The following is a 63,006-nucleotide window of genomic DNA, read 5'->3' as shown; positions in this document are numbered from 1 at the left end:
GCCGCAATGATATGTAGTTGTGCGCCTGAATGCAAACCTCCTTCCACCTGATGGCTGAGTCCTTCCACGTGCCAAGAGCCATGTACCCAGTAGATTCATAAATTAGAAGCTCATGGTCTCATTTGCAAGCATGGCGGCTAACAGTTACAATACATGCGCGGGGTAGAGTTCCACAAAATTCAGTTGAGATGACATCTTATTGATGACTTGATGCCATCTTCTAGAGAACAGAGCATCCCACCCTAAATTTAGTTGAGATTACAAGCCAACTTAGCAGGTGGAAGATATATACTAGTAGTAGTTTGTAAGCTCAAGCCCGTCAGGCTGGCTTTATGCAATAAGCAGAGCAGGGCCTAATACGTACATGGCCAAAGTCATAGACTCCACAATGACAGAGAGCTAGAAAGCCTAGATGCCTGCTCGAATTAAACACAACCCCATCGAATGCACATTGTATATGCATCATGTTCTTGTTATTTTGGAAACTTGCGGTAAATAGCAGGAGGATTGGGCGACCGTCTAGCTCTTCACATGCTGTACAAGATGAATATAGAGTTCAGCACACTGTATATGTAACATGTTTTGTTGTTCTAGAACGATCACTATAGGACATAATTTAGATAATTGTTTCTTGTGGGAGTGAGTAAAACCACCATCATTTGAATTACCATTGCAAATTGAAATTGAATTAATCAACGGCGGAAACAATACATGGCTGCCCAATCATCGTAGACAACTCTCCCTCCGTTTCTAAATACAAGTCTTTTTAGAGATTTCAATATGGACTACATATATGTTTAGAAACGGAGGGAGTACAGGTTGAGGAATAGAGCTTGTCGAGATGCACAAATTGAACTAAAAAGTGCTATACAACAGGATTTCAAAGGCGAGTGGCATATCCATGTTTTTTCAACGTCTGATCCCTTTGTCATGTTCTAGTGTGGACACTTGCTATAGATGTTCTAGGTACCCTTTCTGGAGATTGTGTCACCAGCTGCCCTTGTTTTTGTGTCTAATGTTATCTCACCCTTGTAATGCTTTGCAAAATGATCTACTTCATTCTGCAATGGAATGCTTTGTTACCCACTATGAAGCAAACCAGGATTGAGGAGCGCGACCTCGCCGTTGTCGACGTTCGTCTTCGTCCTCATTCAGGAGTGCGCCGTTACTAGTACAACCTAGGGTTATTACTAATTAGCCATGCGTCTCAATTATTTATGCAGGTAACATGGATAATGTGAAATATAAACAATATACCAACCAAGATATCATGGTGGGGGTTGGGGGCAAATGCCCCCCTCCCCCTCACACACAACTTAGCCTAGTTCATAAGGGGCTCATATTTGAGGATAATATCTTCAAATATATCCATTATAGGATGTCAACAAATTGATCTATTAGTTCACCAATATGTGAAAAAAAAAGACATGCGACTGATTCTTTTTCCAAACATTTACTGTTGATAGAAAAAGCGGTATACGGGGGTGTGTGGGATACGGTTCATAGAAAACGTAAACTTGGAAGAAAAATTTCATAGATTTGCAATAAAAAAGTTCACTAGCATGGAATTTTTTTTCAAAATTTTGAAAAAGTTAACGTGATTTGAAAGGTCCATGGAATTCAAGAAATGTCATTGATTTTGAAAAAATCGTCAATTTTTAAAAAATGTTCATGAATCTGGAAAAAGTTCTTCAAATTTGGAAAATAATCAATGATTTTGAGAAAAAAGTTCGTCGATTATAAAAAAATTTCACAAATTTGAAGAAAAGTTCATTGATATTGAAAAAAAACATCAATTTTGAAAAAAGTTCAATGATTTTGAATTTTTTAATCAATTTAAAAAAACTCAAATTTGAAAAATGTCCAGCGATTTTGAAAAAAGTTCATCGATATTGAAAAAGATCATGCATTGTGAAAAAAGATTTTAGTTACCCACAGGGAAAGAAATTAAGTCTAAAACTAGTCAGCATTACATTCAAATATATTTTGGTCATGAAAAATATACCATATTCAGTCCCAGCGTAGCGCTGCAATGATTTGCGGTTGTGCGCCTGAATGGAACCTCCTTCCACCTGATGGCTGAACCCTTCCACGTACCAAGAGCCATCTTCCCAGCAGATTTAGAAATTAAAAGCTCATGTGTCTCATTTGGATGCGCGGCGGCTACCAGTTACAGACTTACAGGCGCAGAGTGGAGGTCCACAAAATTCAGTTCAGATCACATCTTCTTGATGACTTGATGTCATCTTCCGGAGAACAGAGCTCCTCCCTGCATTTGGTTGAGAATCACAGATCAGCATTTGACAGGCCAACTTACCAAGCAGAAGATATATACCATGAGTAGTTTGTAAGCTCAAGCACGTCAGGCTGGCTTAGAGCATCCTGAATGACCAACCTTTATGCAACAAGCAGATCAGACCGTGCATCTAGGTTTTCTACGTGCACGCTCAAATCAAACACAACCCCATCAAATGCACAATCTTGATTGTCTAAATCATACACGCAAATAATATCAGAGTTTCGCTACAACTAGAGTTATAAAATGCAGGGACGGTGATACACAGCCAAAGCAGCAAACTGAACACTTATACTCAAGCAACCCAATGGGAAGGGAGGCCTGCAAATGCTCACACTAGAGGCAAACGCTGCACCTTGAGTATATCTAGTCAGGAAACTCAACTGAGAAATCAAATACGTATATGTCTCTCGGAGTGCAAGTCCCATGCTGGTGGCCAGTTGCAGACTTGCGGTAAATACTACTCCCTCTGTCCCATAATATAAGAGCCTTTTTGACACTACACTAGTATAATAAACGATCTTATATTATGAGATGGAGGGAGTAATAGTAGGAGGATCGGACGAGCGTCTAGCTCTTTACATGCTGTACAAGATGAATACAGGGCCAGCACAGTGTAGATGCAACATGTTCTTCTTGTTTTAGAACGATGACTATAGGACATAATTTAGATAATTGTTTCTTGTGGGAGTTAGTAAAACCACTATCGTTTGAATTACCAGGATAAGGCAGCTCTAGTTTCCGGTGACCAGACGGTCATTCTGCCCGTGTCCTTTCTTCCTCCTGTATTTTAGCTATATATATTTTTAGTTCTTCCCTCTCCTTTCTGTCTTTTGCGATGGCCTCTTCCCACTGCATATCATCCTTAAACATGTAACGTTCCGAGATTCTGCTGACATGGATTTCATGGCCAGGGTGCAACTCGATTGCCCTTTCAATGTAAGACTCCATAGTCTCCACCTGGCCTGGAGCTGCTCTGCAGCAATCAATTTCGACCTGGAGGTGTGTAAGGCCTGAAAAATGCTCGATGCCCAAGTTAGCAAAAAATTCATACATCACCACCATTGGTTTCAGTTGAAGATGGAGCTGTCGGAGTGCTGGCACAGCACCTAGTGAGAATGTTAGCTGCAATCCGTCTGTTGGTTCAATACTGTGCAGTAATAGGTACGCGAAGAAGAACTCCGTTAGGAGGTTGAATCCGTCAGCACCGATCATCAACTTTCCTTTGACTACGCTTGTAACCTCTAGCTGAAGATAGGCCAGAGAAGGCATGCTCATGAGGATATGGAGACCTCCTTATCAAATTCAGCTACTTTCAAGTATAGATTCGTCAGATTTTTTAGGGAGCCCACTCCCTTCGGAACTTCTTCAACTATTGTCTCAATTCTAAGAACTTGGAGGTATGGATAGGTGCAATATGGGTCTCGAAATAGATGCCAGCAGATCTCTCTATTAGTATTAAGATCTCGAAGGTTGCATTTGCCCAACTCACGTACAGATAACACCAAAAGTTCTATTATTCTTCCTCTTATTGCATATTCCTTGCACACCATCGTGGGAACTATAGACAGTCTTCTCAATTTTGTTAGATGCCCAAGCTCTTCTGCAAATCTCATTGGGTTGCCAGTTCCCCAGATGTTTTCCCCCTGCAAGACCTCCAAGGCTTGCATACCCCTGAACGCATCTGCAGGCAACCAGTCACTGGGGTTGACAAATAGGCGCACCAATTTATGCAAATGCACCATAGTAGATGGCAGTCTTAAACCTGACATACAGCCATTCAAATCGAGAGTCTCTAGGTGTTGTAGCTTTCCAATTTCCCTAGGAATCTCAGTAATTTTATTACTATGAATTCGCAAAAACCTCAGCTGAGGTGAACTTCCTATATTTTTTAAATGCTTGTTTTCCAACCATTCATATCCCTCGAGACCCAACACCCGCAAAGCATGGAAGCCCACAATATTTATTTTCTGCTCGCCTCTTTGAAACATAGTCAGTGAGTGAACATGCGACTTGGTTTCTGTAATTGCACAAACTGTCCCATTGCACTTCCCGCCACAAGATTGCATGGACAGACGACGAATCTTGTTTGGAGCAGATTTGCAATAAATCCATTCAAAACAGTGGCAAAATTCTCTTCATTTGATAAAGATATTATAAGGTCAAGCACCATATCATGGACCCGACAATATTGCACACTGCCATCACATTCAATTGGTTGGATCAAATTTGAATTTACAAGTTCGTTAAAACAGTTCTATGCTGCTTGATCCAAATGTCCACATTGTCTTTTAAGGAATCCTTCAGCCATCCATTTCCACTTCAATTCTTCACAGCTGATATTATAGTCCTCTGGATATATACACAAGTACAATAAGCAAGTCTTCAGCTGGTGTGGGAGATTCCAGTAACTAAGTAATAATATATCTTTCATCACCTTTAAGTTCCCATCTTTTTCAAGCAAAGAACCAATACCAATGGAATCTTGGAGTCTCTCCCATTCATCCTTGTCATGTGCCTTACCGGCAAGCAAACTTGCAAATGTAATTATAGCCAATGGCAGACCACCACATTTTTTTAAGATCCTGGTAGCAACTTCTTCCAGATCAGCAGGACAAGGATCATCCGAATAGAAAATCCTCTTACAAAACAATCTTCGAGAATCAACATCATTTAGAGGTGCCATTTGATAAGGTTGACCACCAGAGTTGGAACAACACAGATTAGCTACACCAGTAATGCGTGTTGTAGCAATTATTCTGCTACCATTATTATTCTTAGGAAATGCTGCCTTGACCATTTTTCAATCTTGTTCTTTCCATACGTCATCAATAACAATGAAGTATCTGTATTCAATGATGTGCATTGTCATAACTGTATAACTGTGATCCCCTCAAAAAAAAAAAAACTGTATAACTGTGATAACTTGCACTAGCAATCAATTTGATATTTGCAAGCTGGTACAAAAATTGTCCATACTTAATTTTCTTGTAGTAAATTATTTTGTTTGCAGCAATAAAAATACTAGAAGTAACTCATTCATCCCATTGGCAAGTGGATTTTATTTTTATTTTTGAAGCATATCTAGGTACAAGGTGACTTTCATTGATAGAAGAAAGAAACAAGACTACTTTGCCCCGACTAAACTAAACTATTGCCCAAGTTTAAGTTTCAACCATGAACTCTAATACTACCCTCTAAAACACAACGCTCAACTATATTGACGCATATTTTACCTTCTACTCCCTCCATTTCTAAATATAAGTCTTTTTTAGAGATTTACATGGACTATGTATGGATGTATATATACAAATTTTAGAGTGTAGATTCACTCATTTTCCTCCGTATGTAGTCATAGTGAAAACTCTAAAAAAACATATATTTAGGAACGGAGGGAGAGTAGACCCTTAACATGGTGGTTAGGATGGTGTGGCTTTAGTGTGCTTTAGCAAAACTGTTTATAGATATATTACAACAAATATGGTATTCTGTGAAAAAAGGTTGTCACTGATTAACACAGTACCTGATGGTTGGGGCCTTGCGCCATGAATTATAGGAATTAATTAATATTACTTGTTCATGGAAAAAATAAATAAATAAACAACACGATAGGAGTACCTTTTTCCAGTCAAGATCTGTTTGATTTTACGGATTAGTTGTTGAAATCTCCAACCCTCTGATTGACACTCTCCATACGCATCTTTGTCAATTTGAGACAAGATATCCTTCAAAAGATTCTCTAGATCAAGTGTACGTGACACAGACACAGAAGCTCGGTACTGGAAGTCTCCTCCGATCTTGCGATAGACCTCCATGGCTAGGGTCGTCTTCCCCAGTCCTCCGGATCGATCCCACAATGGCCACCACTTTCAGCTGCATTTCTTTCTCATCCATCAACAAGGAAGCGATGTCCTTCACTGGGCCATCTATTGCCACCAAGCCGCTGACATCGTCGTAGAGTGCAGTTATCCGTGGATCAACCTCCACAATTTGTGGTGGAGTGTAGCAACTCTCATCAAGCTTGTACCTGTCACGCCGCTGGCTCTCCTCGATGACGCGAGCTTTGAGGTCCTTGATCTGGGTCGCGATATCATGGCGCGCCCACAGCGTTCTAAGCCGGTGCGCGGTTCTCTTCATAAATCCCCGCTTGGCTTCTCCGCTTCCAAGCCGGTCCATGAAGCGGTCGATGCAGTCTTCTATGTCGTACCTGAGGTCGCGCACTTTGCCTCTCCAGTCCTTGGCCGTGGTGTCGAGTTTCTCCTCCATGTCCGCCAGTCTCTCCAGCAAGACTTGCATGCTGCTGAGCTCGCGCTGGAGGAACTCGATCTGCTTGCGAACCCCCGCAAGCAGCTTATACTCATTGGTGAGCAAGGTGGCGAGCTTGCCGAGGAGGGAGCTCATCGCCCCAGTCGCAGTGCTCACCCCCGCCATCTCTCTGGATCCTCCGATCAGTTGTTTAGGAAGAGAAGCTGATGACTATGATTAGTGTTTGGTGGAAAAGGAGCAATGGCGTTGGGCATGCATCACTGATATATATGGACTATGGAGGGACTTATTCTACCGTGTAGGCTCCGCCCCACTCTTGTAATGCTGTTGTGGCTTGGGAGGCAACGAAGCTGGCTGATTGGAAGCCCGGTCGTTGTCACAACATCGTCCCTAAAAAAGAAGATAAATACTACGTTCATCGTCGTAGCGATACTACCGATGACTAGTTGGTCCACAAAAATAATACTGGCGACTGAGATGGCATTAGCTAGTCTCCACGCAGACGCGTGAGTGGATCGTTGATTCATAAGGTCGAGGTTTAAAGAAGCACATGAGATCTTAACGATGTCCATCCATGTTTAATTTGTTGTATTTTTCTTTTCTTTTTTCGCGGATGGATTTGTTGTATCGTTCTTTCTCTCTTAGTTTATTTTTCGTATTTTGTTTTTGTTTAATAAATCTTTTGTGGTTTCAATAAATAATACATTGAAGTTATTTTCCAAATAAGTTGTTCCACTTCTCTATATATTTGGTTCGTGTATTGACTTCTTTTCTTTTTCCCGTAAAAGAAGATTTCTTTTCTTTGAAAATTCATTTTTTTTTTTGAGAAAACGCAGAGATTTTGTCATCATTTTCATGGATGATGGAACATTGTAGACAGAGAGAGGAATTCGGCAATGCACCTTAGGAGGTGTTTGTTTCGTCCAGTGGTAACGTAAACGTAAATGGGAACTATTTACAGACTGTAACAGCACCGGACTGGACAAACCCCATTTTGTTTGGTTCTACAGTGTAAAGGAAACAGGTACCTAAACAGTGTTTGGTTTGACACAGTAACAGGCACCTTTCACAGTACAGAACACAACATGGGCTTTCACATGCATCAAACAAGCACACAATTTAGAAATATTTTTGCATTCATCCAATGCAAAGACATCTTTTAACCAGAATTTGGCTCCACTGTAACGACATTACACATTTTTAAAATGAAAATGATACGAACTCGGAATTCAACGACACTTCGAAATAAACTACATAATTAGTCCCTAAAATTGTTTTTATATTATAGGATAAATAGGAAGGCCCAGTTCACAATCTTGCAAAGAAGCTTTTCCATTCATCTTCATCTTCCACGCCACACCACTGATCCCATTTTCTAATGAACCTTGCTTATTTTCTCATCTGCCAATAAGCACGAGTTAAAATGAGGATAAAGAAACACACAAGCAACAACCAATAATAAAAATAATAATAGCAACTATAACATGATTGTTCTTTCTCATCAACACTTTGACGAAGGAAAAGGTGGGAATCTGCTCCATGCATTTCAACACTTTGACAAAGATAACAATAGGAAAATGATGTATACTGCAAGACCAATGAAATGAAAAGCACTCTCTTAGCTAACACAGACTACAATGATGTATAGTACAAGAACATATACTAAAATATGGTGGAAAGGATGAGATCTACTCCATGCTTTTCAACACTTTTGACAAATATATAACAATAGTAAAATGAGGTGGGTTTTGTACACACCATTACTGGAGAAGGACCTTCTTTCCCATCAACCTTGCTTCTTTCTTTCATCTGCCAATGAGGAGCCAATAAGCAGGAGTTAGATACAAGGAAAAAAACTTCAGCACAAGTTTGGCTTATATATGACCAACCAAAAACACATATCAAGAGCTCTTTGTTTTTGCAAAGAGTTAACTACAGTAATACATGTTGTGTTACTGCAAACCGTGCAAAGTTGACGGTGGAGAAATGTTAATTAGCCTGTTGCAGTTGCACATGTACCAGGAGCTAGCTATGGTAGCAGTAGTAATATTCTGTGGGTAGTAGTATTAATCAAGATCTAGCTTGCGGGTCGCTGGTAGTAATCAAGACTAGTTAAGGTTTATAACAGCGGCAAACAAGTTTGGGAGAGGACCAATTGACCAAAGTTTGGAGGACAGTGTTAGTGAAAGCGAACGCCGTGGAAACAGATTTATATGGCAGTCTAGATATCACATATTAGAAAAATGTGGTCACACATGAGTTGCTGAACATTTTCGCTAAAACAAAAACTGCATCACAAGATAGTGCATATTATTAAAGAGAGTTTAGAAAAAGGGATACCGGACAGCATTTTCAGGACGAAGTCCCTCCTCAGAATGCCTGGAAGCACAAGCATCATGTTCATGTGCTCTGGAGCTTTAGCGAATATAGTTGCAGCTTCAACGATCTCGCTCCCAGTAAATGCAAGCCTAGACAATTCACTAATTGCATTTTCTCTTGATTTCTGTTGAGGGTCTTCTTGTGCTGCTTCTCGCGCCATTGCTGCTGTAAATGATGTTGTCCTTGCACCCACATGTTGTGTCACGCTGTTCAGCTGGCTATTAACATCTTGAAGCATGGCTGCAAATGGATCGCCTGGTCCCGTCGCCCTCTTTGGCCTTGGCTCCTTTTTCTGCCTCTTCGAACTAGTTGTATCAATAGAGCAAGTGTCAATGGACCGTGGAGCTGTTCCTGTTGAGATCATGTCCTCTTCCTCATTTTCTTCTTCCTCCATAGCAATTTCCTTCTCCAAGTTTCCCACTGCCTCTCCAAAGCCTTCCGCACTTTCTCCTGTTGCAATGTCTTTGCCATAGATAGCAGCCAATTGTTCAAAGTATGGAAATGATACACCATACAATCCCTTAGCCTCCTTGTGAATCTACATGTTTTTTTACAAAAGAAGAAAGTTGGTTTTCGATAGCAAGGACAATAACAAGGGATAGAAACGGTACTACTTTCGATAGCAAGGAAATTCAGCACAAAGCATTACTAAGGTATTCAGTTTTAGTGGTTCAAGTGATCTACCTGACAATGAGCTTCATATTGTGCCTTCTCGCACTGAATCATCTTTCGACTTCCATCCCATGTGAAACCACTTTTGGATAGCATTACTTCAACGGCACCAAATTTCTTCCTGAAGTGCCTCACTCTTGATTCAATGTGCGGAGATGCAGTGATACCACGGCCTGGACACTTTTCAGCAAGATGCTTTTCCAATATCCCCAGGTATCCACCCTTGAAGGCACCATCAGCTTTCCACCTCGGGTCCAAAGATAACTCATACAAAGCTTTAATAAGCTCATCGTCCTCATCGGAAGACCAATTCCTTTTATTCTTGCCTCTTCCACGAGACGTGCTCGAGCTATCCACACGGTCCATATCTGCACAAGCAAGAATGGGTACAAATGAGATGGCAAATATATATGAAAGAAAACAAATGCAAACGAGATGCAATTGTAGCTTGCAAATATAATTGAAAGGAAACAAATGTAAATGAGATGGAAATATATATAGAAGGGAACAAATAGAAATAACTTATACCTCAATGCGCCCTAGCAGCCCTATGTCTATTATACATGCCCTGAGCAAGTTCATTCCGAAAATTTGTCCACTCATTCGAAGTTGAGATAGAAGTGATGAATTCTGGTTGTTCCAATTCTTCCTCCATGTCTTCTAATGTATCTTGTATTATTGGCTCGTTGATATCAAGTGGGTCGACAGACATCTTTTGCAATATAAGATTATGCAAGAGTGCGCATGCCATGATGATTCGACATTGAGTCTTCATGGGAAAAAAGGAAGGAGACCTCAAAATCCCCCACCGACCCTTCAACCTTCCAAAGCACCTTTCTACTATATTTCGGGCTCTAGCGTGGCGCATGTTGAGATATTCTTCCGCGCTACGAGGTGGATTTTGTGGTGTCCAACCACCCAAGTGATACCTTTGACCTCGATATGGAGCTAAAAATCCTTTTGCGTTTGTGTAGCCAGCATCGACAAGATAATATTGGCCTTCGGGGACACGCAACCCATTTGGCCGTGAGATGGCATCCCTAAGAACCCGACCATCATGTGCAGAACCTTCCCAACCGGGTAATATGTAGATGAATTGCATGTCAGGTGCACATACACCTAACACATTTGGATCTATATCACCCAACCTTGATCGATACCTTCCTTTCAAATTAGCTGGGACTGTTACGCCTATGTGTGTGCCATCTAATGCTCTAAGGCAATTCTACAACATAAAGAGCAATGTGCAAATATTAGCATCTTTTACCACTATTGAGATCATCTAGTGAATAATATTTTTTATTAGTAGCTATTTACCTTGAAATACTTCCACTTATCATCGGTGAAATCCTCGGGTATAGGTTCAGGCTTCTTAAGTAGCACATGGTGCAGCTTCAAGACAGCTAGAAGACAAGCGTTGAAGTTTCTACTAATTGGCTCAGGGCTTCGATAGAAGAATTTTCCTACTGTCCTATTTTTGAGATGGTGTGATAACACATACAAGAATGATGCCACTATCTCCTCTAATGATGTGTTCCTTGTACCCTTTAGACCACCAACATCTCTCACCATCTCACATAATATATGAAATGTTCTCCTATCCATACGAAGTTGACTTATTCACATAGCGTCGCTCTCACGAATTAGTCGATACAAGTTCTCTCCCCTTAACTCTCTAATTTTAATTCTCCTTTCTATTTGCCAACATTTTCTCCTATAAGCTAATGCAAACATGAATCACACATAATAGTATACAAGCATAATGGAAGTGGTCAGATTAAAAAATATTGCATTTCTCCTTCCACGCCTCGCACTTAAAGGAAGACGAGCCATAACTGCATAAGGAAAATATACCTATTTAAGGTTGGTATGACTTTCTTTCCTAAAAATTGGTGGTAGTACAAAACAAGAAACTGGATAGATTTTAGGATGATGAAAAAACTTGCACATGCATTTGTCATGCAAAGGTACAATGGATTCAAAAAAACTTGCACATCAGAAGCCTAATTAAGTCATATACAAATACAACTGCTGCATATGGATAGGAAAATTGCATATCAAAAAACTAGAGGAACAGTCAACAAATATCTAGTTGATATGTGGATATCACCATCGATCTACTGGTCATGCAAAGTTCCAAGTATCTGGATATGATTTCACATCAGAAAGCTAAAGAAGATGGTCCAATTGTCAACAGGAACATGCATCGAACAAAACACCTTCCTTCCTTTTTGTGACCAGCCAACCTAATTCATCTATTTGCCTAGTTACCTAACTAGGCAGATGATGAACACATCAGAAAAATACAAAGGACAGACCACCAATTATACTCCACTAGTCATCACTAATAAAAGAACAGATCAAGAACACATATCTTTCTACTTCAAGATCAAGAATAGATCATTAATAGACATCAACCTATAACAGATCATTAATATATCAAGAACACATATTTTTTTACTTCAAGATCAAGAACAGATGGAAATATATGCTAGACATCAACCTATAACAGATCATTAGTAGATCAAGAACTGATCAAGTCACACATTTTTTTACTTCAAGATCAAGAACAGATGGAAATATATGCTAGACATCAACCTATAACAGATCATTAGTAGATCAAGAACAGATCAAGCACACATATTTTTTTACTTCAAGATCAAGAACAGATGGACTAGTAACCCTAACCTTCAGATCTGTAGTAGGAGACTGATGGAGGAAGAGATCGATCCGGAGATGGGCAGATGGGCCTTTGTGCTCCTCGTACGCGGCTTCAATGGTCCACCCTCATCGGCGTCGGAGGCGGCTGGCGTGGTCGTTCCCGGCGACTAATGCGGCGAGGTCAACCCGGCGGCTGGACCAGGAGGAGAGGACCGAAGGGGGTCGAGGGGAGGCGGCGGCGCGGCGTCGCTGGACTGGAAGGGAGGCGGCGGCGCGGGACGGATCGAGGGGAGGAGCGAGTCGCGGGTGAGGGGCAGAGTCGAGCGGTAAGGAAGCCTTTACCGCTGGGGGGTGGGGGGTATCGTTCGATAGATGGCCTGGAACTGATTACAGAGGAACGTGATTACAGAGTTGTCTCACCAAACGCACGTAACGATATCGGTTTACACTGTAAACAGGTGACGGGCAGAATTTGACGAAACAAACACCTCCTTAGGTGCAACACTGGTGGGACTAAAATTGTGTGTGTTTTTTTAGAAAGTCCTAGAGGCATCGCAAAGGATGATGACTTGGGCTAGGCTGGGCTGCATTTTGCTTCGGCCCGTGGAAGCCAGCCCACACTCGTGACTTGCCGAGGGTTCGCCGTCTCTCGAGTCTAGAGTCGTCTAGACCAACTGAATCCCCAATCCGCCCAAAATACCCGACCACACCGCCACCAAAACCTCCCCGCCAGCCATGGAGGGCGGAGAGGCCGCGGCGCCGGCAATGCACGCTTCCAAGAGGCGCCGATCCGTCCAAGCCGACGACCAGCCAGTACAGCCGGGGAGTAGCAGCCAGCAGGAGGAACAGCAGAGCGACCTCGTCGACCTCATCGGCCGCCGCCTCGACGACCTCATCAGCCGACGCCTAACCCGTCTACACGACCACGCCATGGGCGCCATCCTCTCCCTCTTCCCCACCAAGGATGATCTCATCAGCCGCCTCCCCGACGACGTCCTCGGCGCCATCGTCTCCCTCCTCCCCGCCAAGGACGGCGCCCGCACGCAGCTCTCTCCCGCCGGTGGAGGCCCCTCTGGCGCTCATCCATGGCGCTCTGATCTCGTTATGTCTCCCTTCTTACCTGGTTGTCGATCCTCCTGGCAACACTGTACAGTTTTCCCCCCTACTATAATGAAAAAGGCAGAACACCTGCCAGTTCCGGTCAAAAAAAAACTCTGTTGACTCATAGAAGCATCAGCTTCTACACTCCAGTCACTCCTTGGAACAAAGAATCCCAGGAACTAGTCATTGAAGACACCCCTTGCCTTGAGAGGTTAGTACCACTGGATCCAGACTGTAGTTGGGTGACCATTCGAGTAATCCGGGCTCCAAACTAGAGATATTGGGTCTGCACTACTGGAACAGGGCGCTATCCCGACGGCCGAGACAATACTGACGGCCCCCGTCGGCCTATTCAGAGCTATGCCGACAGCCAGGTCCAGGCCGTCGACGTATCCAGGCCGTCGGGCTACCCCTAGATAAGCCGACGGCCACCGTCGGCACAGAAAGGCCGTCGACCTAGCTACGAGCACGCCGACAGCTGCCGTCGGCATACCCATGGGCCCGGCGACCCCGCTCGTGACGGGCGGCTAACGGCGTCCGAACTATGCCGACGGCCGAGACGGGATACGCATGCCGCTGTTATCTGAAGGCATATCCACTCTCCACATAGCAGGAACCACAATTTTTCAGGTTAGCAGCAAGTTCATCTTCACATTCGGCATTCTTATACGCAAGCTATTATTCTCATCTTGCATGTTTTATTTCCCAGAAAATGATTGCTGTCAACTTGGCAACCCAAATGGACACAGTGAAGATTTTGGTCCTCAATTCTGCTGGTCATAATCTGACTTCAGTTGTTAGCTTCCTCAAGTGCTTCCCTTGCTTGGGGAAGTTGTATGTCAGCATTGTGAGTATTCATATTTGTTGTTTTAACTCTCAAACTAACCTGGTAGCAACTGGTATTTTATTTATAACCTGTTAGCAACTGCATTTATATCATTTTCTTTCTATCCCCAGTCGCGTTCTCAAAAGGATATGAATAATGTGCAGAAGTATGATAAACTTGATGCAATTGAATGCCTTGAGCTCCATCTAAAAAAAGTGGTGTTGAAGGATTATTATGGTAACAAGAGGCCAACAATTGACTTTGCCAAGTTCTTCATATTAAGTGCAAAAGTGCTAGAGGAAATGGAAATCGGAGTCCTCAACCACCGCAACGACAAATGGATGCGTTATCAGTCTAGACAGCTACAAGTGGAGAATAGAGCTTCTCGAGATGCAAAGATTGAACTAAAGAGGGATGCAGAACGGAAATTCAAACACCACAGGCATACCCATGATTTTTCAATGGATGATCCTTTTGATAGGCCCTATTGACGCTTGCTACAGATGTTCTAGGTAGCCTTTCCGGAGATTGTGTCACTGGCTGCTCTTGTTTGTCTGTCTAATGTAGCAATGTTATCTCATCCTTGTGAAGTTGTGATGAACTGCAAAATGTTGTACTTCATTCAACAATGGAATGCTTTGTTACCCACTATGAAGCAAACCGGGATTCAGGAGATGATGCCCAAGCCCAAGGTTCAAATCCAAACTTGCTGAAGTACAAGAGACTTGAATGTTGCTAGTGTGTATGTGTTATGTACTTATGTTTAGTTGGTGCTAGTTGTTTCTGTCCTGCTTGTTGTCATATGTAAGCTGGTATAGGTTGCAGGTAATATACCTGTGTATGCACTATGCACCACTTGCTTTAGTGGAAAAACAGTCTTGCGTTGTTATGTCTAAAAGTATGTAGTATCAAATTTGTTTCTTTCCATGCAATTCATTACAACTTTTTCAGCGGGTTATTAAGTTCCCTTACTTCAAACTGATGAAACAACCAATCATAATATTTGCAACCTTGTATCTGCTAGCTTAACCAGGAGTGTATGTTTGATTTACAGAATTCAGTACTTCCACACATTTCAAATTTTGTTGTCAACATGCATGTATCGGTGTTTCTTTCATTCTAATACAAAAGAAGGTAAATGAAGTTTGAATGCTGAATTTTCTTTCCATAATCAGGTGGCATTAAAAGGTATACTAGTTTTAACCTCTGTTTTAAGTGATTTCCTGGCCTCATTTTGACACAAAATGTGAATTTGGAAGGAAAAAATATATGGTATTTGACCACATGGTTTGATTGATACCATCGAGCAATTGGCTACTGTGTTTTGAGGAATGATTGTTATTTTCTAGTGGTTGCCCAGTGCCACATATCAAGTCTCTGTTTCTGCAATTCGGCGAATGCCTTAGCTTTTCAGGGAAGATTGTGTGTTGTGGTTGATTTGAATATATAAACCATTTGCGCAATTTTTCATAATCAGAGTGAGGTCTTTGTGACTTTCCTGATTGTTTTGTTATGAGCTCTTCATGAGGAATCTGCTCGTGCCTGATTCGGAGAGAGCAGCGCGCACTGGCTGGGCATCAGTCTCCACCACAATATGAACGGCGCCCACAAGCTCGGTTCAACGCTTCTTCCATTGCCTTAAGTTCAGCTGTGAAGCGCACGGCCGGCCATATACCTATAGCAGCAGCCGTCACTCTCCTGGGTGATCTCGGACAATGACTCCCCAGCCTCCAAAGTTCTTCTGCCCTGCTGTGATATGCCTCCATAAGAGGACAGAGGAGACAGGAGATGGTGGCCGTCAGAGTCGTGTTATAGTTGTACACTTGTACTGGCAGCCATCCGTGTACAAGAAATCTCCAACCAACATTTTAGTCGCTCACAAATGAAGAAATTCACTCTGAAATTAGTTAGCATTCCGTTTCAAATACATTTTGGTCACGAAAAGATAACAGAGTGTTCAGTCCCAGCTTAGTGCTGCAATGATATGTAGTTGTGGGCCTGAATGGAACATCTTTCCAACTGATGGATGAATCCTTCCTCGTAGATTCAGAAATTAAAAAAAGCTCATGTGTCTCATTTGGATGCATGACGGCTTACAGTTACAGTACAGGCGCAGAGAGGAGATCCGCAAAATTCAGTTGAGATCACATCGTCTTGATGACCTGATGCCATCTTCCAGAGAACATAGCATCCCACCATAAATTTTGTTGAGATTACGTCACCTAGCTTGTTCTGTTTAGCAAGGGATCTAAGTTCATTGTACAGTTTAAATGCTGATTTTTTTTTCTGTGTGCATTTAGGTGGCAAGAAAAGGTATACTACTTTACATCAATGCTTTTAAATAATGTTTTGCGGAGCTCATTCTGGCACAAACTGTGAATTTGGGAAAAGATATTCTTGATTTCTGATTTTGTTTACATGGTGTGATTGGAGGTCGACTAGCCCATCATCAAAGTCCATCCTGTGCTGCCAGGTCTCTGTCTGTGTAATTCGACAAATGCTTGAACTTGTCTCGAGGAAACTTGTTGCGATGCCCTAGTAGCTTTCCAGGGAAGGGAAGGTTGTGTGCTCTGGTTGATTTGCATATACAAGACTGTTTGTGGAACTGTATAACCAGAGCGAGGTCTTTATGAGTTTCCTGATTCATTTATTATTCCGTGAAGGTTCGTTGCGGTTCTCTCCATTATGCCTTCATTTCTCTCTTGTGAAAATTTCACTGTGTTGAGTGAGCTCATCTCGCCGGTGCATCATACTCCCTCCGTCCGGTTGGTGCTAGATACCATCCATTCAAGGGACAAGCTTTTTCGGACCGAGGCCCCAGGCCACCGTCTTGGGGCTTACACATTGAACAACAAACACGGCTAAATTTCGCAGGTGGAAAACCCCAGGCGAGACTCTGTTTCTGATTCAGAATTCAGAAAGAGCACCATGTACTAGCTGGGCGTCAGTCTCCACCTCATTTTGCCTTTAGTTAAGCTGTGAACGCGTCATAGATGTCATTTTATCTGACCATGGTAATTGGATAAAAAAAAAAGAGTGCTTGATTACATAGGAGGGATCGACAGAGGAGACGATGGCCGTCGGAGTCGTGCTGCTGTGTGTGGCTTGATTATCAATTCCAATATTGAGTAAAACCAAACCTGATTCTGTACATGTTTGTAGTCTCGTCAACGTTTACCAGTAAATACAGTTTTTTAGATTCACTAAATACTGCCATGTTCTGTCCCAGCGAACTCTGTGATTACATGGATACGACCAAAGTCCTGAAGGAATCTGCATGCCAACAACCATGCATATGTGCTGAACAAGTAGCATACGAAATAAAAAAGTTGACGTGTCTCCCGTTTGCAGGAGCACAGAATTCAGTGGAGATCTAGATGCTCTGAATTGAGTCGAGATTACAAGAATGAATGAACATGGTGTCCGAGGCTGCCGATCGGGCAGGAGGTCCAACTCGCCGCACAGCTCATGCCGCTTCGTAGATCGATGATGGCAACCAACAGAACCCTACCTAAACACGAAGAGGCAGCTATCAAATCCGACCCGATCTCAGAGGCACCCATCATACCAGAGTCGGACGCTTCTCAAGGCCGCCTCCCGCCCTGGATCTCATCACCCTCGACACAAGGGCAACTCCACCACGGCCATGGAGGAGGAAGCCCCCAAGAGCCCTACATCCGTTGGAGCCGGCGACCAGCAAGTACCGCCTGGGGCCGGCGGCGGCGAGGAGCATGGAGGCCTCGACGACCTAGACCTCATGAGCCACCTCCCCGACGAGGTACTCGGCACCGTCATCTCCCTCCTCCCCACCAGGGACGGCGCGCGCACGCAGCTCCTCTCGCGCCGGTGGCGTCCCCTCTGGCTCTCGTCCAATGCGCCGCTCAACCTTGGCGCTGACTTCGCCCTCCGTGGGGAGGAGTGCACCCTCTGCGGTGCCACCCACGAGTGCATGCACAAGCGCATCGCCTTCGTCTCCAAGATCCTCTCCGACCACCCAGGCCCGACCCGACGCTTTGCGCTCCACCTCGTATACTGGCCCAACATCCCGGGCGTTGTCGATGGCTGGTTCCGCTCCAGGTCCCTCTCCGGCCTCCAGGACCTCGAGGTCGCCAACAAACGGAGCGGCTATGTGCTGCTGCCGTCGCACGCGCTGATCCGCTTCGCTCCCACGCTTTGCCTGCTCAGCCTCAGCCAGTGCCAATTTCCCGACCTGGGGGCACCACCGAGTTTTCCGCACCTTAAAGAGCTTATCATGTACGATGTCGGTATCTCGGAGGACTCTTTCAAAACCTTCATCTCCGGGTGCTCTGTTTTGCAAGTGTTTCACTGCACAACATGGAATGTGGTCGCGTTTGCATCAACTCGCCGACTATCAGGAGCATCAGCTTCTACGGCCGTTGGAGAAGTGTCATCACATTTCAGGAGCTGGTCATTGAGGACGCCCCTTCCCTTGAGAGGTTGGTACCACTTGATCCAGACTGTGGTCCAGCGACCATCCGCATAATCCAGGCACCTAAACTGAAGATACTTGGTTTGTTATCTGGAGGCATATCCACACTCCGCATTGGAACCACGGTTTTTCAGGTTAGCTGCAAGCACAAACGGGCGTGTCATTCGCCGTTTTCTACATGCATGGTATTATTCTCATATCACACTTGTTGTCCTTTTCTCCAGAAAATGGTTGCCGTCAGCTTGATAACCAAAATGCACACTGTTAAGATTTTACTTCTTGACTCTATTGGTCCTAATCTGGACTCAGTTGTTAACTTCCTCAAGTGCTTCCCTTGCTTGGAGAAGTTGTATGTCATTGTTGTGAGTATTCATATCTAATGTCAAACTCAGCAGTAGCTTATGTTATAGTGCTAGTATTTTGTTCCTAATTTTTTAACAACTGCCTTTATATCAGGGTTTCTTTTTTCTATCTGCAGTCACATCCAGAAAGGGATTCTTTTTTCTATCCGGAGTTGCATTCAGAAAAGGATATTAACAATGTGCGGGAGTATGACCCACTTGATCCAATTGAATGCCTTGAACTCAATCTAAAAAAGGTGGTGTTGAAGAATTATGATGGTATCAAGAGGGCAATAATTAATTTTGCCAAGTTCTTTATTTTGAATGCCAAAGTGCTGGAGGAAATGGAAATCGGAGTCCTCGGCCACGGCAATGACAAACGGATGCAGTATCTACATGAAGAGCTACAGGTGGAGAATAGAGCTTCTCAAGATGCACAAATTGAACTAAAGAGGGATGTACGACAAGATTTCAAACACCATAGGCACACCCATGATTTTTCGGTGGCGGACCCTTTTGATAGGCCCTGTGGACGGTTGCTATAGATGTTCTAGATAGCCTTTCGGGAGATTGTGTCACCAACTGCCCTTGTTTGTCTGTCTAATGTAATAATGTTATCTCACCCCTTGTGACGAACTGCAAACTGATCTACTTCATTCAGCAATGGAATGCTTTTGTTACCCACTTTTGAAGCAAATTAAACTAGGATTCAGGAGGTGGTCCCTAAGCTCAAGGTTCAAATCCGAACTCGCAGATGTACTAGTGCGTATGTGTTAAGTTCAGTTGGTACTGGTTGTTTCTATCCTGGTTCGCATCTTATGTAAGCTGGTAGTACTGCAGGCTGCAACTAATATATCTTTGCATGCACCTGTTGCTTTTATAAAATATAAACAGTTGTATTGCTTTTCTAGTAGTATGCAATTATGAAGTTTTATTTTGCGCTATGTGTGCCACGGCGCCTGTGTGCCGCAGGCGAAGTCGGCTTCGCCAAGCAGACAAGCCCATGCCACTGTACCGTCGACGCAATCGAAAGGCTCCGCGCATCCGAGACTGCACAACGCCGCTACTTTTCACCTCTGGTTTATGTGTTTTTCTGAACTCATTCTGACAGAAACAATGAAATTGGAAAAAGATATACTTGATTTGTCTACATGGTTTGATTTGATACCGTGGAGCTTGGTGGTTGTGTTTTGAGGAATGGTTGTTATTTTCCAGAGGTTGACCAGCCCATCATCAAAGGTCCATTTTGCGCTATCAAGTCTCTGTTTGTGATATTCGATGAATGGTCGTTGATGTTGATGCGTGAACTTGTCTCGAGAAAACTGGATGCAGTTGGTAGTTTTCTAGGGAAGGTTTGTGTGCTCTGGTTATTTTGCATATATAGATCATTTGTGCAACGCATTGTAATGAGTTTCGTGATTCCTTCCTTGTGAGTTGTTTCTCCCTGAAGGTCTGCTGCGGCTCTTCTTCATCATTTCTCTTGTAAGCAGTGTGTTGAGTGAGCTCATCTCTGGTATACACATCATAGTCTCCTTGGCAGAGCAGGTACTTCTGATTCTCTGCCTTGAAATTTGCAGCGGGGTGACAAAGTTACAGGGCAAGAGTTTTAAGACTGAGAGCAGTCGGCATTCCCTTCAACTAGTACTACAATTTAGTCATGAAAATGACAGTGCACAAAGAATATATAGCATGTTCAGTCCTAGCTAGTACTGCACCGGTTTATAGTTGTGTGCCTGAAAGAGTGTTCCAGGATTCCCTGAGACATATAAACCCAATTTTTTGGAGAGAAAAAGCAGGGCAATCTTCCTTTATAATCTTTCGAAGCGCTGTTCGAGGGGTCAGATGGAAATGTTGAGCATAGATGCGAAACGGAGTCGCAAGTTTCCGTGAGAAATTGAATTTCGTTCTTTGCATTGATTTCTGTCTGTCAGTCAGTCTTTGCATTGAGACAGTTGGTGCGGATATGGTCTTTCCTGTAGTTTGCCGATCACGGAACTGATCACTTTGGGTTTTTTTTTCTTTCTTTCTTTTTCTCGCCCATGCATAGCTTTGGTTTTATATGACTTTGCTATTTGCAGGCGTGTTTTTTTGTGGGTTGATGTTGGCTGTGTGCATCCTAACTGTGCAGAGGCCGGGTGTGTGCTCATCGCGTTTGTATTCTCTTGATGCTTTATTTTGAGCTAATAAAATCCACCCTTTTTCGAAAAAGTCGGCAAGGAGCCGTAGGTTGTTGGTTCAAGTAGTACACTGTGATGTAACTGACACCTCACAGCCAATAATTTTTTTTTGCGGATGTATAAATATTGTTTTTTGAGCAATGAAAACAGTAGGAGAGACTCCAATGTTATGTATTAAAGAAAAGGTTTTCTTTACATAGTTATTTACATATTTCCATGGCAATGGAAATTTTGGGCCCTAAAAAAAGGCCAAGGAAAGAAAAGGAAACCAGAGCAAACAGCAACAGGGGAGGTTACAAGTAGTATAGGTGTGGAGGGAGGTAATCAAAGCCTCTAGTGTGCTTGTGTCTTCAGTTTTGATCCTGTACTTCAGGATTTCCAAATCAGCCGGCAGCCCCTTTTTCCACTAATGACAGTGGGTCTCTCCTTATCAAATATTTTAGTACAAGTTGGTTTAGAACTCCTATATAAATAGCATCTCCTATTCTCCTCATCGTTTGTAAACAAGCATTCAGCTTTAATCAGTAAAAGCTTCAAGTAGTAGTAGACGCCCAACCAGCTCGTGTATATGTACACTCAGTGACGGATCCAGGCCAATGGGTCAAAAGGGCCAACGGTGAAAATGTTCATTAAATTTAGGACCTAATAAGTGCCACACGTCACTACGTCAGGTACAAGCACATGGCAAGTTCGAACGTTTTCGATGGCAAGTTAATTACGTGAGGATGTCAACTTTAATTGGCAAGCATGACAACTTTCGTGCTTCAGTTTATTTTTGACAGAAATTTACCGTGTGTCACCGGAATTGCATTCCAATAACGTCAGGACCGGAGTGTCACGCATAGGACAGAATTTATTCGTGTATAATTAAAAAAATTCACAATGATAATGAGCAGACAAATTTTGGAGCTCCGCCACCGTGTTACATGTGAGCTCAATGAGAAGGGCGAATTGGATGTTATTTCTCAAATTCCAGTCGTCTGTGAGTATCAAGATGTCTTTCCAGAAGAGCTTCCGGGTATGCCTCCTCACCGGCCAGTTGAGTTCGTTATCGATCTTGAGCCTGGCACTGAACCCGTTTGCAAGCGTCCTTACAAGCTTGGACCCAAGGAGCTGAAAGAATTAAACAAACAGCTCGATGAATAAGAGCGTCTGGGTTTGATCAGACCGAGTTCATCTCCATAGGGTTGTGGTGTTCTTTTTGTCCAGAAGAAGGATGGCACGGAACGACTTTGTGTCGACTACCGTCCATTGAACAAGAAGACAATCAAGAACAAGTATCCACTTCCCAACATCAATGAGCTATTCGAGCAACTCAAGGGTGCTAAAGTTTTCTCCAAGCTTGACCTTCGTATGGGTTATCATCAGATTCGCATTCGTGAAGAAGATATTCCCAAGACAGCATTCAGAACAAGATTTGGTTCTTATGAATATACTGTCATATCTTTCGGCCTTGTCAATGCTCCTCCAACATTCTCTCGAATGATGAATTTTATCTTCAACCCCTATACCAATGAATTCATCCTGGTGTATCTCGATGATATCTTGGTCTTCTCCAAGAACAAGAAGGATCATGCCAAACATTTGCGATTGGTGCTCGACAAGCTCAGAGAGTATCAATTCTATGCGAAGTTTTCCAAATGTGAGTTTTGGCTCGATGAAGTTCTTTACCTTGGTCATATCATCTCTGCCAAGGGCATCGCTGTTAATCCCGAGAAGGTGTCTGCAATTGTGAATTGGGAACCTCCTCAGAATGTCAAGCAGCTTCGCAGTTTTCTTGGTCTTGCAAACTATTGCCGAAGACTCGTTGAGAATTTCTCTAAGATTGCAAAGCCTCTTTCCAACCTCCTCCAGAAGCATGTGAAGTATGTCTGGACTCCTGAGTGTGACGTTGCTTTCAACACTCTCAAAGAGAAACTCGTCACAGCTCCTGTCTTGACTCCTCCTGACGAATCCAAGCCATTCGAAGTTTTCTGTGATGCTTCTCTTCAAGGTCTCGGTGCTGTGTTAATGTAAGAGAAGAAAGTTGTGGCCTATACCTCTCGTTAGTTGAAGCCCAACGAAAAGAACTACCCCACTCACGATCTTGAGTTGGCGGCAGTTTTCCATGCATTAATAACATGGAGACATCTCTTGTTGGGAAGAAAAGTGGACATATTCACCGATCACAAGAGTCTCAAGTACATCTTCACTCAGCCCAACCTCAACCTCAGGCAGACTCGATGGGTCGAAATGATTCAAGAGTACAATCCGAGTATTGAGTATACTCCAGGCAAGGCCAATGTCATTGCAAATGCTTTGAGCAGGAAGGCTTATTGCAACAGCTTAATCCTCAAGCCAGTCCAACCGGATCTTTGTGAAGCTTTCCGCAAGCTGAATCTCCAAGTTGTTCCTCAAGGCTTTCTTGCCAACCTCATAGTCTCTCCTACTTTGGAAGATCAAATTCGTGAGGCACAACTCCTGGATACCATGGTGAAGAAGGTGAAACGTGGTATTGACAAGGGTCTTTCCAAATACAAGTGCTATCACATTGATGACAGAGACACTTTATTCTTCGAGGACCGGATTGTGGTTCCTAAAGGTGATCTAAGGAAAGTCATTATGAACGAGGCACACAATTCTCTTCTTTCCATTCATCCTGGAAGTACGAAGATGTACCATGACCTCAAGCAGTCGTATTGGTGGACTCGAATGAAGCGAGAAATCGCTCAATTCGTGAACAAATGTGATGTCTGTCGAAGGGTGAAAGCAGAACACCAACGACCAGCTGGTCTCCTCCAACCTCTTGCTATCCCAGAATGGAAGTTTGATCATATCGAAATGGACTTCGTGACTGGATTTCCCAAGTCCAAGCGCGGAAATGATGCTATCTTTGTTGTCATCGACAAGCTTACAAAAGTGGCTCATTTCCTTCCAATCAAAGAATCTATCACAGCAGCTCAGTTGGCAGAACTATACACATCCAGGATTGTCTCCTTGCACGGCATTCCACAATTGATTTCTTCAGATCGTGGAAGCATCTTCACTTCTAAGTTCCGGGACTCCTTCCAGAAGGCCATGGGTACCAACATTCGCTTCAGCACAGCTTTCCATCCTCAAACTAGTGGCCAAGTCGAGCGAGTCAATCAAATCCTTGAAGATATGCTCAGGTCTTGTGTCATTTCCTTTGGCATGAAGTGGGAAGGTTGTCTTCCATATGCCGAGTTCTCCTACAACAACAGCTTCCAAGCGAGTTCGGGCAAGGCCCCGTTCGAAATTCTATATGGCAGAAAGTGCCGTACTCCTCTCAATTGGTCAGAGACTGGTGAGCGCCAACTTCTTGGCAATGACTTAATCACAGAGGCTGAAGAAATGTGTAAAGTCATCCGTGAAAATCTCAAAGCCGCGCAATCGCGCCAGAAGAGTTACTATGATAGCAAGCACCGTGACTTGGCTTTCGAGATCGGAGACCATGTCTACCTCCGCGTCTCTCCAATGAAAGGCACTCGTCGCTTCGGTATCAAAGGGAAGCTTGCCCCTAGATACGTGGGTCCTTTCAAGATCATTGGCAAAAGAGGCGACCTCGCCTATCAACTTGAGCTTCCCTCCAACTTCGTGAACGTGCACGATGTGTTCCACGTGTCACAGCTTCGCAAGTGCTTCAAGACGCCTGAGCGCACCATCAACTTCAAAGAGATTGACCTCCAAGAAGATCTGTCTTATCATGAGCACCCCGTTGCTATTCTTGAAGAAACTGAGCGCAAGACTCGCAACAAGTCAATCAAATTCCTGAAAGTGAAGTGGTCGCACCATTCCGACCGAGAAGCCACCTGGGAACGCGAGGACCACCTCCGTTCCGAATATCCGGAGTTCTTTCAGTCCTAGATCTCGGGACGAGATCCTCTCGTAGTGGTGGAGTGTTGTAACACCCCGAATGTAACTTTCCATATTTGTAACTCCAACTCTTGCCATTTTCGGCTATGTGTTATGATATTCCCTTCGTGGTCGGGTTTTTGTTTTTCGTTTTGCATTTTGTTCAGGTCATGCATCTCATATCATGTCATCATGTGCATCTCATTTGCATACGTGTTCGTCTCATGCATCCGAGCATTTTCCCCGTTGTCCGTTTTGTAATCCGGCACTCCCACATGCACCGGCGCACCCCTCTTGTTTCTTTTCGTGAGCGGGTGTTGAACGTTCTCGGAATGGACCGAGTCTTGCCAAGTGGCCTTGGTATACCACCGGTAAACCACCTGTCAAGTTTCGTTCCATTTGGAGGTCGTTTGATGCTCCAACGGTTAACCGGGTAACCGCAAAGTCCATTTGTGTGTTGCAGAAAACCCCCCTTCCAAACAGCCCATTAACCCATCTAAGCCCCTTCCATGCTCTCGGTCGTTCGATCACGATCGTGTGGGCGAAAACCGCACTCCATTTGGAGTCTCCTAGCTCCCTATGCCTATATAAACACCCTCCCCGTCCAAAATCCGGGTCCCGAAACCCTAGCCCCGCTCCCTCCGCGCGCCGGACACGTCCGCCTGGCGCCGGACGAAAGCCGCCGCCGCCCGCAGCCAACCGGGACGCGACACGTGTCGCGCCGCCGTTCCCCGCGCCGCCGGCCCGTCCTCGGCCCCCGCAGCCCGGAGCCGTCGCCTCCCGCCGCCCGGGCGCTGCGCGCCGCCGTCCGCCGCCGCCCGCCGCTCCGACCACCTCGCCGCCCCGTCGCCTCGACCTCGTCGCCGCCCGTGCCCGCGCGCCCGGCGTCCCCTCGCCAGATCCGGTCGGCCCGACCCCGGCGGCCTCCTCCCTCGAGCTCCTCCGGCCGCCATCTCCCTCTCCTCTCCAGCTCCGGCCGCCGCGCGCCTCGACTCCGGCCAGCTCAACCGCGCCGGCAAACCCTAGATCGGGCTGGATCCGAAGGTTGACTCCCCCCCCCCCCCGAAATATTCTCCAAGTCCTGAAGTTTTTGCATAATATTGCTCTGTTCATCGCACACGATATATCGAAATGTTCGTCACGCGATGCTCTCCATTGTGTTCCATTGGGCCATGCTAGTTTGAGCTCATCTTGATGCCCAAATCTCTGATGCAAGAATGCTATATGATGTTTTCTGCTGTTACTTATCAGAACTTGGTGTTTTGTTATTTTTGCTACATTTGATGTGTGCATCTTATGGGCATGAGTTCTACAGGTGTTTTGATCTATGCCATACCATCCTTACAGACGTGTATGCCATGTATTTTTGTGATCTATGTGGTGACTAGCACAAGCATGCAAACTAGGCTTCGTGATGTTTCTGTTTCCAGGGACTTAGAATTTTGCTAAGTCTGTGACTGCTGTTATTTTGTTGCCATGTATCCATGTGGCTACAGAGAGATCCATGCTTCTTTTGGGCATGTTCAGTAAGGATGTTTTGTAGGTATAGTTGTGCTCTATCCATACATGCCCCTGTTTGAAATTATGGAGTGCCCTAGCATGTCTTAATCTTGCTCTACTTTTGCTATAAAATATTTCTGGCGGATTGTTAACATGATATTCAATTTTGCCAAGGTTGTTGTAGTTGATCCTTTCATGCAATGTATTTGCTCTTGCCATGGTTAGCTTTATAAACATGCCATCTTGCTGTAGGTATGCTTGTTTTGTCATGCATTGCTTTGTGATGAGTGAATCAAGCTCACCAAGATGCCCTCATAATTTCTGTTACTGCCATGCTCTGTTTTCTGCTAAGTCTGAAACCTGGTAACGAAACTTGCTATGTTTACATGGGTGCCATCATATCTTCTGACCCTTTTTGGCTCATGGTCAGTAAGGGACTTTTGTTCTATGCGTTTAGTAGATTCATGCCATGCCTTTTTTTGCTATGATAAGTTCCAGTAGCATGTGTTTTGCTTGCTCTGAACATTGCTACCTGATACTATTTCAGCCATGTTCAGTAATTTCACCAAGTCTGTGAACCTGTTATCTTTTGCATTTTTTCCATGCTTGTTTGAACCTGTTATATTGTGATCTAGCCGTAGCTCAGTGTTTAGCTTTTGTCAAGCATCTCCTTTAGATTACTGCCATATACTTTGTTGCTATGTTGGGGTGCTGTAGCATAGTTACTTGATGTATTCTAAGTCCTATCATGCTGTTAATCGCAGATTCGTGTCATTCTTGTTTTGCTTGCCATTTGCAAACCGTGCATCCGTTTCCGGTGATCTTTATATCGATTTCGACCGAAATCATCTCATCTTTCAAGTGGCATACTTGGTTTGCCAGGTTACTGCATTGTTCATCCTTTTTCTTCCGGAGCACGCATATGCATCGCATATCATATCCCGCATATCATGCATGTATTGCATCATGTTGCTTGTGCATTTCCTGTGATTGATTGTGGTTCCATTGCTTGTGTTCTTGATGTGGGTAGAGCCGGGGGACGAGTTCGTGAACGAGGAACCTGTTGAGTACGCTTACGAGGATCAAGCTTTCGACAACTCTGAGAACCTTGCAGGCAAGATGACCATACCCTCGAAATCACTTCTATCTTTGCTTTGCTAGTTGTTCGCTCTATTTGCCATGCTGCGCTACCTACCACTTGCTATATCATGCCTCCCATATTGCCATGTCCAGCCTCTAACCACCCTTTCCTAGCAAACCGTTGTTTGGCTAAGTTACCGCTTTTGCTCAGCCCTTCTTATAGCGTTGCTAGTTGCAGTGAAGTGAAGTTGGTTCCATGTTGGAACATGTATATTTTTGGAATATCACAATATCTCTTATTTAATTAATGCATCTATATATTTGGTAAAGGGTGGAAGGCTCGGCCTTATGCCTGGTGTTTTTGTTCCACTCTTGCCGCCCTAGTTACCGTCATACCGATATTATGTTCCTTGAGTTTGCGTTCCTTACGCGATTGGGTGATTTATGGGACCCCCTTGACAGTTCGCCTTGAATAAAACTCCTCCAGCAAGGCCCAACCTTGGTTTTACCATTTGCCACCTAAGCCTTTTTCCCTTGGGTTTTCGCGAGCCCGAGGGTCATCTTTATTTTAACCCCCCGGGGCCAGTGCTCCTTCGAGTGCTGGTCCGAACCGAGTAGACTGCGGGGCCACCTCGGGGGAACTTGAGGCCTGGTTTTACTCGTAGGATGTCTCATCTGTTGTGCCCTGAGAACGAGATATGTGCAGCTCCTATCGGGATTTGTCGGCAGATCGGGCGGCTTTGCTGGACTTGTTTTACCATTGTCGAAATGTCTTGTAAACCGGGATTCCGAGACTGATCGGGTCTTTTCGGGAGAAGGTTTATCCTTCGTTGACCGTGAGAGCTTATAATGGGTTAAGTGGGGACACCCCTGCAGGGTATTATCTTTCGAAAGCCGTGCCCGCGGTTATGAGGCAGATGGGAATTTGTTAATGTCCGGTTGTAGAGAACTTGTCACTTGACTTAATTAAAATACATCTACCGTGTGTGTAGCCGTGATGGTCTCTTCTCAGCGGAGCCCGGGAAGTGAACACGGTTTGAGTTATGCATGAACGTAAGTAGTTTTTCAGGATCACTTCTTGATCATTTCTAGCTTCGCGACCGTTGCGTTGCTTCTCTTCTCGCTCTTATTTGCGTATGTTAGCCACCATATATGCTTAGTGCCTGCTGCAGCTCCACCTCATTACACCATCCTTTCCTATAAGCTTAAATAGTCTTGATATCGCGGGTTTGAGATTGTTGAGTCCTCGTGACTCACAGATTCTACCAAAACAGTTGCAGGTGCCGTCGATACCAGTGCAAATGACGCAACCGAGCTCAAGTGGGAGTTCGACGAGGAACGTGGTCGTTACTATGTTTCATTTCCTGATGATCAGTAGTGGAGCCCAGTTGGGACGATCAGGGATCTAGCATTTGGGGTTATCTTATTTTCATTTGGATTTGACCGTAGTCGGTCTATGTGTGGATTTTGGATGATGTATGAATTAATTTATGTATTGTGTGAACTGGCGATTGTAAGCCAACTCTCGTTATCCCATTCTTGTTCATTACATGGGATTGTGTGAAGATGACCCTTCTTGCGATAATACCTACAATGCGGTTATGCCTTTAAGTCGTGCCTCGACACGTGGGAGATATAGCCGCATCGTGGGCGTTACAAGTTGGTATCAGAGAAGGGCGAATTTTTTTAGATGAATTACCAAATGATCTTGTTCCTTGTGGAGCTCCTTCATGTTAGCCTAACTACCGAGTATCTAGCTTTATATATATATAGCGAATTTTTTAGATGAATTACCAAATGGTCTTGTTCCTTGTGGAGCTCCTTCATGTTAGCCTAACTACGGAGTATCTAGCTCTTTATATATATATATATATATATATATATATATATATATATAAAGAGCTAGATACTCACATATTTCGACGGATGGACGCCAAGGTACTGTACAAAATTCTAAATTTCAAAAAGCCGAAGCAAATCGCCTCCCAAACAAACTGCCAGCCCCACCTTTTGCGCGATCACCCAACGGATACCGCGCTGCCTTCCTTGAGTCCCCCACCCCCTCCCTCCCAAAACCCACAGGCGGCGCAGCGGCGGAAAACGGACGATCGACCCGATATACTGCCGCCGCAGGCAGCATTACTACGCTCCTCGGGGGCCGGGGGTTGTTGCGGGGTGTTCACGCTCGCGGAAGATGGCGCCGGCGCCGCGCGACGTGGTGGTGATCAGCTCCGACGAGGAGGAGGAGGTGATGAGCTCCGACGAGGAGGAGGAGGAGGTGATCAGCTCTGGGGAGTGGGTTCTCTCGTGCGGCACCCTCGGGTGGATCGCGTGGATTGACAGCTCGTCGGTTCTGGTACCGCGGAGGAAGCCCGGCGGCGTTCGCGTCGGCAAGGACGAGGAGGGCTCCGGTGAGTGGGCCTCCTCGCGTGGCCCCCTCGGGTGGGTCACCAAGCTCGGGGACTCGCCGGTGCCAGTACCGCAAAAGACAAAGAATGGCAAGGATGGCGACGACGACGACGACGACTGCGTCGTCCTGGACGGTGACCCTGATAAGTTGGCTGCCGTTGCAGGCGCCAAGGCGAGGAGCGCGTCGTCGTCGGACGAGCTGGAGATTGTTGCCGTGAAAGGCGAGGTATATATATATATATTTGAGTTTGTTCCTTCCAATTTTTTCATCCTTTTAGCATAGCATTGCAATTGCATTTCATTGTCATTTGTGGGTAGCGAATTGCTATGGTGCAGGCATTTGTAGAATCAGACTGCTAATTTCATCGGAAGTTCATAATCGTGACTTCAGAATCGAACCGCCAAATTTTGGTTTGTAGAGCATCATACATCAAGGGAAAAATCCCCTTCGCACTGCTGCAGAATATACGTTCGATTCCAATAATACCTTAATTGGTTAAATTTGCATCATCGGTTTTTCAAAAAGAAAATAAAAGAAGAAGCATATGCAGTTTTCAAACAGAAAAGAACAGAAGAAGCATATGCACTATTCAACTTGTAACATGCAAGTACTCTGCTCAACTGCATATATCTGGTTCATTGCTTACCTGTCCTAGCTGTTTATGAGTATCTGCAGTTTATGATATCGGATTCGACAGAGATAAGAGCATCTCCAACAGCCGACCAACGTACCGCGCCCTAAAAATTACTTTGCCGCGCGCCCAGCATCTAGTTTGGCGCGGCGGGCAGTGCTGCCTCCAGCAGCCGCGCTAAAATGCAGCGTGCGCGCCACTCCAGCAGCGCGCTGTCGGTGTACAAAAGTAGGGGCTCTCGTTTTGACCCTTTACTTGTGCACGGGCAGTCAGAGCCACATGCCGCGGCCACACTTAGCAGGGCAAAGGAGGGTAGCCGGAGAGAAGCCGAAGCCACAAGGCGACCGGAGGCAACGCCAAGACCAGAAACGCAGGAGAGCGAAGGGGCGAGGTGGATCCCCCCCCGGCAAGAGCCTTGCCGGGGCGGCCTCCGCGGCCCCGGCAAGAGCCTTGCCGGGGTAACTTGCCCAACACCAGCTAAGCAAGCAGCCCTTGAGCCCAAAGGTTCCTAACGCCGTCGACAACTACATTGGAACCAGGGCTCGGGAGGCACCCCCATGGTGGCATGCAGATCTTCGTCAAGATCATAAACATGTGAGGTCAGATGAGGAGCAGAAGACGGTGACCCTCGGCGGGATCCCAGCCGACGGAATCCAAGACCCCCGGCAAGCGCCTTGCCGGGGACAACTACGACGCCGCGGCTAGACCCTTGCCGGGCCCCCGGCAAGACCCTTGTCGAAGGCGTCAGCAGGGCCACTGCCAGGCCCGCGCCAGCCAAGACTCCGCCGCCGTTCGCATGCAGCTGCCAGCCCAACCAGCTGGGCAGGCGCCTGCGTGGCAACATGCGGCTTCCAGGCCAACTCAGCAAGCGCCTGCGTAGAGGCATGCAGATCTTCGTGAAGGTCCTGCCACTGCGCCACCTCAGCAGCCTGCCTGCCTACATGGCGCTGCATGCGCCGCTGGCCTGGGCGCGTGTCGAAGCGAGGCGGAGCGGCGACGGATGGGACGGGCCTCGTTCCCGTCCCCGATAAAGCTGATGGACACCTAAGTAGCGCATTTAAGTCACTTTGTCCCGTAATGCCGTGCGATAAGCTCGCACACTGTAGGCCTTTCCACCTCATGTGTGCCATTGTGGCAACCCCTTTTTTCTATAAAAGGAGGCCCGAGGCAACCAGGAGGGGGATTCGGCTCTTGGAAACTACGCAGCCACCGTAGCTAGTTGAAGAGCTCAAGGACACTCTGAAATACATCCACCAAAGCAGGACTAGGGTTTTACGCATCCTCGTGGCCCGAACCTGGGTAAACGATCCGTGTGCTAGCTCCTAAACCTGCTCTTCTCACGACCCCGCGCCCGCCGACCGTAGAAGGGATCCCAGTGATCCCATAGGTGTCGTTCTCACCGACATCTTTGGCGCGCCAGGTAGGGGAGCGCAGTTGTGAGAATCTGGTCTAGCAGTTAGCCTAGCAGTTCTTCGTCGCCATGGCTCCCAAGAAGAAGGCGGCCACGGCGGTCGGTTCGTCGGGAGCCAGACGGCCCGTACCGGTGAGGGCGAGTAGCGGGCCGGTCGTGGACAGGACCCGAGGCGCGGCCCGCGAGCACCAACATCGCTCTGACAGCTAGAGCCTGGTGAGCGGCGTCGTTCATGCGCAAGACGGCGGGCCGCATGCCACAAAATCCAAAGACGGAGCTGGGCCCACCGCAGGCGGCGTGGGGCCCTCCGGGGTCGCCGCCGTGCCACCCACGGGCGGTGTGACGACCTACATGACGCCCACCACGGCGCCCGCATCGCGCTCTTCCCATGGTGTGCGCGACGAGCAGTGTCACCACGCCGGTGACCCTGTGCACCGCCGTGGGAAGAGCCCTGTGCATCATCTGCGGGAAGAAGGAGGCCAGCATGCCCGCCGAAGTGCTGGCGAAAATGGCACGCAGCCGCTGGGCCGTGATAGAGCTCCTTCTAACGTGGTTAGAAGTCGAAGCGCGCCATGGTCCACGCAGCTTTCGCCACCACCCACGCCAGCAGAGGCTTTGGCGCGCGCGTAGCTGCTCCTCGACTTCCCACCTGCTGCGGAGAAGCTCGATGAGTGGAGAGCCACCATCCGGAGCCTCGTCGCCATCGCCGATAAAGATGATCCGCGACCGGCGGGGCCCTCGGGCCGGCGCTCCGTCAAGCTGCCACATGCCAGCGGTGAGAGGACCGGGGGAGCTGCAGCCACAGTACACTCTCCTCCCCCGCACCAGTTGCCGCCGGTGCCGGTCTGTCGTGACGATGCATGTGATAAAATTTCCATAGCGTCGTCCGACCCATGGACCCACTGCGACCAGCGCCAAGTTCTTCGGGAACGAGCCCATGAAGACGCTCGAACCACCATCGAGCGCCGACGCGATACACGCCACCAGTCGGATCAGCGGGCGGGACCCGCTATGGACTAGCCAGCACTGGGGGCTGCACCGGCCTACCTTACGAGGTGGGTTGCCCATCCTTTACCCGTGAGCTACGGCAGTTCCAGTGGCCGTCCCACCGCACGTTCAAGCCCGACGTCGGCGAGAAGTACAACGGCAAGACCCATCTGTCCAGGGCCGGCCCTGAGGGAGGGCAGAGGGGGCGGCCGCCCGGGGCCCCCGCGTAGGAAGGGGCCCCCTGATGGCCTGGTTCCTTGTGTGTGCGTAATGTAACAGATCGATCGGTTCTTAGGAAAGGGAAAAAGGTTACAGCGATTACTTCTCGGGTTGTCGCACGCGCAATATTCTTGCCTTTATTCCATATCTTCCCCATTGGCAACAAATCAGCCCGAGACTCGGCCTTGTCAAGGTTGACAACGCCTCAGAGATATGTACGAGGCCGTCTAATTATGGTTTCCGGCTGCAGGGCGCGATTAGTGGAAGAAGGTATTGCAAGTTTCCAAATTCTCATCAACCTCTTCTTCAACGCAAATCCTCTCTTTTTATAGTATCGTTCATTCAATCGCGAAGGTCATTCTCATACATATCACATTCTCAAACTCTGATTTCTTGTTTTGTCTGGGATTAGAAAGAGGAACTCTTCGTGACTGGTAAGCATCAGCAATATTTTGCAATTTTTAATTAGCAGTGTTTTTAATTTCTTGTACTATCATATGTTTGTGTGCTTGTAATTAGTAAGATTGCTAGTATCCATCTGGTAATGAGAATAAAAACAGGCATGTGAGTTCACGGAGTCCTCAAAAGGAGCATAGACGTTTTGTTATAGCAGACACGAATACTTCTACTGCTCGGAATTCAGAGGGACTAGCTTTAGTTACTGCTGAGGAACAACCTAACTAAAATTCTTAGGATGATAATATATTGAGTAAGCACCAAACTGTTACTTATTCACCTAGTAATAAAGGTGTTTATTGACAAGAGCGACAACTTTTACTGTGAATGTTTATGACCCCAAAGTTTTTGAATAATTGAGATGACAAGGCAACAAACTATAGTGTATCGACTATTTATTTGCAACTGAAATAGAAAAAATTACTCTGTTTATGTGGCTTTAGGGCCCCCTTCTGTTGTCTTGCCCCGGGCCCCTGAAATCTCAGGACCGGCCCTGCATCCGTCAGAGTTCCTCAGCATCTACACCATCGCGATGCAAGCTGCCGGAGCTCGCGACGACAAGGTGCTTGCCAATTACTTCCCGTTGGCACTGAAGCCCAACATCATGTCTTGGTTGATGCACTTGCCGGCTGATTCCATTTCTTCCTGGTCAGATCTGTGTCATGATTTCGTTGGTGCCTTCACCAGAGGCCAACAAGCTCATGGCCAGGCCATTGATTTGCATATCATTCCCCAGAAGGAAGGGGAAACCCTGCGCAAGTACATCCAAAGGTTCAGCCGGGTGCAGTACAACATCCCCGATGTTCATCCCGCCGCCGTGATTAGTGCGTTCCATCAGAACGTGCTCAATCACAAGATGCGCGAAGAGCTGGCGATGAACAAGGTTAGGGATGTGGCCGAACTTTATGTTCTAGCCGATAGGTGCGCCCGGGCTGCAGAGGGAAGGAAGTACCCCGGCGAGGACGCCGGCGTGGAAACCGACTCTTGTGATGAAGACACCGCCGCCCTGACGAAGAAGGGCCAGCGTCGCAACAGGAAACGCAAGGGCAAGACCGTGCTTGCCGTTGAGGGATCCGACGACACCGGCGCCGCCAAGAAGGCCAAGGCAGACGACCCCGGCAAGGAGATTGCCGGGTGCGCCGCTTGCCGGGCCTTGGCGGCTGCCGACAAGACGGGGGGCTCCGACAAGCAGTATTGCAAGATCCACCGCACCAAGGGCCATGACCTCCAGAACTTCCGACAGGTCGAGCTGCTTGCCGAAAAGCAAAAGGCCGAGTATGAGAGGCGGGACAAGGAGAAGGGTCAAGACGGTGCCGAAGGATCCGGCAAGAAGCATGGTGGACAAGGAGGCCGCCGCGGCAAGGATAGCCAGCAAGAGAGGCCCGCTCGGGGCCATGACAAGAAGCAAGAAGATGATGATCATGACGAGGACGACGAGTCCGGCGAGCAAAAGTTTCAGAAGGCTACGGAGGCCATGTGCGTCAATGGTGGCGCCTCGCTGCACACTTCTCACCGCTAGCTCAAGCAGTGGGCGCGCGAGATCACAGCAGCGAAGCCATCGTTCGACGCTCAGAAGCCGCTGAAGTGGTCCAGCACACCCATCATCTTTGACGCCGAGGACCAACCTTATCGCACCACTGCGGTCGGGTGTTTGCCGTTGTTGGTCTCACCAACGATACGCAACCTTAAGGTGAACAAGATGCTGGTTGACGGCGGGGCCGGTCTGAACTTGATCTCGCCCATTGTGATCAAGAGGCTACAAATTCCCGATGGAGACCTCGAGGAGACGGACATGTTTCAAGGGGTCAACCCGGGAAGAAGCCAGCCGAAGGGGAAGGTCACATTGCCTATGACGTTTGGTGGCGAGTTGAACCACAAGACGAAGAGGATTGTCTTCGACGTAGCCAAGATCCCCTTGCCCTACAACGGGATCCTCGGCCGCCCGGCACTAGCCAAGTTCATGGCGGCGTCACATTACGCCTACAACACGCTGAAGATGCCTGGGCCGATGACCATCATCACCGTCCCCTGCGACAAGAAGGATGCACTGATCTGCGCCGACCTACTGTACCGGGAAGCAGTTGCAGCAATTGCCGCCAAGGCACTTGCTCCTACCGCTGAAGCCCCGGGAGGGAAGAATAAGCCCGGCAAGACCCCTCGCACCCACTCCGGCAAGCGCACCTCTTCGGAGTGTTATGCTACTGTCGAGGACGTGCCAGAGAGCTCCACCGGCAAGAGCAAGAAATCCAGAGCTGCGCCACCACAGACCAAGAAGGTGTCTGTTAGGGAGGATGGCACGGGAGGGGCTTTCACCATAAGCTCCACCCTCGACAGCAAATAGGAAGGCGCGCTCGTCACCTTCCTGCGGGCGAATGTCGATGTGTTTTCATGGCAAGCATCCGACATCCCCGGTGTTCCCAGGCAGGTGATTGAGCACCACCTAGCTATCTGTCCTCATGCGCGGCCCGTCAAGCAGAAGGTCAGGAAGCAGGCTCTGGAAAGGCAAGAGTTTATCACGGAAGAGATCAGGAAGTTGGAAGCGGCAGACTTGGTGAGGGGAGTGCTCCATCCGACGTGGTTGGCCAATCCGGTGGTGGTGCGCAAGGCAAATGGGAAGTGGAGGCTGTGTATTGACTACACAGATATCAATAAGGCTTGTCCTAAGGACCCCTTCCCATTGCCGCGCATCGACCAGATTCTTGACTCCACGGCCCGGTGTGATCTGTTATCATTCCTCGACGCCTACTCGGGCTACCACCAGATCTTCATGACAAGACAAGATGAAGAGAAGACGGCATTCATCACCCCATGTGGTACGTATTGCTTTTTATGGATGCCTTTCGGGTTGAAGAGTGCTGGATCAATGTTTGCAAAAGTGGTCCAAATTGGTTTTGAACCCCAGCTACATAGAAATATGGAAGCATACATGGATGACATAGTGGTCAAAACCAAGGACAAGGCAACTCTTGTACAAGACTTAGAAAAGACGTTTGCCAACCTGCGCAAGATCAACCTCAAGCTGAACCCTGAGAAGTGTGTCTTCGGCGTTCCGTCCGGAAAACTTCTCAGGTTCTTTGTGTTGCAGCGTGGGATCGAGGCAAACCCAGACAAGATCAAGGCTATCGAGCAGATTGAGGCGCCCAAGCGGATCAAGGATGTGCGTCGGCTCACTGGCTGCGTTGCCGCCATGAGCCGATTCATCTCCAAGTCCGCCGAGCGCGCCCTTCCTTTTTTCAAGATTTTGAAAAAGGCGGGCCCTACGGAGTGGACCCCGGAGGCCGAAGTAGCACTGCAGGATCTGAAGAAATACTTCTCTTCTACACCAGTACTGGTGGAGCCTAGACCGCAAGAGCCATTGCTGCTGTATCTAGCGGCGACGAATCAAGTGGTCAGCGCTGCGCTGGTGGCGTAGAGGGAGGTCGGCGAAGAGGCAGTGACAACGGAGGACCGGCGGATGGCGCGTTAGAAATTCCCCCGGCAGGGCCTGGTACCGGCAAGGCAAGGCCCCCGGCAAAATCTGACGCCATCGGGACAGGGCCCCGCGGCCAAATGAAGTGGTACAGAAGAAGAAGAAGATGCAGCACCCGGTTTACTTTGTCAGCTCCCTCTTGCAAGGGGCTAGGTCAAGGTACCCCGGTGTGCAGAAATTGCTCTTCGGCCACCTTATGGCCTCGAGGAAGCTGCGTCATTACTTCCAAGCCCACGAGATCACTGTCGTCACCCGCCTCCCGTTGCAACGGATACTGCACAACCCAGACGCAACCGGAAGAATTGTGGAGTGGGCCTTGGAGTTGTCAAGCTTTGGGTTGAAGTTTGAAAGTACTTCAACAATCCAGAGCAGAGTCTTGGCGGAGTTCATTGCAGAGTGGAACTCAACGCCCGACGAAGAAATCCAGGAGACCGCTCTCCCCGGCAAGGAAGCAAGTCGCGACTAGATCATGTACTTTGATGGGGCTTTCTCGCTGCAAGGCGCCGGCGCCGGTGTGCTGCTTGTCGCACCCACCGGAGAGCACCTCAAGTATGTGATCCAGATGCACTTTCCCAGGGAGATGTCCACAAACAACACTACTGAGTACGAGGGGCTGCTTGCCGGTCTCAGGATCGCGGCAGACCTCGGGGTTAAGAAGCTCATCGTCAGGGGTGATTCACAGCTTGTCGTCAGACAAGTCAACAAAGATTATCAGAGCCCGTTGATGGAGGCCTACATAGATGAGGTGAGGAAGCTGGAGGAGTGCTTCGACGGTATACAAGCGGAGCACGTTCCCCGAGCGGAGAACGACATCGCTGATTACCTGTCAAAGCATGCTGCATTCAAGCTACCTGTGGAACCAGGTACCTTCCTGCTTCGGTTAACTCAACCATCCGTCGAACCATCAGCGCAACCGAACAAGCGGAGGAAATCAGGCCCCGGCAAGTACTTTCCCACTGAGCCCCCAGGGGCCGCCGGCAAGGGTGTTGCCGCGGATTCTGAGCCTGCCGAGGGCAGCTGGCTCCGGCAGGGTGCCAAGCCCTGGCCGTAGAGACGGTCGCCCCCATGGCAGAAGAGATGCCTTTGGCCCTTGCCGTCGAGCCCCGGGCTCCGACATGGGCACAACATACCGTCCGTTTCCTCCAGACAGGGGAACTTCCTGAGGAGCAGGAAGAAGCAGAAAAAGTAGCCCGTCGGTCCGCCTTGTACCAGTTCGTCGATGACGTCCTGTACAGAAAAAGACCGAACGGTGTGAAATTGAAGTGCATCCCCCGGGAGGAAGGGCTGGAGCTGTTGGCAGAGATACATGGAGGCATATGTGGCTCCCACATAGGGTCGAGGGCCCTTGCCGGCAAGGCATTCCAGCAAGGCTTCTTCTGGCCCACCGCCCTCCAGGATGCGACGGCACTAGTAACCAGGTGTGAAGCGTGCCAGTTCCATTCGAAGAAGCCTCATCAACCAGCTCAAGCCCTTCAAACAATCCCTCTCTCCTGGCCGTTTTCTGTCTGGGGGCTCGACATACTGGGCCCTTTCCCTCGCGTTGTCAGGGGCTTTGAGTACTTGTACGTTGCAATCAACAAGTTCACAAAGTGGCCGGAGGTGGAGGCAGTGAGGAAGGTTACAGCACAATCAGCCGTCAAGTTCTTCAAGGGGCTAGTTTGCCGTTTTGGTGTACCAAACAGAGTCATCACCGACAACAGCACACAGTTCACAAGCCACACCTTCATGCAATACATCCAAGACGTCGGCAGCAAGGTCTGTTTTGCTTCCGTGGCACACCCCCGGAGCAACGGCCAGGCGGAGAGGGCAAATGCTGAAGTGTTGCGAGGCCTGAGGACGAAGACTTTTGCCAGGCTGCACAAGAGCGGAAGGCGCTGGATTGATGAGTTGCCGGCGGTTCTTTGGTCGATCAGGACGACGCCAAATCGAGCCACCGGCCAAACACCCTTTGCCCTATTATATGGGGCAGAAGCAGTTCTCCCCACGGAACTCATATACGGGTCACCTCGAGTGCTCGCTTACGACGAGCTTGAGCAAGAGCAATTGCGGCAAGATGATGCAACGCTCCTTGAGGAAGATCGTCTTCGAGCGGCTGTCAGAGCAGCATGCTACCAGCAAGCCTTGTGCTGCTATCATAGCCGCAAGGTTCATTCCCGAAGCTTTGAGGAAGGCGACCTTGTTCTTCGGCGCGTTCAGTCGGCCAAGAATTCCAACAAGTTGACGTCAAAGTGGGAAGGCCCTTATCGGGTAATACAAGTCACCAGGCACGGCGCAGTCCGCCTGGAGACCAAAGATGTTGTCCCAGTGAGCAATTCCTGGAACATCGAACATCTTCGCAAGTTTTACCCATAAGGCGCGGTTGCCGGGCCTCCCGGCAAACCACCTTTTGTACAAGCCTTGCCGGCAAGGCATGTGATGATCCACAAGTATAGGGGATCTATCGTAGTCCTTTCGATAAGTAAGAGTGTCGAACCCAACGAGGAGCAGAAGCAAATGACAAGCGGCTTTCAGCAAGGTATTCTGTGCAATCACTGAAATTATAGGTAACAGATAGTTTTGTGATAAGGTAATTTGTAACGGGTAGCAAGTAACAAGTGTAAATAAAGTGCAGCAAGATGGCCCAATCCTTTTTGTAGTAAAGAACAAGCCTGGACAAACTCTTATATAGAGAAAAGCGCTCCCGAGGATACATGGGAATTATCGTCAAGCTAGTTTTCATCACGCTCATATGATTCGCGTTCGGTACTTTGATAATTTGATATGTGGGTGGACCGGTGCTTGGGTGATGTCCTTACTTGGACAAGCATCCCACTTATGATTAACCCCTATTGCAAGCATCCGCAACTACAAAAGAAGTATTAAGGTAAACCTAACCATAGCATGAAACATATGGATCCAAATCAACCCCTTACGAAGCAACGCATAAATTAGGGTTTAAGCTTCTGTCACTCTAGCAACCAATCATCTACTTATTACTTCCCAATGCCTTCCTCTAGGCCCAAGCAATGGTGAAGTGTCATGTAGTCGACGTTCACATAACACCACTAGAGGAAAGACAACATACATCTCATCAAAATATCAAACGAATACCAAATTCACATGACTACTAATAGCAAGACTTCTCCCATCTCCTCAGGAACAAACGTAACTACTCACAAATCATATTCATGTTCATAATCAGAGGGGTATTAATATGCATAATGGATCTGAACATATGATCTTCCACCAAGTAAACCAACTAGCATCAACTACAAGGAGTAATCAACACTACTAGCAACCTACAGGTACCAATCTGAGGCTTTGGGACAAAGATTGGATACAAGAGATGAACTAGGGTTTGAGAGGAGATGGTGCTGGTGAAGATGTTGATGGAGATTGACCCCCTCCCTACGAGAGGATCGTTGGTGATGACGATGGCGATGATTTCACCCTCCCGGAGAGAAGTTTTCCCAGCAGAACAGCTCCGCCGGAGCCCTAGATTGGTTCCGCCAAGGTTCTGCCTCGTGGCGGCGGAGTTTCTTCCTGAAAGCTTGCTTATGATTTTTTCTCGGACGAAAGACTTCATATAGCAGAGGATGGGCACCGGAGGCCCGCCAGGGGGCCCACCAGGAAGGGGGCGCGCCCAGGGGTAGGGCGCGCCCCCCACCCTCGTGGCTAGGGTGTGGGCCCCCTCTGGTATTTTCTTCGCTCAGTATATTTTATTATTTCCAGAAATGACTTCCGTGAAGTTTCAGGACTTTTGGAGTTGCGCAGAATATGTCTCTAATATTTGCTCCTTTTGTAGCCCAGAATTCCAGCTGTCGGCATTCTCCCTCTTCATGTAAACCTTGTAAAATAAGAGAGAATAGGCATAAGTATTGTGATATAATGTGTAATAACAGCCCATAATGCAATAAATATCGACATAAAAGCATGATGCAAAATGGACGTATCAACTCCCCCAAGCTTAGACCTCGCTTGTCCTCAAGCGGAAGCCGATAGCGATAAATATGTCCACATGTTTAGAGATAGCGGTGTCGATAAAATAAAATACGGACATGAGGGCATCATGATCATTCTTATAAAAGCAACATATATATATTGTCATATGATTTCTTATGCTCAAGTAATAATCTATTCACAATGTAAAGTATGAATCAGAAACTTCATTGAGAACTAACGAACTATAATCTCAGTCATTGAAGCAACTGCAATTTATCATAACATCGGAAAGAATCAATATAAGAGCTTTTTAGCAAGTCCACATACTCAACTATCATTTAGTCTTTCACAATTGCTAACACTCACGCAATACTTATGGGTATGGAGCTTTAATCGGACACAGAGAAAGATAGGGGCTTATAGTTTCGCCTCCCAACCTTTTACCTCAAGGGTAATGTCCACAATAATAATTCATGCCAACTTACATCCAATTAGATATATATATATATATATATATATCAGGATCTTTCCAACACAATGTGCTTGCCAAAGGATAAAATGTAAAAAGGAAAGGTGAAGATCACCATGACTCTTGCATAAAGGATAAGACAAAAGTAAAAGATAGGCCCTTCGCAGAGGGAAGCAGAGGTTGTCATGCACTTTTGTGGTCGGATGCACGAAATCTTAATGTAAAAGAATGTCACTTTATATTGCCACTTGTGATATGGACCTTTATTATGCAGTCCGTCGCTTTTATTTCTTCCACATCACAAGATCGTATAAAGCTTATTTTCTCCACACTAATAAATCATACATATTTATAGAGCAATTTTTATTGCTTGCACCGATGACAACTTACTTGAAGGATCTTACTCAATCCATAGGTAGATATGGTGGACACTCATGGGAAAATTGGTTTTGAGGGTATTCGGAAGCACAAGTAGTATCTCTACTTGGTGCAAAGAATTTGGCTAGCATGAGGGAGAAAGGCAAGCTCAACATGTTGGATGATCCATGACAGTATACTTTATTTCGGATATAAGAAAACATAACCCATTACGTTGTCTTCCTTGTCCAACATCAACTCTTTAACATGTCATATTTTAATGAGTGCTCACAATCATAAAAGATGTCCAAGATAGTGTATTTATATGTGAAACCTCTCTTTCTTTATTACTTCCTATTAATTGCAACGATGACCAAAACTATGTTTGTCAACTCTCAACAACTTTTATTCATCATACTCTTTATATCTGAAGTCATTACTCTCCATAAGATCAATATGATCTCTTTTATTTCTTTTTATTCTTTATTTTTCTTTTATTCCCTCAAGATAATAGCAAGATAATCAAGCCCTTGACTCAACACTAATCTTTATTATATATAGCTCACGGACTCGATTACATAGAAGGATCATAAAGCAAAACTCACAACTAGATCATACCCAAAACTTTATTCTACTAGATCAAGATATTACTAAAAGGAACAAACTAAGAAAACGGTAAAGATAGGAGTGTGATGGTGATACGATACCGGGGCACCTCCCCCAAGCTTGGCAGTTGCCAAGGGGAGTTCCCATACCCATATGATTATATCTCCTTTGTTGGTGAAGAAGATGGTGACGATGATGGATAGTAGCACATCGAGCGTAAGAGATCCTCCAACTTGCGGATAATGCCCTTGAGTGCGACGATATGCTCCTTCAACAAAATATTTTCACGTGTGAGATACTTGTTTTGTATACGAGCTAACTTAATCATCTTGAAAGCTTCAATCTCAGTTGGGGTAAGAAGATGTTGATGAGGTGGAAGGATGTCTTCTTCTTCTACTGCTGGAGCTTGATCCTCCATGGCCTTCTTGATCCCACCGTTGATCTCCCCGGGTTCTTCTCTCTTCAGCTCTATCTTCATTAGCCAAGCATCGTTGTCACCATTGTTGGAGGAGGGGGACGACATGATGCCTGGCCCTGACAACCTTGACAGAAAACAGCTTGAAACAAGAACAGAGGATAATTCTGTGATACGGTGGTCAAAACCTTCGGGAGATTATATAATGAATTTTTACCGACCAAAAGAAGTATCGTGCAAGAAAACGGAGTCCGGAGAGCACACGAGGTGCCCACGAGGCAGGGGGCACGCCCAGGGAGTAGGGCGCGCCTCCCACCCTCGTGGAGGCCTCGTGCCCTTCCCGGACTGCTTCTTATTTTCCTATTTTTTTATATTCCAAAACGGAGAAAAATTGCCATTAGGACTTTTTTGGAGTCGGTTTACTTACCGTACCACATACCTATTCCTTTTCGGAGTCTGAAACGTTCTGGAAAGTGTCTCTTATGTATTCCTCTGGGGTTACGGTTTCAATAATATTGGTTTCAACATTTATGGGATTACCTGAGATATAATGTTTGATTCTTTGACCGTTTACCACCTTCGGATTTGTGCCTTCGAAGTTGTTGATTTTTATGGCACTGGAACGATAGACCTCCTCGATAACGTAAGGACCTTCCCATTTAGAGAGAAGTTTTCCTACAAAAAATCTTAAACGAGAGTTGTATAGCAATACATAATCACCTACATTAAACTCACGCTTTTGTATCTTTTTGTCATGCCATCTTTTAAACTTTTCTTTAAACAGTTTGGCATTCTCATAGGCTTGGGTTCTCCATTCATCAAGGGAGCTAATGTCAAATAACCTCTTCTCACCGGCAAGTTTGAAATCATAGTTAAGCTCTTTAATGGCCCAATATGCCTTATGTTCTAGTTTGAGAGGTAAGTGACATGCTTTTCCATAAACCATTTTATATGGAGACATACCCATAGGGTTTTTATATGCAGTTCTATAGGCCCATAATGCATCAACAAGTTTCTTGGACCACTTCTTTCTAGATCTATTAACAGTCTTTTGCAAAATTAATTTGAGCTCTCTATTGCTCAATTCCACTTGACCACTAGACTGTGGGTGATAAGGAGATGCAATTCTATGATCAACATCATACTTCGCAAGCATTTTATGAAAAACACCATGAATAAAATGTGAACCACCATCGGTCATCAAATATCTAGGGACTCCAAACCTTGGAAAAATAACTTCTTTAAGCATCTTAATAGAAGTGTTATGATCAGCACTACTAGTTGGAATAGCTTCTACCCACTTAGTAACGTAATCAACAGCAACTAAAATATGTGTATACCCATTAGAGGAAGGAAACGGTCCCATATAATCAAAGCCCCAAACATCAAATGGTTCAATAACAAGTGAATAATTCATAGGCATTTCCTGGCGTCTACTAATATTACCAATTCTTTGACATTCATCACAAGATAAGACAAACTTACGGGCATCCTTGAAGAGAGTAGGCCAATAAAAACCGGATTGCAATACCTTATGTGCAGTTCTATCTCCAGCGTGGTGCCCTCCATAAGCCTCGGAGTGACACTTGCGTAGGATCTATTCCTGTTCATGCCCAGGTACACAACGTCTAATAACACCATCTACTCCTTCTTTATAAAGATGTGGGTCATCCTAGAAGTAATGTCTTAAATCATAGAAAAACTTTTTCTTTTGCTGGTATGTGAAACTAGGTGGCATAAATTTAGCAACAATGTAATTAGCATAATCAGCATACCATGGAGCAGTACGAGAAGCATTTATGACAGCTAATTGTTCATTAGGAAAGCTATCATCAATAGGTAGTGGGTCATCAAGAACATTCTCTAACCTAGACAAGTTGTCTGCAACGGGGTTCTCAGCTCCCTTTCTATCAATAATATGCAAATCAAATTCTTGTAGCAAGAGAACCCATCTAATAAGTCTAGGTTTAGCATCCTTCTTTTCCATAAGATATTTAATAGTAGCATGATCACTGTGAATAGTTACTTTAGAATCAACAATATAAGGTCTAAACTTATCACAAGCAAAAACAACTGCTAAAAATTCTTTTTCAGTAGTAGCATAATTTCTCTGGGCATTGTCTAGAGTTTTACTAGCATATTGAATAACATTTAATTTCTTATCAACTCTTTGTTCTAGAACAGCACCTACAGCATAATCACTAGCATCACACATAATTTCAAAGGGTAAATTCCAATCAGGTGGCTGAACAATAGGTGCAGAAATTAATGCTTTCTTAAGTATTTCAAATGCTTCTACACAATCATCATCAAAGACAAAAGGTATATCTTTTTGTAATAGATTAGTCAGAGGCCGAGAAATTTTTGAGAAGTCCTTAATGAACCTCCTATAAAACCCGGCATGACCCAGAAAACTTCTTATACCTTTGATGTCCTTAGGACACGGCATCTTTTCAATAGCATAAACTTTAGCTTTATCAACTTCAATACCTCTTTCAGAAATTTTATGCCCCAAGACAATGCCTTCATTAACCATAAAGTGGCACTTCTACCAATTCAAGCCAAGATTAGTTTCTTCACATCTCTGCAAAACTCGATCAAGGTTGCTCAAGCAATCATCAAAAGAGGATCCATAAATGGAGAAATCGTCCATGAAAACCTCACAAATCTTTTCACAAAAGCCAGAGAATATAGCCATCATGCATCTTTGAAAGGTAGCAGGTGCATTACATAAACCAAAAGGCATACGTCTATAAGAAAATGTACCGAAAGGGCAAGTAAAAGTGGTCTTTTCTTGATCCTCAGCTGACACAGGTATTTGAGAGAAACCAGAGTAACCATCTAGAAAGCAAAAATGTGTATGTTTGGATAATCGTTCTAGCATTTGATCAATAAAAGGCAAAGGGTAATGATCTTTTTTTAGTAGCTTTATTTAATTTGCAGAAATTAATTACCATCCTATAACATGTAATAATTCTTTGTGGGATCAATTCATCTTTATCATTAGGAACGACAGTAATACCTCCCTTCTTAGGGACACAATGGACAGGACTTACCCACTGGCTATCAGCAACAGGATAAATTATACCTGCCTCAAGGAGCTTTAATATTTCCTTTCTTACCACTTCCTTCATCTTAGGATTTAGCCGTCGTTGGTGATCAATAACTGGTTTGGCATCTTTCTCAAAATTTATTTTGTGTTGACATAGAGTGGGACTAATGCCCTTAAGATCATCAAGAGTATATCTAATAGCAGCACGGTGCTTCTTCAGAGTTTTCAATAATTTCCCTTCCTCCTTCTCTGAAAGGTTAGCACTAATAATAGGATATATCTTCTTTTCATCAAGATAAGCATATTTAAGAGTATCAGGCAAAGGGTTAAGCTCAAACACGGGATCACCCTTGGGTGGAGGAGGATCCCCTAGTATTTCAACAGGCAAGTTGTGTATCAGAATGGGTCCCTGTTTAAAGAATACTTCATCTATTTCCCTTCTTTCATTCATAAACATATCATTTTCACGATCAAGCAAATATTATTCTAAGGGGTCATTAGGAGGCACGGCAATAGAAGCAAGACCAATAATTTCATCCTTGCTAGGCAATTCCTCATCACGGGGTTGTCTACGAAATTTAGAAAAATTAAACTCATGAGACATATCACCCAAACCAATAGTAAAAACATCCTTTTCGTAGTCTATCCTAGCATTAATAGTGTTCAAGAAGGGTCTACCAAATATAATGGGACAAAAGCTATCTTGTGGGGAACCAAGAACAAGAAAATCAGCAGGATATTTAACCTTCCCACACAAGACTTCAACATCTCTAACAATCCCAATCGGTGAAATAGTATCTCTATTGGCAAGCTTAATGGTAACATCGATATCTTCTATCTCAGTGATGTCTACTACGCAACCTTCTTCTTGTAGACGTTGTTGGGCCTCCAAGTGCAGAGGTTTGTAGGACAGTAGAAAATTTCCCTCAAGTGGATGACCTAAGGTTTATCAATCCGTGGGAGGCGTAGGATGAAGATGGTCTCTCTCAAGCAACCCTGCAACCAAATAACAAAGAGTCTCTTGTGTCCCCAACACACCCAATACAATGGTAAATTGTATAGGTGCACTAGTTCGGCGAAGAGATGGTGATACAAGTGCAATATGGATGGTAGATATAGGTTTTTGTAATCTGAAAATGTAAAAACAGAAAGGTAAGTAATGATAAAAGTGAGCACAAATGTTATTGCAATGCTAGGAAACAAGGCCTAGGGTTCATACTTTCACTAGTGCAATTTCTCTCAACAATAATAACATAATTGGATCATATAACTATCCCTCAACATGCAACAAAGAGTCACTCCAAAGTCACTAATAGCGGAGAACAAACGAAGAGATTATGGTAGGGTACGAAACCACCTCAAAGTTATCCTTTCTGATCGATCTATTCAAGAGTCCGTAGTAAAATAACACGAAGCTATTCTTTCCGTTCAATCTGTCCTAGAGTTCGTACTAGAATAACACCTTAAGACACAAATCAACCAAAACCCTAATGCCACCTAGATACTCCATTGTCACCTCAAGTATCCGTGGGTATGATTATACGATACGCATCACACAATCTCAGATTCATCTATTCAACCAACACAAAGTACTTCAAAGAGTGCCCCAAAGTTTCTACCGGAGGGTCAAGACGAAAAAGTGTGCCAACCCCTATGCATAAGTTCAAAAACGGAACCGGCAAGTTGATCACCAAAGCATACATCAAGTGGATCGCGTGAATATCCCATTGTCACCACAGATAAGCACGGCAAGACATACATCAAGTGTTCTCAAATCCTTAAAGACTCAATCTGATAAGATAACTTCAAAGGGAAAACTCAATCCATTACAAGAGAGTAAAGGGGGAGAAACATCATAAGATCCAACTATAATAGCAAAGCTCGCGATACATCAAGATCGTACCATCTCAAGAACACGAGAGAGATAGAGAGAGAGAGAGAGAGAGAGAGATCAAACACATAGCTACTGGTACATACCCTGAGCCCCGAGGGTGAACTACTCCCTCCTCGTCATGGAGAGCGCCGGGATGATGAAGATGGCCACCGGTGAGGGATTCTCCCTCCGGCAGGGTGCCGGAACAGGGTCCCAATTGGTTTTTGGTGGCTACAAAGGCTTGCGGCGGCGGAACTCCTGATCCATTCTGTTCCCCGATGTTTTTAGGGTATATGGATATATTATAGGCAAAAGAAGTCCGTAAGGGGAGCCACGATGGGCCACGAGGGTGGGGGGCGCGCCCGGGGGGCAAGCGCGCCTCCCTATCTCGTGGCCACCTCGAAGCTTCCCTGACTTCAACTCCAAGTCTCCTGGATCACCTTCGTTCCAAAATCACGCTCCCGAAGGTTTCATTCCGTTTGGACTCCGTTTGATATTCCTTTTCTGCGAAACACTGAAACAAGGGAAAAAACGGAAACTGGCACTGGGCTCTGGGTTAATAGGTTAGTCCCAAAAATAATATAAAAATGCATAGTAAAGCCCATTAAACATCCAAGATGGATAACATAATAGCATGAATACTTCATAAATTATAGATATGTTGGAGACGTATCACTCAGCAGGTGCAATATCATGCATAATTTCTTCATATAAGGAATGAGGTATTGCACTAGCACTAGCACCCATATCACATAAGCCATGATAACAATGATCTCCTATTTTAACAGAAATAACAGGCATGCCTTCAACAGGTCTATGTTTACCTTTAGCACCATGTTTAGCAATTCTAGCAGTATCATCACAGAAGTAAATAACATGCCCATCAATATTATCAGCTAAGAGATCTTTAACCATAGCAATATTAGGTTCAACTTTAATTTGCTCAGGGGGTTTGTGTGTCGTAATATTAATTTTTTGACTACAGTTGAAGCCTTAGCATGATCCTTTATTCTAACAAGGAAAGGTGGTTTCTCAACATAAGCAGTAGGAACAATAGGATCATTATAAGTGATAGTCTTTTCTTCAACTTTAATAGGTGCAACTACTTTTACTTCAATGGGAGGATTATATTTAAACCACTTCTCCTTAGGGAGATCAACATGAGTAGCAAAGGATTCACATAAAGAAGCTACTATCTCAGAGTCAAGTCCATATTTAGTGCTAAATTCACGGAAAGCATCGGTATCCATAAAAGATTTAACACAATCAAACTTAGGTGTTATACCTGACTCCTTACCTTCGTCGAGGTCCCAATCTTCAGAGTGGCATTTAATTATTTCCAATAAATCCCATTTGAATTCAATAGTCTTCATCATAAAAGAGCCAGTACAAAAAATATCGAGCATGGATTGATTATTACGAGAAAGCCGAGCATAAAAATTCTGAATAATCATTTCTCTTGAGAGCTCGTGATTGGGGCATGAATATAACATTGACTTAAGCCTCCCCCAAGCTTGAGCGGTGCTTTCTCCTCTGCGAGGCAAAAAATTATATATGTAATTACGATCACGATGAACAAGATGCATAGGATAAAACTTCTGATGAAATTCCAATTTCAATCGCTTGTAGTCCCATGATCCCATATCTTCACATAGCCTATACCATGTCAATACCTCTCCCTTGAAAGATAAAGGGAAGTCCTTCTTCTTGATAACATCATCGGGCATACCTGCAAGCTTAAATAATCCACAAACTTCATCCACATAGATTAAGTGTAAATCGGGATGCAATGTTCCCTCTCCTGCAAAAGGATTAGCTAGCAGTTTCTCTATCATACCCGAAGGAATTTCAAAGTAAACATTTTCAGTAGGTTCAGTAGGTTGAGGAGCAACTATTTGCTCTACTGGTCAGGGTGAAGATACCCCGAACAAGCCCCTCAAAGGATTATGTTCCATAGTAACAAGTGACAGTAAATTTCAGCACACTATATAAATTTTTCCTTACCAAATTCCACTTACCAAAGGCGCTTCACTCCCTGGAAACGGCGCCAGAAAAGAGTCTTGATGACCCACAAGTATAGGGGATCTATCGTAGTCCTTTCAATAAGTAAGAGTGTCAAACCCAACGAGGAGCAGAAGGAAATGACAAGCAGTTTTCAGCAAGGTATTCTCTGCAAGCACTAAAATTATAGGTAACAGATAGTTTTGTGATAAGGTAATTTGTAACGGGTAGCAAGTAACAAGTGTAAATAAAGTGCAGCAAGATGGCCCAATCCTTTTTGTAGCAAAGGACAAGCCTGGACAAACTCTTATATAGAGAAAAGTGCTCCCGAGGACACATCGGAATTATCGTCAAGCTAGTTTTCATCACGCTCATATGATTCGCGTTCGGTACTTTGATAATTTGATATGTGGGTGGACCGGTGCTTGGGTGATGTCCTTACTTGGACAAGCATCCCACTTATGATTAACCCCTATTGCAAGCATCCGCAACTACAAAAGAAGTATTAAGGTAAACCTAACCATAGCATGAAACATATGCATCCAAATCAGCCCCTTACGAAGCAACGCATAAACTAGGGTTTAAGCTTCTGTCACTCTACTTATTACTTCCCAATGCCTTCCTCTAGGCCCAAACAATGGTGAAGTGTCATGTAGTCGACGTTCACATAACACCACCAGAGGAAAGACAACATACATCTCATCAAAATATCGAACGAATACCAAATTCACATGACTACTAATAGCAAGACTTCTCCCATGTCCTCAGGAACAAACGTAACTACTCACAAATCATATTCATGTTCATAATCAGAGGGGTATTAATATGCATAATGGATCTGAACATATGATCTTCCACCAAGTAAACCAACTAGCATCAACTACAAGGAGTAATCAACACTACTAGCAACCTACAGGTACCAATCTGAGGCTTTGGGACAAAGATTGGATACAAGAGATGAACTAGGGTTTGAGAGGAGATGGTGCTGGTGAAGATGTTGATGGAGATTGACCCCCTCCCTACGAGAGGATCGTTGGTGATGACGATGGCGATGATTTCCCCCTCCCGATGAGAAGTTTCCCCGGCAGAACAGCTCCGCCGGAGCCCTAGATTGGTTCCGCCAAGGTTCCGCCTCGTGGCGGCGGAGTTTCTTCCCGAAAGCTTGCTTATGATTTTTTCTCGGACGAAAGACTTCATATAGCAGAGGATGGGCACCGGAGGCCTGCCAGGGGGCCCACAAGGCAGGGGCGTGCCCAGGGGGTAGGGCGCCCCCCACCCTCGTGGCCAGGGTGTGGGCCCCCTCTGGTATTTTCTTCGCTCAGTATTTTTTATTATTTCCAGAAATGACTTCCGTGGAGTTTCAGGACTTTTGGAGTTGCGCAGAATAGGTCTCTAATATTTGCTCCTTTTCCAGCCCAGAATTCCAGCTGCCGGCATTCTCCCTCTTCATGTAAACCTTGTAAAATAAGAGAGAATAGGCATAAGTATTGTGACATAATGTGTAATAACAGCCCATAATGCAATAAATATCGATAAAAATCATGATGCAAAATGGACGTATCAGCATGTAACCCTCTGTACAAAGCCAGCGCAGACCCTGAGCATAAATAAATGAAGCGCTGGCGCCCTAAGTTTTAGCATGCATGCTAGGTTGAGTCTCTCCCTCGGTTAGGGTTGATAGTGCTTAGCGGCGACTAACCCCTAGCCTAGAGGTCGAGTGTGCGTCTTTCTGTTCTCTTTGGTTCGCAGGGCACGTGGGCACTTCTGCTGAGCCGCTTGGGAGAAAGAGAACGGACCGGCGCTCCGGCCCCGGCAAGCCAAGACTGCCGGGGGCTGAAGACACAAGGATCCAACCACGGCAAGCCAAGGTTGCCGGGGGCTGCGGATTCAGATAAGTCTTTCATCCCCCTGTTATGCGTTTCCGTGTAGAACTGGGACATGTGAAACCTCGTTTATATTCTTAAACCACCGTGCTCCCCTTTTCCTATGCCCAAGAGCTATCTCCTGGGTCGGAATTTGGTCGTAGTCGCGGTGGCGAGGAAATGGACGAGGGGCCTAACTCTACTTCGCCCCTGCCTCCGCCAAGAGCGCGGGAATGGTCGACTGAAGTGGGGTGACGGCAAGGCCTGTTGTCGGGCAACAATGTTTATCTTAAGGATAACAAGGATTCGTCCTTGGCATGGGCCTCGCTCACGCACAAAGAACCCGGCAAGCACCCTTTTTCATTAAAAACATCCCATAGAGGTACAGTTCATACGGAATTAAAAACATGAGCAAGGGGATTACAAGTCTTAAAATTAACAAGTGCCTGCAGGCTTACAAACTAAAAAGAGATAAAGTGCCCATAATCCCTTTCTTGTCCCTCTCCTCAGAAGGTGAAACAAGGCAGCAGGAGGGCAAAAAGAGCGCCTATGCAAGGTACGAGGAGCAGAAGGCACCAAGAGAACATCTTGGTGCCGGGAAAGGAGCTGGAAGATGAGGCAGCGGGCCGGCAATACGCGACGAAGGCGTCGGTGCCCGCGTACTCCGACTTGACGGCCGCCACCTGCCTTCTTCGCCTTCTCCGGCCCTCCTATGCCAGCCGCCAAAGGAGACGACGGGGAACACCCTGATGGAGAGCTTGGCGAGGATGGCCCTCGGCAGGGCGCGTGGCCGAGGGAGGAGCGGCGCGGTCAGTCAGAGTCGGGGTCGGCATCCCGCCGCTCGACTCCCTCGTCGTCGTTGTCGCTATCCTCCTCGTCACTCCCGCTCGAGGAGGAATCTTCATTGTCGGAGGAGCTCTCCACGCAGCACTTCAGGCGAGTTCCAAGATCTCCGAAGACCTTGACGGAGAGCAGGCCGCCCTCCATTAACTTGAAGTAGAGGACGAGCCATGCCGTCACGCTGTGGATACGAGCAAACGTCTTCCATCCGCGACGGAGGAACATGACATGAGCAGTGGGGAAGTCGACGTCTACCCGCGTGCCACCATTCCCGCAGCCCCTGATACGTCTCCGTCGTATCTACTTTTCCAAACACTTTTGCCCTTGTTTTGGACTCTAACTTGCATGATTTGAATGGAACTAACCCGGACTGACGCTGTTTTCAGCAGAATTGCCATGGTGTTATTTTTGTGCAGAAACAAAAGTTCTCGGAATGACCTCAAACTTCACGGAGATTATTTTTGGAAATAATAAAAAAATTTGGTGAAAGAATCAAGGCCAGGGGGCCCACACCCTGTCCACGAGGGTGGGAGGCGCGCCTGCCCACCTGGGTGCGCCCCCTGCCTCGTGGGCCCCCTGGTGCTCCACCGACCTCAACTCCAACTCTATATATTCACGCTCGTGGAGAAAAAAATCAGAGAGAAGGATTCATCGCGTTTTACGATACGGAGCCGCCGACAAGTCCTAATCTCTCTCGGGAGGGCTGATCTGGAGTCCGTTCGGGGCTCCGGAGAGGGGAATCCGTCGTCGTCGTCATCATCAACCATCCCCCATCACCAATTTCATGATGCTCACCGCCGTGCGTGAGTAATTTCATTGTAGGCTTGCTGGACGGTGATGGGTTGGATGAGATTTATCATGTAATCGAGTTAGTTTTGTTAGGGTTTGATCCCTAGTATCCACTATGTTCTGAGATTGATGTTGCTATGAATTTGCTATGCTTAATGCTTGTCACTAGGGCCCGAGTGCCATGATTTCAGATCTGAACCTTTTATGTTTTCATGAATATATGTGAGTTCTTGATCCTATCTTGCAAGTCTATAGTCACCTACTATGTGTTATGATCCGGCAACCCCGAAGTGACAATAATCGGGACCACTCCCGATGATGACCATAGTTTGAGGAGTTCATGTATTCACTATGTGTTAATGCTTTGGTCCGGTACTCTATTAAAAGGAGGCCTTAATATCCCTTAGTTTCCAATAGGACCCCGCTGCCACGGGAGGGTAGGACAAAAGATGTCATGCAAGTTCTTTTCCATAAGCACGTATGACTATATTCGGAATACATGCCTAAATTGCATTGATGAATTGGAGCAGTTCTGTGTCACCCTATGTTATAACTGTTGCATGAATAATCGCATCCGGCATAATTCTCCATCACCGATCCAATGCCTACGAGCTTCTCACGCATTGTTCTTCGCTTATTTACTTTTCCGTTGCTACTGTTACAATCACTACAAAACTGCTATCGTTACTTTTGCCACTGTTACCGTTACTTCCATACTACTTTGCTACTAAATACTTTGCTGCAGATATTAAGTTATCCAGGTGTGGTTGAATTGACAACTCAACTTCTAATACTTGAGAATATTCTTTGGCTCCCCTTGTGTCGAATCAATAAACTTGGGTTGAATACTCTACCCTCGAAAACTGTTGCGATCCCCTATACTTGTGGGTTACCAAGACTATTTTCTGGCGCCATTGCCGGGGACCATAGCTCTATTCTTTGAGTCACTTGGGATTTATATCTGCTGGTCGCTATGACGAACTTGAAAGACGAGAAAACTAAAATTTATCCCTGAACTACGAGGGGAGGTAAGGAACTGCCATCTAGCTCTGCACTTGATTCACCTTCTGTTTTGAGTGAACTTGCGACACCTAAGCCTGCTTCTGCAATTAATTCTGATATGTCGCATGTTATTGATGATGCCACTTCTGCTATGCATGATACTTATGATGAAATTACTTCTATGCTTGATACTACTGTGCCACTAGGTGAATTTCTTGATGAACAACTTGCTAGGGCTAGAGAGAATGAAATTATTGAAACTGATAATATTGATGAAAGTGATGATGAAGATTCTCCCCCTAAATATGAATTGCCTATTGTGCGTGAGGGTTATGTTATGGATGAAGAAACTGCTAGAGACTTTCTTGCTTGCAATGATAGAAGTGATCTTAAGAAATTATTAGTTAAGCTGAAAGAAAAATCTCTGAATGCTAGAATTAAATATGACCCTGCTTATGCTACTTCACCTATATTTGTTACTGATAAGGATTATGCTTTCTCTGTTGATACTGATATAATTACTTTGGTGGAATCTGATCCTTTCTATGGCTATGAATCTGAAACTGTTGTGGCACATCTTACTAAATTAAATGATATAGCCACCCTGTTCACTAATGATGAGAAAACTCGCTACTATTATATCCTTAAAATATTCCCGTTCTCATTAAAGGGTGATGCTAAGATATGGTTTAATTCTCTTGATCCTGCTTGTGTGCGTAGTCCCCAGGATATGATTTATTACTTCTCTGCTAAATATTTCCCTGCTCATAAGAAACAAGCTGCTTTAAGGGAAATATATAATTTTGTGCAAATTGAAGAAGAGAGTCTCCCACAAGCTTGGGGGAGGCTTCTCCAATTACTTAATGCTTTGCCTGATCATCCTCTTAAGAAAAATGAAATACTTGATATCTTTTATAATGGACTAACCGATGCTTCCAGAGACCACCTGGATAGTTGTGCTGGTTGTGTTTTCAGGGAAAGAACTGTCGATCAAGCTGAAATTCTATTGAATAATATGTTGACTAATGACAATAATTGGACACTTCCTGAACCAACTCCTAAGCCAACTCCGAAGAAAAGGTGTATTCTATTTCTCAGTCCTGGAGATATGCAAGAGGCAAAGAAATCTATGAAAGAAAAAGGTATTAAAGCTGAAGATGTTAAGAATTTACCTCCTGTTGAAGAAATGCATGGCCTTAATTTACCACCTGTTGAAGAAACACATGGTCTTGATAATCTGACACAGGTAGTAAAGGTAAATTCTCTCTATAGATATGATAAAGCTGAAATCCCTCCTACCAAGATTGCTAGCCAATGCTTAGATGAGTTTGATAATTTTATGGTTAAGCAAGAAGATTTCAACGCTTATTTTGGTAGACAGTTAAAACGCAATGCTTATATGATTGAACACTTGAGTGATTATATGTCTAGAGTTAAAGGTGAACCTAAACGCATTAGTAAACATGCTTCTATGGTTACCACTCAAGTAGAACAAGTACTTAAAGCTCAGAACAATTTGCTCAATGAATTAAATAATAAGAATAATGACTTAGCTGTTAGAGTTGCAACTAGAGGGGGTAAAGTGACTCAAGAACCTTTGTATCCTGAGGGCCACCCTAAGAGAATTGAGCAAGATTCTCAGAGAACTAATATAGATGCACCTAGTCCTTCTAAGAGGAAGAAAAAGAAAAATGATAGGACTTTGCATGCTTCTAGTGAACCTGTTCATGACACATCTGAGAATCCCAATGATATTTCTATTTCTGATGCTGAAACACAATCTGGTAATGAACATGAACCTAGTGATAATGTTAATGATGATGTTCATGTTGATGCTCAACCTAGCAATGATAATGATGTAGAAATTGAACCTGCTGTTGATCTTGATAACCCACAATCAAAGAATCAATGTTATGATAAGAGAGACTTTATTGCTAGGAAGCACGGTAAAGAAAGAGAGCCATGGGTTCAGAAACCCATGCCTTTTCCTCCTAAACCATCCAAGAAAAAGGATGATGAGGATTTTGAGCGCTTTGCTGAAATAATTAGACCCATCTTCTTGCGTATGCGTTTTACTGATATGATTGAAATGAATCCTTATGCCAAGTACATGAAAGAAATTGTTACTAATAAAAGAAAGATACCGGAAGCTGAAATTTCCACCATGCTTGCTAATTATACTTTTAAAGGTGGAATACCAAAGAAACTTGGAGACCCAGGAGTACCCACTATACCATGCTCCATTAAAAGAAATTATGTTAGAACTGCTTTATGTGATCTTGGAGCCGGTGTTAGTGTTATGCCTCTCTCTTTATATTGTAGACTTGATTTGAATAAGTTCACACCTACTAAAATATCTTTGCAAATGGCCGATAAATCAACTGCTATACCTGTCGGTATTTGTGAGGATGTGCCTATTGTGGTTGCAAACGTTACTATTTTAACGGACTTTGTTATTCTTGATATTCCCGAGGATGATAGTATGTCTATTATTCTTGGAAGACCCTTTTTGAATACTGCAGGAGCTGTTATTGATTGCAACAAGGGCAATGTCACTTTTCATGTTAATGGTAATGAGCATACAATACACTTTCCGAGGAAACAACCTCAAGTCCATAGTTTCAATTCTATTGGAAAAATTCCATCGATTATTATTGGAGGTTTTGAATTTCCTCTTCCTACTGTCAAGAAGAAATATGATAATCTTATTGTTGGGGATGTGCATATCTCCGTTGAGGTAACATAGTGTTATTCGAAATTTCTCCGGTTCCATGTTATTCGGAATGAGTTTGTTAACAAGACTTGATCAACCTTGTTAGTAGATTCCTTTTGATGAGCATGAGATGGATGAAGTTAGAAACCACAACCTTCTGCACCCTCCTTTTACTTTCTGTAATTTAGAATAAATAAAGCAAATATAGTATTTTATGTCTGTTTTCTGAATTATCTGTGCAATAAAAAATACCCCAAAAATAAAAGTTCTCCAAATGCCCTGAAATTGAAATATGATTTTTTATGGAATATTTGAGAATATCTGGCACTGAGAACACAGCAGGGGAGCAAGCACCTGCCCACGAGGGTCCAGGGTGCGCCCCCCTGCCTCGTGGGCCCATGGTGGCTCCCCTCCACTTATTCCAGGCACCACACACTCCTTCTTCCTCCCAAAAAAAATCACCAACCAGCTCAAGCACGAGTTCTAGCTCATTTTGCTGCGATTTTTGATCTCCTTGCTCAAAGCTCCACTCACAAAACTGCTTAGGGAGATTGTTCTTTGGTATGTGACTCCTCCAATGGTCCAATTAGTTTTTGTTCTAGTGCTTTATTCATTGCAAATTGTCGCTGCTTAGGTGACCATGTTCTTGAGCTTGCATGTCAAATTTATATGGTTCCAAGTAGTTCTAATGCATGATATAGTCTCTAGGCACTTGTGGGAGTAGTTGCTATCAATTTTGTTGAGTTTGGTTCACTTTTATTTGAAGTTACTAAAAATTTCAGAAATTTTTCAGAGGAAGAAATATGTTTAGGAAAATGTACCAAGGTGGTCCTTCAAGGAAGCAAGGACCCAGGCCCGCAATACGCGACGCGGACGATGAACCACCGAGGGAAGCTCAAGTGCGGGCTTGTGAATGTCCGTCAGAGGACTTTATGGATCGAGCAGGAATCAAGGAGGAATTTAACGCATACGTGCGCAACGCTGATCTTGAGAGCTTCGAGGCGGATAAGTGCCGCCAGTACCACTATCTCACTGATTCCTTTGTGAAAAGGTTTGAATTTTCATCATCACGCAATTCTCAAACTGTCCTATTTGATCTTTATGAAAATTCTTATACTATGGACTTGGAGGATTTTAATACTGCTTGCAAACTTCCACAATGGGGTAGCACTAGTGAGCCTCGCAAATCTGAATTTAGAGATTTTCTTTAAAGCATAACTGTGGGGGAGTCTAGAGATATAACACAAGCTACCATAGGGAGCATTCATTTTCCTGCTATACATTATTTTGCTCTCTACATAGGTAGGTGCATAAATGGTAAGGATGAAGCATGTCACATGTGTGTCCCTGACCTCAGTGTTCTCAGGAGTACTGTATTAGGAGATAAACATTATAATTTGGGAGCCATTGTTGCACGTAGGTTGCATAATAATAGATTTAATGGCGATTTCTTTGGTGGAATTTATGCAACCCGTTTAGCTAATTTTCTTGATATACCCATACACGAGTATGATATTGAATTGCCTCCTGTTTATTTAGATTATGAGGCTATGGTTCGTCATCAGTTTGTTGAGAGGAGCGATCAGTTCCTCCAGTACCGACTAATCTTTGACGGATGACGCACCTATCACGTTGCTCTCCCTGCTCCTACTTTGTTTGACTTTCAGGCAAAGGGGAGATTTATCATAACCAGGGAGGAGGCGAATGAGTACGAGAGGAGGACTGAGACAGCTCGCCTCCAAGCTGCAGCCCACGATGCAATAGCCGCTGCATCTCAGTACGACCCCAGTTACAACTTTGGATATCCGCCAGGCCAGCCGTGGTAATAGGCCAACTTAGGCCAAAATCCTAAGCTTGGGGGAGTGCGTATTTATCACCGACATACATTCATATTCACACACTCATGCTAGTTGTCGGTGCTCATACTTTTTCACTGTAATATCCGTGCTAGTTTATTTTTCCTTTTTATGCTTTCTTCTTGTGTGTTTGATAGACCTAAAGAAAAACAAAAAAAATTGTTGTAGCTTTTAGCTAGTTTACTTTTCATGCTGTAGTAGTAATAATTAAAAAAACCCAAAAATATTTCATGTTCTTCTTTTGTTTGTTGGGAGCTTTCCCATGTAAATAGTTTTATTTCTTTTCTTTCCTTTGGGGGTCGATAGGAGAAGGCCATAATGAAAATGTTGAAGTGGCTCTTATATACATTATTGTTGATTTAACCAAGAGCCCATATTACCTTGTCTTCTCCCTTGAATTGAATGCTTGCAGATTCCAACTTAGTCCAATGCACGTGCACTATTATTATTATTCACATAGTTCGGTCGTGCAAGTGAAAGGCAATTATGACGATATATGATGGACTGATTGAGATGAGAGAAGCTGGTATGAACTCAACCTCTCTTGTTTTTGTAAATATGATTAGTTCATCGTTCCTGATTCAGCCTATTATGAATAAACATGTTTGCAATGACAATTAGAGATTATAGTTGCTTATGCCATGCTTAATTAGCTAGGAGTTTATAATGGTTTACCTTGCGTGCCAACATGCTATTAAAATGGTTGTGATGTGGTATGATAGGGTGGTATCCTCCTTTGAACGATTCGAGTGACTTGACTTGGCACATGTTCACACATGTAGTTGAAAAAAATCAACATAGCCTTCACGATATTTATGTCATGGTGGATTATATCCTACACATGCTTGCACTCAATGTTCATTTATTTTAATGCATGTTCATGACTGTTGTCGCTCTCTAGCTGGTCGCTTCCCAGTCTTTTTCTAGCCTTCACTTGTACTAAGCGGGAATACTGCTTGTGCATCCAATCCCTTAAACCCCAAAGTTATTCCATATGAGTCCACCATACCTTCCTATATGCGGTATCTACCTGCCGTTCCAAGTAAATTTGTATGTGCCAAACTCTAAACCTTCAAATGGAATTCTGTTTTGTATGCTCGAATAGCTCATCTATCAACTAGGGTTGTCTGTATCTTCCATGTTTGGCGGGTTATTCTCAAGAGGAGTGGACTCCGCTCCTCACTCACGAGAAAATGGCTGGTCACCGGGATGCCCAGTCCCATGCTTTATACAAATCAAATCAAAATAACTGCATACAAAACTCCCCCAGGGCTGTTGCTAGTTGGAGGCACTCGTTGTTTCGAGCAAGCCATGGATTGATGCTTGTTGGTGGAGGGGGGTATAAACTTTACCATTCTGCTTGGGAACCACCTATAATGTGTGTAGCATGGAAGATATCGCCATCTCTTGGTTGTTATGTTGACAATGAAAGTATGCCGCTCAAAATATTATTTATCTCTATTTCAAAATCGAGCTCATGGCACCTCTACAAATCCCTGCTTCCCTCTGCGAAGGGCCTATCTATTTACTTTTATGTTGAGTCATCACCCTCTTATTAAAAAGCACTAGCTGGAGAGCACCGCTGTCATTTGCATCCATTACCATTAATTTATATTGGGTATGACTATGACTGGATCTCTTTTACCATGAATTACAATGTTTAGTCAGTCCTTGATCTTTAAAGGTGCTCTGCATTTATGTTTTGCGGTCTCAGAAAGGGCTAGCGAGATACCATCTTGTTATATCATATTATTATTGTTTTGAGAAAGTGCTGTCATCCGAGATTTAATATTATTGCTCGCTAGTTGATTATGCCATTGATATGAGTAAACATGAGACCTAAGTGTTATTGTGAATATGGTTAGTCATAATCTTTGCTGAAAACTTGAATGCTGGCTTTAAATATTTACAACAACAAGAGCAAACAGAGTTTGTAAAAGTTTTTCTTTATCACTTTCAGTTTATCAACTGAATTGCTTGAGGACAATCAAAGGTTTAAGCTTGGGGGAGTTGATACGTCTCCGTCGTATCAACTTTTCCAAACACTTTTGCCCTTGTTTTGGACTCTACTTGCATGATTTGAATGGAACTAACCCGGACTGGCGCTGTTTTCAGCAGAATTGCCATGGTGTTATTTTTGTGCAGAAACAAAAGTTCTCGGAATGACCTGAAACTTCGCGGAGATTATTTTTGGAAATAATAAAAAATACTGGCAAAAGAATCAAGGCCAGGGGGCCCACATCCTGTCCACGAGGGTGGGAGGCGCGCCCCTGCCTCGTGGGCCCCCTGGTGCTCCACCGACCTCAACTCCAACTCTATATATTCACGCTCGGGGAGAAAAAAATCAGAGAGAAGGATTCATCGCCTTTTACGATACGGAGCCGCCGCCAAGCCCTAATCTCTCTCGGGAGGGCCGATCTGGAGTCAGTTCGGGACTCCGGAGAGGGGAATCCCTCGCCGTCGTCATCAACAACCATCCTCCATCACCAATTTCATGATGCTCACCACCGTGCGAGAGTAATTTCATCATAGGCTTGCTGGACGGTGATGGGTTGGATGAGATTTATCATGTAATCGAGTTAGTTTTGTTAGGGTTTGATCCCTAGTATCCACTATGTTCTGAGATTGATGTTGCTATGACATTGCTATGATTAATGTTTGTCACTAGGGCCCGAGTGCCATGATTTCAGATCTGAACCTATTATGTTTTCATGAATCACTACTAGAGAAAACCTTACTAGTGGCACTGGTTTTTTACATACCAGTAGCTTGGGCACCCGCGCTACTGCTAGGGCGCTACAGCTATTATTTAATAGTAGCGCGTTTCTAAACAAGCGCTGCAGCTAAAATACTTAGTAGTAGCGCCTCTTTCTCTACCAACACTACTACTATCATCACGTAGTAGTACCGCCCTATTTTCTCCCCACGCTACAACTAGGTAGAAATAAAAAATAAAAAAGAAGTCAGATGCAATATTCATGGAAATCAAGACAAGTCCAGTGCAGATAAACTAAGTTCACAGAACCATCTCACAAACATTAACGACAATACCACATTTAATATAACCACACAATCTCACAAACTCATATATAGTAGTCAACAATGCATGGATAGTTCATAGTTGATAAGTCTACTAGGTAGTCATACTAGCATATATATGGTTCAGCAGACACATGCATGCATATGTAGTTCTAGATGATATCGATGACGACCATCATCCTCAAGCTTGGGCGGTGGGTGTTCCTGATAGTAATTAGGATTGCCTGTCGAACATGAAGATTCTTGCCGACGAGGAAGCTCTTCCACCCAACCGAGTTGAAGTGTGTGCGACCGTCCGTGTCCACGCCGTATGCACAAGTGGTGACGGAGCCCCTCGCGGTAGGGCGTATTCCAGCAGAGCCTTCTTCATCAGGCTTGATACCATAACTCTCAGATAGGCTCTTTGGCAATTTCTGAATAAGAAAAACATATCAATTAATAAGTAGCCTCACACATTCTACACTATCAAAAGACAGTACTACATTTCTGCTAAGCATGAATTCTACTAATAAGTATATATGGATTCTACACTATTAACAGTTCTTTGGATTCTACACGAAGCATATATATCATCGGATTCACTAAGCATATAGATCATCGGATTCACTAAGCATATAAGATTCACTAAGCATATATATCATCGGACTCTACACTAAGTATAACAATAAAGCATATATATCATCGGATTCACTAAGCATGTAGATCATCGGATTTACTAAGCATATAAGATTCACTAAGCATATATAGCATCGGACTCTACACTAAGTATAACAATAAAGCATATAAGATTCACTAAGCATATATATCATCGGACTCTACACTAAGTATAACAATAAAGCATATAAGATTCACTAAGCATATAAGATTCACTAAGCATATATATCATCGGACTCTACACTAAGTATAACAATAAAGCATATCATCAAATTACTATAGTAAATGCAACATACCATGATATGCCGATCAACCATGGTACTTGTCAGGCGGGTCACGAATGGCACCCCGACGAAGTCAACACGTGGCGGAA

The 63,006-nt window shown here is 44.9% G+C and overlaps 2 protein-coding genes and 1 pseudogene across 2 annotated transcripts; 1 reads left to right on the top strand and 2 right to left on the bottom strand.

The window, feature by feature from the left end:
- Positions 1–3,052: 3,052 nt before the first annotated feature.
- On the bottom strand, positions 3,053–6,727 carry LOC109761964 (disease resistance protein Pik-2-like). The gene is made up of 5 exons (XM_073502094.1): positions 6,106–6,727; positions 5,915–6,035; positions 4,734–4,935; positions 3,589–4,380; positions 3,053–3,544 (listed from the first exon to the last, which is right to left on the bottom strand). Exons 1-5 carry the CDS (start codon positions 6,725–6,727, stop codon positions 3,053–3,055), a joined length of 2,229 nt encoding a protein of 742 aa, XP_073358195.1.
- A 935-nt stretch (positions 6,728–7,662) lies between these two features.
- On the bottom strand, positions 7,663–12,655 carry LOC109761965 (uncharacterized). The gene is made up of 5 exons (XM_020320773.4): positions 12,302–12,655; positions 9,626–9,981; positions 8,903–9,479; positions 8,321–8,371; positions 7,663–7,963 (listed from the first exon to the last, which is right to left on the bottom strand). Exons 2-4 carry the CDS (start codon positions 9,977–9,979, stop codon positions 8,349–8,351), a joined length of 954 nt encoding a protein of 317 aa, XP_020176362.1. The 5' UTR covers positions 9,980–9,981; positions 12,302–12,655; the 3' UTR covers positions 7,663–7,963; positions 8,321–8,348.
- Positions 12,656–17,847: 5,192 nt separating this feature from the next.
- Positions 17,848–19,537, top strand: LOC109761968 (putative F-box/FBD/LRR-repeat protein At5g56810; annotated as a pseudogene).
- Positions 19,538–63,006: the final 43,469 nt, after the last annotated feature.

The sequence above is a fragment of the Aegilops tauschii genome, chromosome 1 (assembly GCF_002575655.3).
Source record: "Aegilops tauschii subsp. strangulata cultivar AL8/78 chromosome 1, Aet v6.0, whole genome shotgun sequence".
Lineage (NCBI taxonomy): Eukaryota > Viridiplantae > Streptophyta > Magnoliopsida > Poales > Poaceae > Aegilops > Aegilops tauschii.
This window is presented reverse-complemented; position numbering and strand designations above follow the sequence as displayed.

Coding starts and splice junctions, on each gene's coding strand:
- LOC109761964 (XM_073502094.1), bottom strand. CDS start 6,727: ATGGCGGGGGTGAGCACTGCGACTGGGGCGATGAGCTCCCTCCTCGGC. Junction 6,036..6,105: donor AGACGACCCTAGCCATGGAG/GTCTATCGCAAG, acceptor CACTTGATCTAG/AGAATCTTTTGAAGGATATC. Junction 4,936..5,914: donor CAGATCTTGACTGGAAAAAG/GTACTCCTATCG, acceptor GTTTTGTAAGAG/GATTTTCTATTCGGATGATC.
- LOC109761965 (XM_020320773.4), bottom strand. CDS start 9,979: ATGGACCGTGTGGATAGCTCGAGCACGTCTCGTGGAAGAGGCAAGAAT. Junction 9,480..9,625: donor AATATGAAGCTCATTGTCAG/GTAGATCACTTG, acceptor AAAAACATGTAG/ATTCACAAGGAGGCTAAGGG. Junction 8,372..8,902: donor CGTCCTGAAAATGCTGTCCG/GTATCCCTTTTT, acceptor CCTCATTGGCAG/ATGAAAGAAAGAAGCAAGGT.